A 55,247-nucleotide genomic window follows, 5' to 3' on the forward strand; every position below is an offset into this window, starting at 1 on the left:
TTTGCCAAGTCAATTAATTACTTCCTACAAAAGCTAAAGAAAAAACTAGAACCAAAAAAAAAAGAAAAAAAAAGAAAAAAAAAAAGGGTTTATTGTATTTCTCAAAATTAACTATCATTTTAACAGCATTTAAAGCGCCAAAGCGATTGTGACATAGACCAGATGTGAAACCAAACAAATGAAAATCTTTTAAACCCAAAAACAATAAAATTCCAATAATGGATAATAACAAACGGTAAATTAGGAAAGACAGATATTTTAATTACATGCAGAGCAGACCTATATAAATGACGGACCAACAATTGAACGGAGACTCTCTCACTCACTCTCTCTCTCTCTCTCTGTGTCTGATCTCTCACAGTCAATCTCACCGAAACCGACGGACTACCCGCTTTTCCTCTCCAACATCCACACAGAATGCTGACACTACCTTCCTCACACTACTGCAAGTTCCCCACCTCTCGCCGGCAGTCTCTTTTTCCGGTCACCGGCGCTGTAGTTGATAGAAACTCAAGCTCAAGCTCCCTAGCGTTTCTTCGAAAACTGAAATGCTCCTCCTCTCTCTCGAGTCCTCCATCATTTGGTTATTTAATCTTTTTTCTATGCTGTTTTTGCCTTTTGCGTGTGTTAAAAGTATATAATCCAATATCGTTCCCATCTCTTATGAGTTCGAGCTGTCGAAAACAGCGGTATCTAGTTATGTTTTTAATATGGTACGGTAATCAGAGTTGCAGGTTCTAAGAATTCGATCCTTGTTGTTGGCTTAGTGGTTTTTAACATTCTGTATCTGTTTGGTCTTCAAGAAAGAAAGTGGAAGAAAATCCATTACATTTTAAAACATTTAAAGTTGGTTGGTTTTTTTTTTTAAACAAAAACCAAACTCTAGTTGATACCCAAATAGGATATTTATTTATTTTTTTAAATTTCTTGTTTTGCTTATTCCGGCCATTGTGTTCTATGTTCATAACGTATATAGGAATCGAATGAAAGTCACAGTCTGAGTGGAGTGGCAGTTTTCTTTTTTTTTTTCTTTACTTTTTTTTTTTTTTTTTTTTTTAAAACATGTTTTCAGGAGCTTTAGATTTAAGTTTTATTTTTGTACTTTTATGACTTTGTATTTTTTGTTTGTGTCAGTTAACGAAGTGGGAAATTTCCAAGAAGCATCGAAGAATGGGAATCTGGTTCCACTTCACCGGTGCATATTCTCCGACCACCTTACGCCGGTTCTTGCATACCGTTGTCTGGTTAAGGAAGATGACTTGGAGGCTCCCAGTTTTCTCTTTGAAGCGGTGGAGCCCAGCAACCGAGTTTCTACAGTTGTAAGCTATTTTGCCTCTGAAGAATCTTCAATCGCTTTCTTTTATTGTATTTTTATGGGGTCTTTTAATAAATAATTTTGACTCACAATTTATTATTTTGTCGGATCGTACACAATAGGGCCGTTTCAGTGTCGTTGGAGCCCACCCAAGAATGGAAATTGTGGCTAAAGAGAAAAAGGTTACGATAATGGATCATGAACAAGGGCGTTTTACAGAGGAAATTGTTGAAGATCCAATTTCAATCCCCAGAAGAATTTCTGAAACTTGGAAGCCCCAACTTATCGATGACCTTCCTGACACATTTTGTGGTAAGCCAAAAAAAAAAAAAAAAAGTGTCAAAATAATTTTTATTTCCCTTCTTTAATGCTTCGATTGTGCTATGATCCAGTGCTTTTATGGTTTTTTTTTGTCTTTTTCTTTCTTTCTTTCTTTGACTCATTATTTAATACCTTGTGTAACTGGCACAAGGCAAAGGTTTGCATATTAATTGGACCAACCAACTTCTTGACAATCTAGATTTTTGAACCTTATGGTACCTTTACTTTTTGGGTTTTTCTTCTTTCATTTTCAATGTTTTAATAAATTGGGAGGTATAGGCCATCATGATGTGTGCTTACACATGCACCAAATTGATGTCACCAAATGAAGATACTTTCATTGCATTTGAAAAGCAAAAAACACTTCTTTGTTATCTAAATTTCTATGCTCTGTGTTAGACTTTTAGCGTGAAAAAGTGTTCAAGTTGCTCTCTGTTTCCTAAATAATCCCACTTCCTGGAGTAAGATAAGGATAACACTTAAACAGCTATGCCTCAATGCTAGACCCATGAACCGAAGGCTTCCTATTAAGAGCAGTAGGGATGATGTCAAAAAGTCTTTTTGTATCTCACATTAAATGTTACAAATAATGCATTTAAATTCGCTTTCGGTAATTTTCTGTGTCTTTTGTTAGTTTGTGACCCTGCACTAGATTTGTTATCATGTCCAGAATGGAATACTGAAATTTACAAGTTGTTTACATGTTGAAAGTAGATACAGTAGTTAGATTTCTCTATCCGTATTTAGAAGACATAGCTTTCACTTTAACTACTAATTTTCACAAGAACATACTTGGTGATTAACCCTTTCTTGAATAGGTGGCTGGGTTGGTTATTTTTCATATGACACAGTTCGATATGTGGAAAAGCGAAAAATTCCATTTTCGAAGGCTCCCAAGGATGATAGAAATCTACCAGACATGCACTTAGGCCTTTATGATGATGTAATTGTGTTTGATCATGTGGAGAAGGTACTCGACTCTTCAAGTCAGTTTAATGTTATACATAAATGAATAGTTTTATGTTCTATTAATGCATCATCTACCGTGTACAGTTAAAGACTTTTGGTTCAGATATTCTTGTCTTTTTCTTGCATTACAAGCATTAAATATAGACATGACTCCATTGTATAGACTTACTTAAGACTTCCGTTTTCAAGTGCCTTTTTTTATATTTCCAAGTACCAAGTCTGTCTGTATCACTCTATTAATTTTCAACCTATAAAAGTCTCAGAAACAGATTGATAGTTAATATGTATGAGCTACTTATGTGTTTTTGAGATTCTTTTGGCGGTTCTTGAGATTTTGTTTATTCTCAGAAAGTATATGTTATCCACTGGGTAAGACTAGATTGTTACTCTTCCCTTGAGAGGGCTTATGAAGGCGGAGTGAAACGTTTAGAAATATTACTGGCTAGAGTACAAGCAGCTATGCCGTAAGTACCTGCCCTGCTGCAGTCATTTAACTATAAATAAGTTGAATGCTATATAGTTTTCGCTTTACAACCTTGATCAATTTCATTGTCAATTGTTAGCCCAAGGCTAACAGCAGGTTATGTGAATTTATATACTCGCCATTTTGGTCCTTCTTTGAAGAATTCAAATATGACAAGGGATGAGTATAAGAAAGCAGTAGTGAAGGTAAAAGAACATATTCTCTCAGGGGATATTTTCCAGATTGTATTATCTCAGCGTTTTGAAAGACGTACATTTGCTGTTCCTTTTGAAGTTTATAGAGCACTGAGAGTAGTAAACCCAAGTCCATATATGACTTACATGCAAGTTAGTATCTTCACCTTTTAACTATTTCTTTTTATTTTTATTTTTTTACTTTTTCTGTCTGTGAAACTGTTGCACCAATCTAGTAATGCGTTTCCTAGGCTGTTCAAATTAAATTGAGAGTTAATGGTATTAATTATGTCATATTCTCTATCAGGCTAGAGGATGTATACTTGTCGCTTCAAGTCCAGAAATTCTTACTCGTGTAAAGAAGGTAATAAAGTTTTGACTGTAGATATAGATTCGATCCAAACAAATTAATAAGTCTTCATGTATTCTCATTTTTCCTAGCATCTTTTATTTTGTTATGTTAATTCCAAAGCAGGATGTGTTTTATAATTTTTCTAAGAACAGGGAAAGATTGTGAATCGACCACTAGCTGGAACTGCAAAAAGAGGGAAGACAACCAAAGAAGATGAAGATTTGGAAATACAGCTTCTTAATAATGAAAAACAATGTGCAGAGCACATTATGCTGGTTGATTTGGGTCGGAATGATGTTGGAAAGGTTCTTACTTTACCTATGCCCTTATAACGTGGTTTTGCAAAGATTTGCACTCTAATTTCATCGTTTCAAAACATATTTGATCCCCTGGATGAGACTCAACATGAAAACTACTCTGCTTTTCTGTCATGCATATTCTGTTGGGTTTTGTTTTTAGGTTCATTTTGTAGAAATTAAAAAGTACCAAAGCTCTCACATGTGAAATATTTTACCGCATTTGGTCTGAATTTAGGAATTAACTTGATAATTGTAGCCATCTGTTATTTAGGATGTTTCATCCTTAGTTTGTATTCTATCTAATTTCCTTCAGTCTATTTACCATATAAAAAAAAAAAAAAATTGTTATTCTATTAATGACTTCTTCTTTTAAAAGGTCAATAGAGAAACCTAAAATCTTTGGTAGAGCAGCTTTCCTGAAAATAAAGATTTGTGTATTACTGATCACATAGCATATACAATGATATCTGTTATACGTGTTGTGGTTCTATTCACAATTTCTTCGTTGGTAATCACCAAAGTTTTTGTGTTTCCACTTAGAATACCTTATTTTCTATATAATGCAGCGAGACTTAGCTTCTTTCTGTCATTTTTAGATATAAATTGCTTAAACTGGTCTCAATGATGAAGATTGTTGATGCAGGTATCAAAATATGGTTCTGTGCAGGTGGAAAATTTAATGAATGTTGAACGCTATTCCCATGTCATGCATATAAGCTCCACGGTGAGATCCTTAAGTTTGATGACATTTTGACATGTAAAATATAGCAGCTTTCAAATAGCTTGTTATACCATGCTGGGAAGAAAACTTATAATGTTTTCGTATGCAGGTTACTGGGAAGTTGCTTGATTCTCTCACTTGCTGGGATGCCCTGCGTGCCGCATTGCCTGTTGGAACTGTCAGTGGGGCACCAAAGGTTGTCACTTATTTTTAATTCTTCCCTTCTTATCTTTTTACTTCTCCATGCAAATTTTGTTCTAAAGCAATAAAAGGATGGTTTTAACTTACTTTTAGGGATTGAGGTCAAAAGTGAATTTGTTATGTATTTTCAACCTCCTTTTTCCCTTGATTATTCATTTTGGTTTAAATTTTCTAATAGAGTAAAATGTTTTTAACTATTTAGTATGAGCATGTGTTTATATAGCTACACAATTCACAAAAAACGTGTTGTTTTTCCCCTCCATGAAGATTTCACAGGGCAGGCTTTCATCAAATAAATATTTTTAAGACTTTTCAAGCTTTCACGATGGTATTACAGATAAACAAACTATTTTCCGCGTGACATTAATAAATCATATCAAAATTCTTTTATTAACTGTTGGAGCTCAGAAAACATCATTTCCTAATAAACTCAATGGCAGGTGAAGGCAATGGAGCTAATTGATGAATTGGAAGTGACGAGACGTGGCCCCTACAGCGGTGGATTTGGTGGTGTGTCTTTTACTGGAGATATGGACATTGCTTTGGCTCTCAGGACTATTGTTTTTCCAACAGGATCACGTTTTGACACCATGTACTCATACAAGGATGCAAACCAGCGCCGAGAATGGGTGGCTCACCTTCAAGCTGGTGCTGGAATAGTGGCTGATAGTGACCCTGATGATGAGCATAGAGAGTGCCAGAACAAAGCTGCTGGTCTTGCCCGTGCCATTGACTTGGCAGAGTCCGCATTTGTTGATAAAAAATGTGTTTAGGGACCCAAAAAGGGTGAGCTTTATGTTTTCTGAATTTTGATCTTGTGGGGTTTAAAGTGTTGGTTTTTTAGTAGGGTGGCAAGGAAAGTGAGAAGATTGTAAGAATGACAACACAGTTTCTGCTTGACTTTGTTTTTAATGTGAAAATATGGCAGTTCAACTTCATATAGATACCTAAAATCTTGCTTTGTGGGCTTTTATTTTGCTTTACAATACTATTAAATGCACCAAGTTGTTTGGTAAAATTAAGATTATTATTATTGGCTAAAAAATTATATATTAATTTTTAATATATTAGTGAAACTTAATAAAAGCCTATTAAATAATACACCTCATTTCGCAACCTCACATGGCACAAAAGTTAGTAAAGGTTTGGTGCTTTTGCCGTATATACAAAGAAATGATCAAAGCTGTTGCCCTCGTTTTTGGCCTTTGCCATATCTCTCTTTGAGTTATACCTGCCTTAGATTGTTCTGTCGAAAAGAATTATAATAAAGCCGTCCACGAATATTGCCTTGATAACAGTAATATATGAGTGTGTGTGTATATATATATATAGCTTAACACTGTTCCACCCATTAATATGTCCTCTAGGGGCTTTTGTCCTTTCTGTCGTTTTCATTTCTTCTATGGATACTTTTTTCCTCAATTCCATTAATGCCGCATGCATCTCACCAGTCAACGTTTTTTGTTTTTATTAATAATATAATATAGGATAAAATTTGGTACATTTACAACACATTTTGGAGGCCTAATAATTACAAGCAATTGGAGTCCTAATAATATAACCAAAGTATTATTAAATTTAGTCAAATTATATATTTTATTTCATCAAGTAATCAACTTATTAGTTAGGTATATATGAATATCTATACTAGTTATATCTTTGAGTACGTGTTCACACACCCAAAATCTCCATATTATCAAACCAAGCTTAAGTATATAAATATACATGTAATTAAATTGGGATAATTGGAGATTGACAATTTTATTTTTTTATATTTAAATTATATGAATATACTAATTAATAATATTGTAGCATGTATCATTTATTAAATAAATTTTATAAATATTTTGGTACTGTATCGTTATAACAAATAATAATATTTCCAATATATATATATATATATATATATAACCACCATTAAGGATATTTTCGTAATAATGAAATCTTTCCCCAACTTCCCACTGATTTCATGAAACCGTTGTTGTCACTTGCCATTCTTTTCTTCCACGAACAATGTCAAACGATGGGTAGTCTACTGGCCAATACCATTACCACCACCACAGTGTCAAGAAGTCAAAGTCTACTAACCACTAACACTTCCACTGCCACATCAAAGCAACTCCATTATTGAACCATGTGGCATTGAAATTTTGAATTTAATTTCTTGCGTCAATAGAGTTTTTAAATGTGTGACTAGAAACAGTGGAATTCATGAATAAGTTTCTTGATAGGTGAATGGTGCGATTCATTATTAGAAATTCAATGATTCAAAATATTTGCAATACATTAAACCGATTCAAATTGGTGGGCTAAGGTCTTAGAATTGATAAGTATAGTTTCTCTTAGTGTAATTATTTGTGTGTATATATATATATATCGTTTTTTTTTTAACAAATTATCTAATTTACAAACTATTCAAAATTATTTTGTATTTTTTATTATTCAAACCTGTACTTCTTTGAATCTGTGTTCTTATAGGCAGGAACTAATCTGCTTTATCATATATATATATATCTGAAAAAATATTTTATATTATAATTGTAACATCCCATATCGATTGAAGAGGGGCACGAAGCGGTTTTTATAAGGTTGTGGATACTTCTTCCTTCAAGACGTGTTTTGTGGACCCACCGTGTAACTGGGATCGCAGAAGCAAAAACTTGAGGTCAGGGAGTAAGAGAAGGTGTAGGTTAAATAACCTATTATCTTATACGATGTAGACTTTTCCTTTATTAACGTGCTTTCCTCGTTATTTTTACTTTTTAGAAAGAAATGTGACTTTTATTTTTATTTTTAATTCATATAATCTAATTTTAACCCCTTAAAACTTGTGGATATCTTCGTTGGAGCATTGCTATGTACAATGTCAAACTAAATTATATGAATCCGACCAAAAATGATTGTGTTTAATTATATAGGTGTCTTTGCGAGTGATTCCTAGAGCTTTAGAAGTGTTGCATAGAGGATAAAATCAATTCTTAATCTCTTTGGCAAAAAAAATAAAAATAAAAATAAAAGTTTTCCATATAAATTTATCTATAAATAGATGAGTTTTTGTCTTTGACTGGGAGTTCACACTCAACAGTTATTTCACTTTCTTTGTTTCCTACTCCAAATCCAATGAATCTTCAGAAAACCAAATCCTGTGCCATTAATTCTCTCAAAGACTTCCGATTGATTCTGTTTTTCTCATTTATCTTGCTATTCTTGCAAACTCGCACCTCTGCCTTTGTTCCAAGTAATGAGACTGACCGCTTGGCACTGCTCAAATTTAAAGAAGCAATAGATAGTGACCCACAAAGTGTTTTGAGCTCCTGGAATGGTTCTCTGCACTTCTGCAACTGGGTTGGGATTAGTTGTAGCCCTAGGCATCAAAGGGTCATGGCGTTGAACCTAACAAGGAGTGACTTGCATGGCTTTATATCACCTTATATCAGCAATTTAACATTTCTCAGGTTTATCATCCTCCCAAACAACAGTTTCTTTGGAGAAATTCCGCCAGAAGTCGGTCGTTTATTTCGACTGCAAGTTCTTGATCTTTATAATAACAAGCTCAGAGGATTAATTCCATCCAACTTGATGATAAACTGCTCAAATCTCAGAAGCATAGATATGGCGCGGAATAAACTCGCAGGAAATATTCCAAAGGAAATTGGTTTGCTGGTGAGGCTTGTGAGGATTCAGGTTGGGAAAAACAATTTGACTGGAGAAGTTCCAACTACCATTGGAAATCTTTCTTCACTTGAAAATTTTCGGGTGGCCTATAACAATTTAGTAGGAAATGTTCCAAATGATATTGGCCGTTTGAAAAGTCTGAGGGTGATCAATATTGCAGCCAATGGGTTTTCCGGTGCGATCCCTTCATCCTTTTATAATATATCTTCTATCGTAGACATTTCAATGGCAAAAAATTACCTAAGTGGCACTCTTCCGGCCAACATGGGCATTACCATGCCTAATCTCCAACACCTTGGCCTCGGTTCTAATCAATTCTCTGGGGCGTTCCCTCCTTCATTTTCCAATGCTTCAAATCTCGAAATAATAAGTATTTCAGGTAACAACTTTTGTAGGACAAGTTCAGATCGACTTTGGTAATCTACCAAACCTAAGGTGGCTAGCTTTTGGTGCAAATAATCTTGGAAATAACTCATCCGATGACTTGGAATTTATAAGGTCTTTGACAAACTGCAGCAAACTGGAACTTTTTGAATTCAGTGAGAACAACTTTGGAGGTGTCCTTCCTGAATCTATAGCAAACTTGTCAACCCAACTCAAAACTCTATATTTGGGGAGCAATCCATTATATGGAAACATCAGTGGAGCATGTTTGAGAATTTCATTAACATGATTGGGTTGTTTATGTATGACAACCTTTTTACAGGTAACATTCCCGATTCATTTGGTAAGTTTCAAGATATGCAAGTGATAGATCTAAGTGGGAATAGATTTTCAGGACTGATTCCATCTTCCATAGGGAACCTCACTCAGTTGTCTGAACTCTTCTTGTATAATAACTTGTTAGGAGGAAGCATTCCTCCAAGTATTGGAAACTGCAAATATTTGCAATATTTGGACATTTCACAAAATAAACTTGTTGGAGCTATACCAAGGCAGGTCATTGGAATGTCTTCTCTGTCGCTGTTGCTAAATTTATCGACTAATTCATTGAACGGCTCTCTACCTATAGATGTAGGCAATCTTAAAAGTCTTAACTCTTTGGATCTCTCTGAAAACAGATTATCTGGTGAAATTCCACCAGCCATTGTGGAGTGCCAGAGCATGGAGTACCTTTTTCTGCAGGGGAATTCCTTCCAAGGAAATATACCTTCATCTATGGCTTCCATAAAAGCTCTTCGAAGTCTGGATCTTTCAACAAATAAGCTTTCTGGTCAAATTCCAAAAGGTCTAGGGGAAATTCCATTTCTATATTTGAATCTATCTTACAATAATCTTGAAGGTGAGGTACCCAAAAGTGGTGTTTTTGGAAATTCCAGTGCAATATCATTGACTGGAAATTCTCAGCTTTGCGGTGGCGCACCTTCACTGAAATTGCCACCATGCCCCATCAAAGCATCAAATCGGGGAAAGAACCATAATTTCAAACTAATGATCATAATTGTTAGTGGGGCTGCGTGTTTCCTTCTGCTTACAACTTTTCTTTTTTTTAGTTGGAGGAGAAAATCACGAAACAAGTCATCTTCTGTCCTCTCCACATTAGAACATCTTCCAAAGGTTTCATACAGAAGGCTTTTTGAAGCTACTGGAGGATTCTCTCCTGGAAATCTAATTGGATCCGGTAGTTTTGGGTCTGTATACAAAGGAATTATTGATCAGGGACAACATATTGCAGTAAAGGTTCTCAACCTTCAACAGAGAGGTGCTTCAAAGAGTTTCATTGCAGAATGTAATGCTCTGAGAAATATCCGCCACAGGAATCTTGTTAAGATCTTAACGTGTTGCTCAAGCATTGACTCAAACCGTAATGAATTCAAAGCTTTGGTGTTTGAATTCATGACAAATGGAAGCTTAGAGAAGTGGCTGCATCCAGATAGAGAGAGTGAAAATCAAGCAAGGAATTTGAGTCTCATCCAAAGATTAAATATTGCCATAGATGTGGCTTCTGCATTACATTATCTTCATGACCAGTGCGAAACCACAATCCTTCATTGTGACATAAAACCGAGCAATGTTCTTCTTGACAATGATATGATAGCTCATCTTAGTGATTTTGGTTTGGCAAGGCTTCTCTTGACAACCACCAATTCTTCTCAAACTCAAAGTAGCACAGTTGGAATGAAGGGAACCATTGGCTATGCTGCACCAGGTTAGACATTTGGTCTTTGGCATTGTACCATCATTAAACTGATTTTATATCTTAATTTTGCATTTTTTGATCTGATATACTTCAATCCATTTTAGTGAAGTAACTAAATTTATTGATCTGTGATATTGTGTATATATATATATATATATATAGTATACATATAACTTTTTGATCTAGGTATATCCATTACTGTTATATATATATTTTTTAGTCTACGTATATCCATTAAATATATATATATGTATACATTTTTTAGTCTAGGTATTCCCATTACTGTAATTTTCTTTTTCTTCTCATTCTGTTCTTTTATCCCTATAAAACTGAATTGCTTCTTTCTCAACAAACTCTTTATCTTTTTTTCATGAAATGATATCTAGCTCTAACTTACCTACGACTTTTGATTTCTTATTTTTATGAAAGTTTTAAAAGTGCATATGGCCTCCAAAAACATTTCTGCCATTGTATGTTATGTATTATTTGTCTGTATGCTGTTTAATATTCAGATGCTCACCAGAAAATCATCTCTTTAAACGATACTCCAGCTAAATTATGTAGAAAAGTTATACCTAATCATTGATTCCGTAATTAAGAAAAAAGTATTATATATTTGATTCATGACGCCAAAGAAAGTATTTAATGAAAACTTACAACTTCCACAGATTTTGAATAGTTTTTTCCTCATCCAGAAAATTGTTGAACCAGAAGTATTATAAGCATACCCATACGAATATTTACATTTTTTTTTTTTTTTTTTCAAAACCAAACTGGAGATACAATTTCATTTTTGCATCAAACCTTGTGTCTCATTATACTAAACAGAGTTGCCAAAATTATATGTATGAAACAGAGTATGGAATGGGGGCTCAGGCATCAAAACAAGGGGATGTTTACAGCTTTGGAATCCTCATATTGGAGTTGTTCACGGGAAAAAGGCCCACCGATGAAATTTTCATAGATGGTTATAATCTCCATACTTTTGTTAGGAATGCATTTCCCAATAGACTCTTGCAGATTGTAGACCAAACTACTGTTCTAGGAGAAACATCAATGGCTACAGAAGAAGATAGCTCCGACAACTATGTGAATGACCAGATAGAGGAAGAACAAGGACCCAAAAACACGTGGAAGCTCTGCCGCATGAATGGTAACTTCGAAAATTGCTTAGCTTCAATCCTGAAGATTGGAATTGGTTGTTCAATGGAATCACCAGGGGAAAGAATGAACATGGAAGATGTCACCAGGGAAATTCATCTCGTAAGAAAAAGCTTTTCTCGACAATAGGATTTGTTATAAGAGCTTGAGGGGATATTAGATTTATAATATTTAGTATATTTATTATTTTAATTACTAAGAGTAGTTTAATCTATGATTATTATTTTAATTAGTAAGAGTAGTTTTAATCTTTTATTTTGCTTGTTAGCCTATATAAAAAATAATAACAATAATTCTAGCGTTCTTTTCTCTCCTGTTCTTTCTTTTAGTTTATTTTGTGATGAATATCTGACAGTATTCACTGGGATAGACCTAGCGCAACTCTATTTTCTGAGGTAGTATGTACTTTGATTGAAAAAAAGCGTACCGCAATTTTTCATACCTCAAGATGTGCTAATAATATTTCCTTACTCATTGTTAAAAAGAACTGTAATCACATTCTGCAAATCACTAAAATCCCATTAAGTTTTCCCTTCATCTTTTGTTTTAAACTTCCCAGTTTTTTCTATCCCTCGCTGATTGCTGACATTTTTATTTTTCTAATTTATTTTAATTTGTCATTATTTATTATATTATTATTATTATTATTATTATTATTTTCTATCCCACTGCCTTGTTAGTCCTCCGGCCGGTCTATATCTGTGGTTGACAAAATCCCATTGCAAAAAGTCACTAAGATGAAAGTCTTTGGATTTGTGGCTCCTAGAAGAACACATATATGTTTATGTATATTTGTGGCTCCTAAGCATCTCACTTCACCAAAAAAACCAATAAATATCTCAAGAGTTTGACAGAGTATTTATTTCCCTCGTTCAACCAAAATACACTTAGTTTAGATGTCAACGACTCTTATGTATTGTGGAAACGACTTTTGAAAATGAAAGCAAATAATTTCAATCCCCAAATGCACGAGGTTTAGATATTAACGACTTTTGCATATGAAAGTCAATAATGGATACTCCATTACTGGGGAAATCGAATTAATAGTCAATCAATAATGGATACTCCATTACTGGGGAAATGGAATTAATAGCTGTTGTCTCATAATAAGACTTTACACAGTACCAAACAAGGAATTCAAATGGCGGACAAGTTGAGATGTATTCAGGGGTCAGAAAAACCATCCAACAAGTAGTCTTGGTAGAGAAAACTTGTCTGGACCCAAAATTATCTAAAAAAGTTTCTCCCAAGCCTAGCGAAAACAAGGTCTTTACTGATAGATTTCACATTAACATACTGTTAGTGCTTTAATCAAAATTGAGATTGGTTAAACTATTGCTCATATAAACTACTTAGCTATATAATAATAAAAAGCAGAGAGCTAAGATTACTTTCTAAATAAAAATCTTGATACTAAGAGGATGGCGCCTTGGAGCTTGAGATTCTACCGTTCACTGTTTCTCTCCAACTTTTTCTTTTGTGTAAATTTGCTGAGCCAAAATTCTATATCTATCAACACCATCGCTATCTCCACCTTGGGGAATGATAGTGATAAAGTTTCATTACTCACTTTGAAATCTGATTTGGTTGCTGGTGGCAGTACCATAACCGGTGCACTGAGCTCATGGAATGATTCTGTTCACTTCTGCCAATGGCAAGGGGTAACATGTGGTCACCGACATGAAAGGGTTACAGTCTTGAAGCTGGGTGATCAAGGGTTATCCTGTACCATACCTTCTTCTATCAGAAATCTTACGTTTCTAAGGCGGTTAAATCTTTCCAACAATGATTTGCATGGTATCATCCCCAAAGAGATTGGTTGGTTGTCACGACTGGAGCATCTTGATCTGAGCAGAAATTCTCTGGAAGGTGCAATTCCAGTTGAACTTGCAAACTGCACAACTCTAAAAAATATTACACTTCACCACAACAATCTTAGAGGGGGTATTCCTTTTCAGCTTGGTACCATGTTGGGAATGTATGAGATGTGGCTTGGTTATAATGGCCTAACAGGCAGCATTCCTTCTTCTCTTGGCAATCTTTCGTCTCTTAGGTTACTTTCATTAAGGAGAAACACTCTGGAAGGAAGCATTCCACGGGATATTGGTCGCCTGAAGAGCTTGGAGTATATTGAACTAACTGAAAATAACCTGTCTGGTATTCTTCCTTCCTCTTTTTGTAATCTCTCATCACTCATTCAAATCAGATTAATTGACAACCAATTTTCTGGAGATCTGCCCAATATTGGCCTATGCTTTCCTCGTCTTTACAAGATTGGCTTAGGAGTCAATCAATTCACTGGAACCATTCCATCATCCATAACAAACATTTCAGGAATTGAAGTTTTTGATGTCGGTGAAAATAGGCTGAACGGGCGAGTACCAGAAAACATGGGGTTCCTCCAGGGTATGAAATGGTTGAGCTTAGGCTCTAATAATTTAGGAAGTGGAAAAGAAGGTGATTTGAGATTTCTAGTTTCTTTGACAAATCTTAGCAGTCTTAGAGTGTTAGCTATTTCCAACAATCATTTTGGAGGCGCCTTGCCAACATCAATAGCCAACCTCTCAACCCAATTGATAACTTTTGCGTTGGAAAGAAATGAAATATATGGAAGCATCCATGCAGGAATTGAAAACCTGCTCAACTTAAGTGCATTTACCCTAGGAAGGAATTACCTAACTGGGAAGGTACCATCTTCCATTGGAAAGCTTCAGAAACTGGGCATACTAGGTCTCGAAGAAAACATGCTATCAGGTTCAATCCCTCCTTCCCTCGGTAACCTCACTCAATTGATTGAGATCTCACTAGCTGTTAACTATTTGAATGGTAGTCTTCCATTATCTCTTACAAATTGCACTAATGTGCAAACTTTGTCCCTTCCCCAGAATAAGTTTAGTAGTAACATACCTAGTCAGTTCTTCGATTCTTTTGATGAATTGATATTTCTTCAATTGCATCAAAATTCCTTTACGGGCTTCCTTCCTGCTGGCGTCGGTAACTTGAAAAATCTTCAGGAATTTTCACTGCATGATAACAATTTGTCAGGAGAGATCCCCAAGGAACTTGGAAACTGCCCGAAATTGGAAGTTCTTCTTATGGGGGGAAACTATTTTCAAGGACATGTCCCCCCATCGCTGAGCCTTTTGGTTTCCATTCAAATCCTAGACCTTTCACTCAACAATTTGTCTGGAATGCTTCCAAAAGACCTGCAATCTCTTCGAGGTCTAAGGAGTTTAAATCTGTCTTTCAACCAACTTGAAGGCGAGGTTCCAACCGGAGGAATTTTTAGCAATGTCAGCGGAGTTTTCATCACTGGAAACAGGAAACTTTGTGGGGGAATTCCGGCACTGAAGCTTCCTGCATGCTCTATGTTAGAGTCAAGGAGGCCTAACAGCACTCGTCCCTCTTTAGCTGTGATATTTGTTATAATCTTTATTGGGGTTGTCGTCTTCTCTTCCTTAGTCATTTTCATTATCAATAGGAGATCTCCAAAAGGGAAATCAACCCCATCACCTTACCAGGGGGTAAATGAGCACTATAGAATCTCATATAAAGAACTTCACAAGGCAACAGAAGGATTTGCTTCGCCTAACTTGATCGGCATGGGAAGTTTTGGTTCTGTTTACAAAGGAATTCTTAATGAAGAAGAACATCCGATAGCCGTGAAGGTACTGAACCTTCGGCAATGTGGGGCTCCAGAGAGTTTTGTCGCTGAATGTGAGGCCCTAAGAAGAATCCGACACCGGAATCTCCTAAAGATCATAACTTCCTGTTCAAGTGTGGACTTTGAGGGCAATGATTTTATGGCTCTTGTATTCGAGTTCATGCCTAACGGGAGTCTAGAAAACTGGATGCATGTAAATTTTCAACACCACACAAAAAGCCTGAACCTGGTCCAACGTCTAAACATAGGAATTGATGTTGCTTCTGCACTGAACTATCTCCACTACCATTGTCAGCCTCCAATTGTTCATTGTGACTTAAAGCCAAGCAATATTCTTCTTGATAGCGATTTCTCTGCCCACTTGGCTGATTTCGGATTAGCCAAGCTCCTTTTTGAAGCTGATGAGAATTTCAGCAAAGCTCTAGTCAGTTCAGCTGCTGTAAGGGGATCTATTGGATACATTACTCCTGGTAAGTATAGTTCCCATTTATTTCCCTTTTCTTCATGTCAGATAAAAATGACCTATTTACATAAGCTTCTATTTTAATTTCAGAGTATGGAATGGGAAGTGATGTGTCCATACAAGGGGATGTATACAGCTATGGGATCCTCGTGTTGGAGATGGTTACAGGAAAAAGGCCAACCGATGAAATGTTCAAGGATGGCCAGAACCTTCATGGCCTCTGTAAAATGGCTTACCCAGAAGCAGTACAAGAGATTGTGGATCCATATTTGCTTAATACAGAACTTTATGAAGACACGGACATAGCTAAGGTCAGCAGCAAACTGATGGACTGCTTGGTTTCAATTGTTCAAGTTGGACTTGCATGTTCTGCAGAATCTCCCACTGACCGAATGGACATCAAAGATGCCCTCGTCAAAATGCAACGCACTAAGAAGGCATTTATTGGGAACATAATTGGGGAGAGATGAAATCTGTAGCTGCTGGATGGTGAAGGAATAAATACCTTTACCATACTTAAGAGGGTATCTTAAAATTTATAACTGTTGAAAAGCAGAACAATTTAATTTTTAACAGTATAGTGGACTTTCTAATAATAATCTTAAATGTAATTCAACAATAGAATATAATATGTGTTACTTTCTCTACTTGAACTGTCAGAAGCTAAATCAAGGAAAGAAAAAAATGTCAGAAACTAATAGTACTTTACAAGATGCTATGAACACAGGTAAGTAAACCCTTTTACTTTGTAGTTCCAAAATTCCCTACCTTTGCCACAAAATCTTCCCAACGTTAAGTTATGCCAAACAAGATATGCTGAAAGTAGACCTAACTTATAAATGTAAACTCATTTTTAAGGTTTCTTTTCTTTTCTCTCCATGAAAGGTCGACTCTTGAAGATTGAAGCTGAGCGCTGGCAACCATAGAGACACTCCAATCAATGGAATCCAATGTTTTTCCACTAAAGCTAGTGAAAACAAATAGAAATAAAACAACGTGCAAACGACAAAGAAAAATCTTCCTATTTGGAAGACCTAAATCATACCGATCCTTGAACAGCAGATCAGACTCCAAATGCAGATCAGGAATCGAAGTTTGATCCAAAAACCAAACTCACCCACACTCTCTCAGTGAACACTATAAGACCCACTCATCCTTAAGAACTCCCAAGTCTATCAATCAAATATTCCTACAAATTTAGCAAATATTCCTACAAATTTAGCAACTCTAAATACCTTCCCATGCAAAATTCAGCTAATTAAGCATAGAAAAGCGCTTTTTTTTTTTTTTTTTTTTTTCCCCTTTTTATTCAGAATTGCAATTTCACAGAGTAAATACTTCAATCCTCAATAAGCAAGCTGAGTTATATTAGTCATGTAGATGATAGCGTCACTGTAAGCAAGAAACTATAGGAAAATGCATATATATATATATATAAATATATAGATATATACATATATATTAATTCAATTACCAAACAGGGTATTGTTATAGAGACCAAAAATCAAAATAACAAAGAGAAATCATCACAACATGCAAAAGGCAGAAATTTGACTCAATTGAGATCTGATCATTACAAAACAATGAGTATTCACACAAAGACCGAAAGTAAATACCGAATTTCATTGATATACAAAGATAAACACACAGAATACACTATGCACTTAATAAAAAAGAATTAAAAAAAAAAAAAAGAATAACACAGAGTACACTATGCACTTAATAAAAAAAAAAAAAAAAGAAAGAAAAAAAAAGAAGAATACAAGGTCGAAGGCTCAGACTCATCTACTTCTTCAATCTGACATTTTTATTTTATTATTATTATTGAGTAAACTAAGCAGCTCATTTCTTACTATCGTAATCGACGATCTCAGAATCGGTGACTGACCTCGAGTGCTGCACTATAGACCGTCCGATCGAGTTGATCCAGTCCTCCTTCTCTTTCTCTGAGTCGGCAATGAAGTACATGGTTTCCGTCCTGGTGGAGAGCTCGAAGGCGTACTGTTTGTTGAGAACGTCCTCAGCGCCCTTGACGGTGAGACAGGAGGCCACTGGTATTACGCCACGTGGCCTGGAAGCGCGGGTTATGGTGGAGTCCTTGAACCAGAAGAGCTTCCCTTGCTTGAGCACGAACCACCGGCGACGCCACGTCTTAATGTATTCGCCTTGCTTGGTTAGCCAACCGGCTCGCTCCGGCCCCGACCAGAACTCCACGTCGTTATAGTCCTCGGGCTTCTCCTTCTGGCCCATCGCGGCATGCCAGAGGCTCGCCATCTGAGCTGGATCCTGGTTTTGGGTTAATCGTAGGTGGATTCGAGGAGAAAGATGAATTAAACGACGTAGGATGTGGACAAATTAATTAATATTTATTAACTTTCGTCCATACATCCAATAATGCACCCCGTAAATTTTGCAAATTCGAAATGGAACCCCGTTTACTTGCTTGATATTACCTTTTACGCCCAACATTTGAATATTTCCCTCCGCTCAGTTAAGGATAAAAATTAGTCGCCAAAGGCAAAATAGAGCCTGGTAAATGGAGTACTGCTTCTAGACTTTTGCTATCCATAATTGGTTAAAGTATTATCTGGATATAAAAATATTTCACAAAAATTATTATTTTGAAAGTTTATACAATTAAATGAGAAATAAATCGATTTTTCATTTTCAAAGTTGAAATTGTCTAATGGAATATGAAAAGGCTATAATTTTGAGAAATGTATGTTTGATGCAGATTGATTCTGTGTGCACACAGAATATCTATTTTAGAAGCCTTTGGAGCGTCATAGAATAACGGGAAGGTGGTGATTGTGTGGTCTAAAATAAAGTCGGTGAGGAAGGGCCATGCTTAATTATTTAGGTGCGCACTCATGCCTTAAGGGGGTGATTTTTCCTTTTTGGGCTTTATATGTAATTTTGTGTATTCTGTTTTCTTTAAATTTTTGTAAATGTTATATTAATAGTTAGTCTTATTACACATCTCAAATAAATTTTAAAAAAAAAAATAATATACATAAACATCCAAATAAAAATGTTTCAAACTTTTTTTTCCCTCTCCAAATTTATAGTTGATTGAAATGCACATCAAATTATAATTAATACTGACCAACTAGCATATAAAATAGTCAAATTATTATCATTATTATTATTTGATAGTGAAGATGGAGAGACATTATTCAAGAAAGCTACTGCTTTTATCACGATTGAGCAATGAAATAGAAAATGCAAAAAACCGATATATTACCAAGAATAATGTTTTGGTTATATATTTCAATTAATTTCTTAACACATTGTTCATGCCAACTATATGATACACTTAACATCTTACTACAGTATTATTTTTTAAATATATATATATATAATATGCCTATTGTCTGAAGTATTTAATAATAATAATAATATTAATAATTAATAAATAAATAAATAAAAACATGTGATGTGAAGTGGAAATGAAATTTTTGTACAAGTACAAAGGTACCGAGCATAGAACCAAATTATAAGGTGAGATTTAGTACATCATGATAGAGATTAGTTATCTTATTATTATCATTTATCTCTTGTAAATAAATTTTGCTCAATCTTTTGTTGTATGCTTGTCTACACAATCATCCACTGTGTACTCTGTATAAATATTTGTCTCATTCGATCCAGTCTGTGTTTATCCATTTTTTTTTCCCCCTTCTTTCTTCTCTATGGCTGCTCAAACACCCATCTCCTTTGCTCCTTCTTTTATGACTAATACTTAAAACTATGACTTTGCCAATTTGGTATCATTAATGTTGCTACATAGGCATCAATTCAGCTGTTAACTTCTTCACATGGAAAGCACAGTGGGGTGCTATCCTTTATGGATACACACTCACTGGATATATTGAAGGTTCTCTATCTTGTCCATCCCCATTCTCAAATTTGCCTTATTTATTTTGGACCCGGCAAGATCAGCTTCTCTTTAGCTCTTTCCTTGCTTCTCTATCTTCTGATCTTGCCTCAATAGTGGCTTCCACAAAAATATCATGTGAACTACGGAACAAACTATGTCTCACCTATGCCAAGCCGTCTCAATCCCAGATCATTCGACTTCGAGAGAAGCTTGTTCAACCACAAGGTTCATGCAGCATCACTGCTTATATGTTTGAAATTAAAGTAGTAGCAAATGAGTTAGCCTTGCTTAATGAACCAATAAAAGATGAAGAGATCACCATTTATGTCCTAAATGGCTTGAATCCTAATCTTAAAGAAGTCTTTGCCACCGAATTATGTTCCAAAGACACTAAGATTTCTTTTGAAGACCTTCATGAAAGATTATTGGAGTATGGGGCTTACATTCAAAAATCAGAAATTCATAGTTCAAATGAATCTCTTATGCTTGCTCATGTTACTAATAAACTAATAAAGTCATACCCTCAATCGCACAGCTCTAAATAAGTCGGGTACAATATCTCATTACACCTTATTTCAACCTCGGCCTCATACCTCCTTTTTTGCTCCCATTGGAACTTATGGTGGCCGTTGTCAGCTATGTGGACAATTGGGTCACTCGATCAGATTTTGCCATCAATTGAAACATTAATGGGCTTATAATCCCCACTTAGGCCTTCTACCTACTCCTCAGACTAATCTTATACCACAGGTTTACTATTCCAGTCAGCAGGTTCAATCCATTCCTTCATCTCATACACCTTGGCTTCTTGATTCAAGTGCATCTCATCATGTCACAAATGATCTTCATAATTTGTCTGCTCATTTTAACTATGATGGAACTAATGAAATTATGGTTGGCAATGGTAATGCTTTTCAAATTATTAATATTGGTTCCACTCATCTTCTTGCTCATAATAAATCATTTCATATGTCAAACATTTTATGTGTACCAAAAATGACCAAGAATTTGATAGTCGTTTCTCAATTTTACAATAATAATAATACTACCAATGAATTCTCACCCATTAGTTTTATTGTGAAGGACATGCCAACGAAAGTGACACTGCCTCCCGAACCAAGTAAAAGAGGCATCTATGAGTGGCCATCTTTTTCCAATCATTTCAGCTCCACTCCACTATTGATTTCTTTTTCTATTGTCAAAACTTCCTACAAGGATTGGCATCTTTTGCTTAAGTCATCCATCCAATAAAGTTCTATGCCATTTAATTTCATCTTTTTCTTTACCTGTCTCCTCCTTTACAAATTTTATTTGTAATGTATGCAAATGTAATAAAGCTCACAAGCTTCCCTTTAGTATTTCATCTAAGACTACTTCTAAATCTTTATAATTGCTATATTCTGATGTATGGGGTCCTACACCTATTACCTCCATTGATGGTTACAAATACTGTGTGATTTTTGTTGACCATTTCACTAAGTATATATGGTTTTATCCATTAAAATAAAAGTCTAAGGTGTCCTCGATTTTTGTTAAATTTAAAACAAATGTCGAAAAAAAAATTGACATAAAAATCATTTCCTTTTACTCAAATAATGGAGGTGAATTTATCAAATTAAAATCTTTTTTTGAAACAACCGATATCACTCACTTTCTCTCCCTACCCCATCCACTAGAGCATAATGGCTATGTAGAATGTTGTCATATACATATGAGGGAAACCAGCTTAGCTTTATTATCCCATGCTGGATTACCACTCAAATTTTGGTCCTATGGTTTTCAAATAGCAGTTTATTTAATTAATAGATTATCTACTTCTACTCTTCAATTTAAATCCCCATTTGAAGTTATTTATCATCATTTAAAAGTATTTGGCTGTCTTTGTTATCTTGGCTTAAACCATATACCAAACATAAATTAGAAGCTACATCTAAACCATGCTTGTTTTTGGGTTATCAACCAAATCAAAATGCTTATAAATGCTATGATTTTTCTTTAGACAAGTTTTATATATCACAACATGTTACCTTTGTTGAATCAATTTTTCCATACCCTTCTTCCCTGTCAAATTTCCATGCAAATAATGCGATTTCACCTATTGGGATCTATCTCCTCTCTCCACATGTGATCCATACACAACAATCCCATTTAAACAAAATATCTCACCCGATAGACTTTCTCCATCTACTACTTTGTCATCTAGTTCAACTACTACTTTGTTATGTAATTCCATTAGGAATTATTCTCCTCCTCCACCACTAAATGCTACCCACTCCTCTACATCACATTCCCTTATTCAATTCAATTCCTCATCGCCTACTACTCACTCGGTGCCTTCTTTGTCACATTCGCAAGAAATGATAACTCTCTCACTAAGTAGTCCTACTATTGTACCATCACCTCCACTTATGGATCCGCCAATGATAGCAAGCAATCTAATGGGTCGTACACATTTAATAAGAGACATGTCTCTTAATAATATCTTCAAGCCTAAAAAATTACCTGACTTCTTTTTGGCCATTTCTCAATCCCAGCTGATTGATCTTGAGCCTCACACTGTCTCTTATTTCTAAGATAAAAATTGGCATAATGCCATGTCAGAAGAATTCAATGCCTTGGTTCAAAATGGCACATAGGAACTAGTTCCTTCTAACTCCAGTTATAATTTAGTGGGTAGTAAATGGATGTTTAGAATAAAGAGGAACTTTGATGGGACTATCAACCGGTATAAAGCTTGTCTAGTTGAAAAAGGGTATAATCAACGGCCAGGAATTGATTATTTAAAGACTTTCAGTCCCATCATTAAGCTGACAACCATCTGAATTGTATTATCCATTGCTTTGGCTAGGAATTGGCCATTGCATCAACTTGACATAAACAATGCCTTCCTCCATGGTCATCTTCATGAAGTTGTTTACATGAACCAACCTCAAGGATTTATTGACTCCTTTCGGTTGGACCATGTTTGCAAAATCAAGAAAGCACTTTATGGACTATAGGTTGAAACAGGTGCCTCATGCTTAGTACACTGAGTTGAAGACATTTCTTCTCTCCTATGGACTTGTTAACTCTGTTTCTGATACATCTTTGTTTATTTTTCACAAATCCAATGTCACTTTTTTTTTACCGGTCTATGTGGATGATTTGCTTCTGATTGGGAATAATTTTTCTGCACTCCCTACTTTATAAATGCACTTTCCTATGCCTTCTCTCTTAAAGATCTTAGTGATCTTAATTTTTTCCTTGGAGTTGAAATCACTCCAAGTAAGGATGGTCTTCTTCTTACACAGTGAAAATATATGCATCATCTACTGGATAGAATTTATATGATTAATGCAATGAAGTTACTACACCCATGCCTGCATTGGTCACTCTTACTCTCATGAATGGAACTAATCTCACTGATGCCATTCAGTATTGATAGATCTTTGGCAACCTTCAATAGTTCTCTTTGACACGTCCAGATGTTTTTGTGACTATAAATAAATTATCCCAGTTTGTGCACAAGCCAATGGAAACTCTCTGGGCAACTGTCAAATGGCTACTTCACTATCTTAAAGGTATGAGTTCTTATGGTCTCTTTGTTCGCCGATATTCTTTTTTCTCCCTTCATGCTTATTGTGATGCTGATTGGACTGGTAATAAAGATGATAGTACCTCAACTTCGGCCTACGTTATGTATCTTGGTTCCAATCTAATTTCTTAGGTGTCTAAAAAAGCAGAGAACAATTTCTCGCTCTTCAATTGAAGCTAAATACCACTCAGTTGCTATTGCCATGTTCGAGTTATGTTGGCTTAGTTCTTTGCTGTTTGAGTTATAGCTAACTCTTCCTCTAGTTTCTATCATTTACTATGATAATGTATGTACCACATACATTTGTGTCAATCCTATTCTTCACTCTAAAATGAAGCATATTAAAGTGGACTTCCATTTTTTGCGAGAAAAAGTCTCTAATGGTGAGCTACATGTCTGCCATATCTCTAGTAAAGATCAACTCACTGATGCCTTGACAAAGCCATTGTCCAAACAATGGTTGCAGCTTCTTCAACCCAAGCTAAGTGTTCTATCCACACTTAGCTTGAGGGGGCATGATAGATATTCGTTTTCTTGTTATTATCATTGATCTCTTGTAAATAGATTTTGCTCAATCTTTTGTTGTATGCTTATCTATACTAACCATCACTATGTACTCTGTATAAATATTAACTTTGTTTAATCAATGAATAAAGCTTTCTAGTTTTTGCATAACTTTTATTACATCATTTGTCTGTAAGTATGAAATATGCTGACACTTGGCCAGTTAGATATGGAAAAGCAAAGGAAGAAACCAAAAATAAACACATTTATCAAGCATATAGAATATTAAATACTTTTAGTTACACTTAGCTTCTTCTTCATCTTTGTGTGTCTCTATGGATTCCAACATCCATAAATCTACTTCTGGTACGATTTAGCTCCTTCATGACATCCTGCTTTTTTATTGGAGATTCTTCTGAACATGCATGTCCAATCTTTAACATTGAAACCAAGCACTTCCTCATGACAATGTTCATCTGCCATAGGTTTTTATCAACATAAGAAATTTCATTTGGTTCTTCTATCTTAATTTTATTAGCATCACCATCTTTGTTGCAATAATTTGTTCTATCTTTTATTGCCGCTGATTTCTCACCTTCTTCTCTTTGGAAAAAAACCTTTATCCAAAATTTCTACAAGTCTTTTTGGGATTACCATTTTGACTAAGTTATGCAAATTGAAACAGTCTTTAAACATTTTTCCTATGGGTTTTCTTCCTGTGAAAATATCTAACACAAGGATTCCATAGCTGTAAACATCTTATTGTCTTGATGGTTAACCATCATTGCATACTCTAACATGCACATGGAGTGTATGATAAAAGGTTAATTGTTCAGCTTGAATTTAAAGTTGGTCTAGTTAATTAAATGTGCACAAATATTATTGTATAAATTATAAGACCGAGATTATTTATAGCTGCATATTCTGCCTGGAGCAGCATATCCAATGGTACCTCTTATGCTAGTTATGGTAGTTTGATTTGAGAGAGGTCATTGGTCGTGCTTGCTAAGAGGATTCTTGTAGCCCATAATCACTTAGGTGGCGTTTGGTATGGAGGATAGGTTCTGATTAGACTGGATCGGACACGACAGATCTTGATTGGACAGGATCGGACAGGATAGACTAGTATAGTCCTACATTTTGCATAGTTTCGGATTGAATGGTGGACTAGTTATCCATGTTTGATGCAAGATCGGACTAAACTAGACTATTTTGTAATTATTTGAAATAATTATTTTTAAAAATAAAAATATTAAATAATATATTTATAGTTACAAAAAAATATTATATTTAATTAAAGTTGTAAATTTGTATATTTATATTTACATACAAAATTTTAATATTTATGTTACACCCACAAATTATATTAGTATATAATTTTAGAAATAAAATAAAATAAAATTATAATATAATATTTATTAAATAATAATTAACTAAAAATAAAAATAATTTAATGGTATTTCCAACATAGAAAAACCAAGCAATTTAATTGAAGAAACAAATTTCCACTCAATTTACCAAAAAAAAACAAAATCTTCAGAAGAATCTGTTTTATTTATTGTTTTTTATAAGAAACACTAGGTTTATTTTTAATTAATTCATCTGAATGTTTTGTGTGCTTCACGTTTTGCCTTGCAAAGCAACAATGAAATATAAAAACCGCAGCCATCACTTTGCTATATAAAACCATAAGTTTATCTCATGAGCCAAAATTAGATAAATAATTAATTTCTTATAACGTATCATAAGTAGACAAAACAAACATACAAAAGCAGAAGCTGCTCTCATAAAGTATATAAATTCTAGGTCCATTATTAACATTGTTTTACTACAACACTATATTGGTCTTTTTGAACATATGACATAGAAAAACAATCTAGTAGGTCATGAGAGCCGATCCACTACAATGAACATCAGAAGTATCAGAAATCCTTTGCCTTGGAGACAATGTTGTGATTCCAGCATCATGAAAATCAACATTAATAATAGCATTCCTCTTCTGAGCTTCTGAACTCGTTTTTTCACCTCAGCGATGGGACTCAAGGGCTCTGCTTCCTTTAGGTGGTGGGACACCATGGCTTGAGCTTCAGCTACCACTGTTGCATCATCATTTGTAGCATATAGAATCATTTTTATAGCTTCAACAACCTGTAGTTAAACAAAAATCATATAATATCAGCACCATTCTATAGTCTTGTAAAACATAACTTCTTATTTTAACATTTTATCATACATGTATATGTGTGTATATGTGTAAATGTATGTATACAAAAAGAAGGCCCCAAAATATAGTACCAAAAGGTGTTCTATTTCAGGACTTTGACATAGTATCTCAATATCCCTCAACTTAGCAAAGTAGAAATCCCTTTCCTTCTCAAGGCTATCTAATGACAGCTTCAACCCAGTGATCTACATCAGCATTAATGTTAGAACTTGTAAACACCAAGCTATAAAATTATCATTCCTGAACTGATTAAAAGTGTACCTTTTCATCATATGCAGTAAACCAATTTTCTCAACAAAGAGGAAGCAAAACCAAAAAAATAGAAAATTCACTAAAGCCATAGCTCCTGATTCTCTTCAGCTATCTAAAAGCAAATTTGTAATAAACAAGTTAAAAAATCAACAAGGTAAGTAATATAGCATGTACGAATAAATAAATAAAAAAGAAAATTAACTAATGTCAAATAGGTAATAAACACCAAACAGAAAGCAATCAAACAAGTAATATGCTACTGGGCCTTCTAAAATATAGTAATAAGGAGGCCCCTTTTATTATTATTTTTAAGATGATAAGATAGAATGCCTTTTTTTTTTTTTTTTGGATAAATGATGAGACAGAATGCAATGAATGAACGGTGGAGTTCATATTCACAGAAAATATGAAATTTTATTAGAAACCATACATTCTACCAAGAAAATGTAGATAACAATTCGAAGCAGGTTCAAATTGTGTAATTTAATGAAAGAGGTTGACAGGTATAGCAATGAGTAGTAACATGGAGTAGGAATAAGCGACCAGAAAAGCATGAATGAGATGGAGAACCAGAACTACAAAAATTGGTTTTTGAATGCAAGCAGAGGAATAATTCTATATTTCTAGTTAATAGTAAATATACAGTAGAAATAATTCTATATTTCTTGTTAATAATAAATATGCACCAATTCTATATTGCTTTTTAATAGTAAATATCAGCTTTTTCATCACCGAATTGGTCATTCTATCTAACTTTTATTAGGTTCAACATAGATAATGGAAATCCATTGCTTCGAATCATAAAGAGAAGCCCATAAGGCTAATCAACCACCAACTTCTTTGGCAATTGGTAAGTCTTTGGCAGGAACACAAACAAATGCATACAAACTAAACTATGAACCACAAAAAGGAGAAAATGTTTTTTTTTTCTTTTTCAATTTACAAAAATTCCCTATCTTCGGGTGTTTCAAAGGCATACAAACAAAAATATGAACTGACATGACTATGAAATGAGTGTCTATAGAACACATTTCACACACTAATTATTCAAGTGTCTTTGAAACACCAGACACTCATTTTTCTTATTTTGCTAAAGCTCAAATACCAGAAAACTAAACTAGAATGCCTTTAGATTTACTAACAACTAGTTTCACTTTTATAGAAATCAAGAAATAGAGAACAAATAATTTCTCATAAGCATTTTGTCAAACACATAGCAATCATAGATGACAAAAATTGACGTTCTTACCTTCCAAATTCTCAGTAGTTTCGGATATTCAAGACCTGTAGATGTAGACAAAAAATTAAGCCTTCTTCCTCGCAAATCGAAGCCCTAATTTGTGCAGATAAAGAAATCAAATGAAAAACGAAGAAGAAGAAGAAGAAGATGGAAAATTGAAGAAGAAAAAGAAAGAAAACAAATGGATCAAAGAAGAAGAATAGTACTCACCGGGTGTTTCAAATCGGGGAGAGGTGGAGAACGGTTCGGCGAGAAATCGAAGAGAGGCGGCGAACAGTCCGGTGAGAGACACCTTCTAGTGGGAGGACGAGAGCTTCTTCGAGAGAGCAGGACAAAAGTGACCCAAGTATTTCGATGGGTCAGGTCAGTCCCCTTCAAGGGGGATAAGCTGATCAATAGGATAAGTTTGTCCCGTTTTCCAATTTGCTTCCCAAACACCGGACTGGGACTGTATCCTGTCCTGACCTGGCCAGTCCGGTGTAACAAACATGGCCTTACATCAGCAACCATATCTTTGTCCAGAAAAACATTATTTGGTTTTAGATCGTAATGAATTATAAGTTGCTCACAGTGATGATGAAGATAATACAATCTTGATGCCACATCTATTGCAATATTTAGTCTTCAAAGAAGATTTAAACTCTCTGATCAATTTTCTTTATTGATCATTGGATGCAACCATTGCTCTAAGCTTCCATTTGATGTGAAATCGAAAACCAAAGCTTTGAATTTATTAGCACTATAATATTGGAGCAAATGTAATAATAAATATGGATTGTACACATATAATCAATTCCATTAAAATTAACAATTAATTGTGGAACCATTGACTTTCAAAAGCACCCATTGATAATCTTGATCTGTAATCTAACAATAGAAAATACGTGATAGTTGTACCTAAAATAGACATATTGCTTTCTAACCTCTCTCTTACAAATCTAGGTTATCTCACAATAAAAAAAAAAAAAAGAAGAAGAAAAATATGACATGTATATGTTTTTACTTGCCCGATCAATAATACATCATCCTTTTAAAAGCTGAAGTCACATGCAAGTCACATAACGTACCCATCATTTTAACTCATGCAAAATAATAATTTAATAATAAATATAATAATAATAAAAATATGAATAAACCAAATGGGCCTCTAAGGAGAGCTAGTCGTCCATTTCAATGGACCAACTAAAGTATTATAGAGAATGTGTGCCTAAGAGCCATACTACATGAGTTAGTAAATAAGTCAGTTATATTAATGGCACAAATAAATCCAATAAATGAGTTATTGATTTTATCAAGTCCACACAATATATATATATATATATATAAATATATATCTAACATTCTCCCATTTGAACTGGATAATCATTATCACATATATATAATCTAAATTAATTTACTATAGAATTTTCTAAACCAAAATACAATTTCATCTAAATATATAGCATGCCGACAGGGCACAACAATATACTAGATTAGGTAGTAGAGATTGTTTCAATAAATCTCCTAAAAGTATATATCATTTCAATTGAGTACTTTGCATTCCATAAGCTCAATCTAGGTAGTAGAGATTCACCTTACCTCATACAATCCCCTAACATACGACACCATTTCGTTAAGCACACTGTGGACTAATAAGATATAAAAATATACCCAAACTAATAGTAGAAATTCAATATGGCACATGTGAATCAACATACATATATTTAGACTAAAAATCTCAAACAAGCATGTGAATATAAGGAGCAATAATATGTATAATAAATATCTCATAAATAAATAATGATTCACATACATCAATGTATTTTTCAACAATACAATACTCAAAATAAATAAACAATACTCAACATGGACATTATTGCAAAACACATAATAAACTGCCACTAACGCACAACAATCTCAACTGCCCAACAATACCATATAGGATGCATACTCCTCAAATATATCTATAGCTAAGGTCTTGGTCAATAGATCTGTCACCATGTTATAAGTCGGGGTGTGAACAACAGTAATGAAGTTCTTTTCAACTTTCTTCTTCATACGAAAATATTTTACATCAATGTATCTTGCACTAGAAGTACCTTTTAAATTATAAAAAAAAGAAACTATTGTAGTATTATTATAGTACATAATGATAGGCTTCTCAATGGAGTCAACCACTTCTAAATAATGAATAAAATTATGAAGCCAAACTACATAATGGATTACCTCATAACACGCCATATACTCTGTCTCCATAGTCAATGATGTTGTCATAGTTTACTTGGCACTTTGCCAAGACACAACTTCTCCTACCATGATAAATATATATTCAGTAGTAGATTTCTTATCATCTACATAGTCTTTATAATCTGCATCACTATAACCAACTACATCAAGAGAGTTAATGTATTGATATGTCAACATATGATGTTTATTTACCGTAAAAATACCTAAAGATCTTCTTAACTGCTTGGTAATAATTAATACCAGAATTGCTCATAGATCTACCAAGCACACCCATAACAAAAGCTATGTGAGGCGATGTATAAACTTGAACATACATCAAAGTAACAATTGCAGAAGAATAGCAGGCATTTTTCATCACCATCCTTTTTTCTATCATTCTTAAGACATTGGTTCTTAAAAAAAACCTTTCACCTTTTGTGGTTGGTACACCTTTAGAAGAATAAGTGTGCATATTGAACATTTTAACGATCCTATCAATATAGGTACTCTGAGACAACTACAACACATAATTAGTCATATCTCGAACAATTTTGAGGCCCAAAACAAAAGAAGCCTTACTAAGATCTTTCATATCAAAATGGTTGCACAACATATGCTTTGTTTTAAACAATATGTCTGTATTATTGGTAGCCAAAGGTAGTCATCAATATACAATACCAGGAATATGAAGCTGCTCCCACTGACCTTCATTTACATGTATCTATCGACAACATATCCTTAAAGCCATTTTTTGTGACAACTTCATCAAACTTGAGATACCACTATCTCGAAGCCTACTTATGACTATAAATAGATGTTTTAAACTTGCAAATTAAATTATAATTTCTCATTTACTAGAAGCCAATTAGTTAAACCATATACACATCCTCATATAAATCACTATTCAAAAAAGTAGTTCTAACATCTATATGATACAACTCTAGATCATAATGAGGCATAATCACCATAATGATTCTAGAAGAATCCTTTACGAATACAAGAGAGAATGTGTCTATGTAAGCAATTTCCTCCTTCTGGCTAAACCCTGTGGCAACAAGTCTAGCCTTATACCTTTCCACTTAACTATTAGAATCTCTTAGTTTTAGATATCCATTTGCACCTAATTGGATTGCTACTCTTCGGTGACTCAACCACGTCCCATATACCCTTAAAATACCATGGATTTCATTTCATCTTCCAATGCATCCAACCAAAAATTTAAGTACAAACTACTTATAATCTCCTTATAAGTGACTGCATCTAACCCATCACTTATGTCAAATTTATGCTCCTATAGATTAACCTAATAGTCATTAGGAATAGCAAATCTTTGAGTCCTCTATGACCTTCTGAAAGGCACATCAACATTTATAGCAGTTGAAACATCATGTTCTTCAATAATAGTTTCACCTTGATCAACTATTGGTTCATAAATGATTATGTCAACAATATATTTGTCAGGAACATTAATATTGGGAATGAAAACACCTTCTTCTCTGAATTGGAGTTCCATTGGATCCTTTTTGTCATCAAATTCAAAACATCTTCAAAATAAGCAGCCCTGTCTGAATCAAGGATCCTAGTGGTGTGAGATGGACAAACAAATCTAGAATCCCTGGATCGTATACAATAGTCAATAAATAAACACTGATGGTTTTAGGATCTAACTTATTAATTTAGGGATTATAAACTTGAACCTCAGCCGTACAACCCTGTACTTGAAAATGATACATGTTAGGTTTTCTTCTTGACCACAACACAAAAAGAGTTTTAAGAACAAATTTACTCTAAATTTGATTCAAAATATAAGCCGTTGTTCTCAAAGTTTCTTTGCACAAGTAATCTGGCAAACTGGAATTTGCCAACATACATTGCACTATGTTCAACAAGGTGAGATATCTCCTCTTAGATATGTCATTCTATTGAGGAGTATTAGGCATTGTATACTGCACATCAATGCCACACTCACAAAAATAAATTGCAAATGGCCCTGGGTTCTATCTAGTTTCATCATATCTACTGTAAATTCATCAACTCTGTCGAATCTTATAGCTTTTAACTTTTTATTCTTTTGAAGTTTCATCTTTACCTTAAACTCCTTATAAGAAATCAAGGAATCCAATCCGACTTCTTACAAATAAGCTGAACATGTCCATAATAAGAGAAGTCAGCAATAAAGGTAACTAAATACCTATAATCACCAAAATGGTGTGACAGGTCCATATATGTATTAGTGTGGATGAATTCCAAAACATCACCACACCTAACTATCTTATCCTTCCTAACTTTGGAAGTGGGCTTCCCCTTTACACATTCAACACATGTTGATAAGTTAGAGAAGTCTAGATTAGGAGTATTTTATCCTTCATCAACCTTTCCATTTTGTGCTAAGAAATATGTCCTAAACACTTATGCCATAACATGGAAGAATTGTCATTAATTCCTGGATGTTTGGAAGCAACAATAGAATAAATAAAAGAATTGAAAACATTACTAAATAAATCAAGTTGATATAAATTACTATATAAAGTTCCAAAACCAATAAGTTTACCATCCTTATAAAGTTCAACTATGTTATTACCAAACAAAAAACTATAACCCTTTCTATCCAAAAGATAAACAAATAACAAATTCCTTTTCATTAAGGGTACATAAGAAATTTCTTGCAGCTCTAAAATATATCATATCTCAAGCTTCAGCTTGATTGTTCTCATGATATATACCTTCACTCTTAAGCTATCTCCCCTGTAAATATGTTGATCAATAGTGATTAACCTCCTTTGACTTATCATCCTCTACAATGAATTGCTAACATAAATTGTTACCCCAGTATTGAACCACCAAGTATTTATAGGTACATCAATAATATTGGTCTAAATCATTAAGAGATTACTTCTCTTGCTTTCCTTTTAATTTCCAATAGTCTGCCTTCTTCTGTCAAACCTTGTTGCAGTAATTACACTTTTTACTGAAGTACTCTTTCTTCTCACCTGAGGGATAAGCACCATCTTTGTGTCCTTTAGACTTCACACTAGAAAACTTTTTGTTATTGGGCTTAAACTCTATTCTTCCTCTAAAAAAAACTTATTAGGTTTTTCCCCTTGATGTGATACCATAGCGACAGACCTCAACCTGTTTAACTTGATATCAACATTTTCTTTAACAAGAATGGCAATCAAATCCTCCAAGTTATATCCTTCCTTCTTAATACTCAAACTTGACCTGATACTGTCAAATTGAGACAAGAGGCTCTTTATTATATAATAAGTCAAGAACTCATCTCCAATGTCCATCTTAAAGTCCTTAAGCTTGTTATAATAATAGGAAAGTAACATAATGTATCCCTTCACTCCTTTAACTCTATTATACTTGGTATTATTTAGAAGATCAAAGTAATGATACTTCTTATTCATATCAAGCTTAATAACTTTCTTTCCTATTTCCTTAAGAAGCTTCTTTACAATATTCACTTTTGGAATACTAGCATATATGGATTTATCCAGAAAGCTCTCTATCATCATCATACAACAATTGTTTGAATGCTTCCACTTGTCATATAGCTTCTTAGCTGCAACATTACTTTCGTCAATTAGGATCTCTAAAGCCACATCCAACTACACAAATGTTAGATTAATAACTAAAGTTTTCTTCCACTTCTGGTAATTCTTCCCATCCAACTTTATTATGGCAGTTCATTGACAAAACATTCAGGGTACTACTAGCTATGAAAATAGCAAATACAACAAAGCATTTATAACATAAGATAACGCAATTACTATTTCCAGCCCCTTAATATAAAATACAGAATATAAATATCGTTAAGGTCCTTATAGCAATAAAGATACCCATACACGGGTTAAGGACAGTCAACCGAATTACCACAATCTAATGCATTGAACAAAGTCACCAATAGGGCAACTTAGAAACTATTATTCATGGCATTTAATTAATTTTTACTATCATTCCAAGCATCTTATAAAGTAGCTAAAACCATCATATAGACTATGCCAATATTATATTGACACTCATAAACTGGATAAAAGTTAGATCTTATGACATATAAAACCTAAAATTTCATTTACTATGTCAACGCATATTCCATTGCTATACAAAATGTAGACAAAATTAGTTCCACAATAGATGAGTACCTAAAATCCTACACTACTAGACCAACTAGTACAAAATCATTTTAGAGAAAGACAAAGATATTTAATTTTGACCATAGGTATTCCAAACCAAAAAAAAATTAAATAATGGAATATTATTTTAAATAAAAAATGAAAAGAAGAAGAAAAATAAATAAATAAATAAGGAAATAACAATAGACAAAGAATGCAAAATTTTGATTTCTTTTTTTTTTAATAAATTGGTTGCTGACGTTAGCATCCTGACATGACCATTTTAATTTCTTTTTTAAAAAAGTTCGTTGATGCTATCATGTTGACATCGGCTAATGTCATGATGGCATCATCATGCTGACGTTAACATAAAACCCTCAATGTGTCGTCTAACATAATGCTAATGTCAATACATATGTCATACTGACGTTAGCACCATCTGACACATTGTCCAATGTCATGCTGACATCAGCATGGTGATGTCGGCACTGTCCAAATGACATCTCATTTAGGTCATCTTCCAAATCCAGCCAGGTTTGCAGGTCAAACAGTTTATGCAAAATGGGTCACGTGACCTGGTTTGGACTCGACTGCAAAATGCTTTTTTCGACCATCATTTTTTACCGTTCCAGTGGCAACCCAATTGTCCGATGATGGGAAAGCAGAATCCAAGTTCAAATTCAATCAATTTGAACCCCAAAACCAAAGCACATTCAACTTGGACATACCCATGGATTGTTTATAGGTTTCACAGTTTTTCTTTGTTTCTAACCAAAATTCAGGGTTTAAATGCATTCTATTCCATACAAAAACACAATTTAACAAAACCTAGGTCATGGTTTTAATATAAATAAATTTTCACAAAAAATCACAAAATAGATTTATTTCACAAAATAGAAACTATATATATATATATACTTATATTTATATACATGACCCATAAAGCATAATTTCCAATATATATATATAATTCAAAGAAGGAAAAATAAAATAAAAGAATACATATATATATATATATATATATATATATATATATATATATATATATATATATATATATATATATGTATATATATATATAAGGATCACAAATTAATGGCTTCTACATAACGATACATTAAACAAAATATAGACAGATTATGGAATTTAATTGTATGTGTGGCTTTGATACCTATTATTGGAGCAAATATAATAATAAATATGGATCATACACACATAATCAATTCCATTAAAATTAACAAATAATTTTAGAACCACTAACATCCAAAAATAGTCGTTGATAATCTTGATTTGCAAACAGGAGAAAATATATTTTAATAGTTCCAAAAATGGATACATTGCTCTCTAGCCCCTCTCTTACAGATTTGAGGTGATCTCACTTGCCCTATCAATAAAGCCTAAGCCTTTAAAAGATTCAAGTCACATGCAAGTCACATGACTTACCTTTTATTTTAACTCACAAAAAATAATAATTTAATAATAAAAATATGGATAAGCCAAAAGGACCTCTAAAGATAATTGGTCCTTAAGTCTAATGAGCCAACTGTAATATTAGAGAGAGCGTGTGGCCAAAGGCCCTATTACATGAGTCAGTAAATAAGTCAGTCCCCCTCTCTTACAGATATGAGGTGATCTCATTTGCCCTATCAATAAAGCCTATGCCTTTAAAAGATTCAAGTCACGTGCAAGTCGTATGACTTACCTTTTATTTTAACTCACAAAAAACAATACTTTAATAATAAAAATATGGAAAAGCCAAATGACCTCTAAAGAGAATTGGTTTCAAGTCTAATGGGCCAACTATAATATTAGAGAGAGCATGTAGCCAAAAGTCCTATTACATGAGTCAGTAAATAAGTTAGTCCCATTAATGGCACAAATAAACCATGTAAGTGAGTTATTGATTATGCCAAGTCTACACAATATATATATATATATATATATATATATATATATATATATATATATATATATATATATATATATATATATATATATATATATATATCTAACATGCAATATATGTTGGAGCAACGTATTAAGATCTTAATAAGATTCCAATGTCGAATATTTCTCAGAAGATTGCATTGAGCTAGGAAATTCTTGGAAGCTCCTTTATGGTGAAGATTGAGTATTTTATACCAATAGTGTTTTCTTGCGCATTAAGAATCCCTTTGTATACACAGCTAAAACCACCTGCTTCAATTAAATAGTTTGGAAAGAATCCATTGTAGCCTGATAAAGCCTTTCATATGAAATCTTTGACAAGAAATTCAGTGAAGTTGGAAAAAAAAAGTTGATCACTGTCTAGATTTTCTCTTTCAATAGAGGACAAAAATAGATAAAAATGGTAGGAAATTGCAGTCACACAAATTGAAATGATTCGTAGTCTAAATCTTGCTAGTGCACCTTACCCAAGGTTCACGTCGCTAGGTCAATTCATGCTTTGACTCACTCTCGCCTCATGTTTTCGATAGGGTGTTGTGCCATTCTTCGAGAATGACACGGTTTGAAGGAACTCTAACTCATTTGGGTATTGCCGTTCAATCTAAGATAGCACTGATAGCTTGTAGTGAACAGCCCCCTTATGAGACTAGCCAAAAACAGCCTTTGGTACTTAAGTAGTTGAGGTTTGGAACCCTTGCAACCATGATAAAAAGCCATTTGCTTGCCTTCCCTATTTTGATACTTTGATGGAGCATGCTGGAAGATTCAATTCTGGGGCACCACCATAAATTTTAGCATTTCCAACCATTGAAATCAAACTTACATTTTGAAAAACCCCTTTCTTTGGAACCTCTCCATTAAAATTATTGAAAGAGAGATTCAAATATGTTAAGGAAGGAACTTTCTGTAAACCTTTTGGAATTTGTCTAGACAAATTATTTTGTGAAAGATCTAAACACTGATGACCATGCAAGGAAGCCAAACAAGAAGGTATAATTATAGTGAAGGAATTCTCTTGGAGGAAAAGGAATTCCATGCTTTGACAACCATGGTATTTGGAATTTCCCCTGCTTAGATTGTTATTTGAGATGTCCAATGTAGTGATACTCCTACGTTTACCCACTTCCAAAGTTAGCCACCAGTTAATGAGTTATGTGATAGACTAACTAATACTGATAAGGAGGAAAGACCAATAACCTCTCTGGCTATAGTACAAATTAGGCCATTGTTTGAAATATCAATCAGCTGCAAATTTTCACAACCTCCAATACTACGAAGAGTCTTTCCTTCTAATTTATTATATGATAAGTATAGCTAAAACAATTGAGATAGGTTGCCTATGGAGGACAGAATCTCTCCTGATAATAGAATTCCATCTAAATTTGAAATTTCCTAAAAGAAGTGGGAATGACACTAGTGAAGAGGTTACCAGTCATGCCAAAGACAATCAAGTTCACTAGATTTACTAAAGAAGTAGGAATATTTCAAGACATTTGATTGACTTCAAGATAGAGTTTGCTGAGCTGGGTTGAAAGATTGGCTACAGAGGTTGGTAAAGCACCTCCAAATTGTTTTTTCCTCAAATAAAGTATTTCAACTTGCTGCAGTTTTTTAGATATGTTAAAAAATCCAAGTGTTCATGTTAATAACTTCCTATACTATTGTTACTTAACCAGGCCACTTAAGGCATTGAAGATTTTCAAAACTAGCTAGAGCTTGTCCTACAAAATTGTTTTCACTAATTTCAAGTATCTGTAGCTTAGAAGCATTAGATAAAGTTTTTGGGATATTTCTAGAAAATTCATTGCCACCAATACCAAAATGATGAAGATTGGGGAGTGTGAGGCTTATTGTAGGAGGAAGAGTGCTATACAATTTGTTATCTATAACTGAAATGGTGTTTGTTGAAGATGCGTTATAAAGGGAAGCAAGAATTATACCAGAAAGATTATTAGGCCCTAGTGCAAACTAAGTTAGAATCATACCAAAGAGAATATTAGGCCCTATTGCAAACTAAATTGTGCTCTTTAGTTCACCAATTTCATCTAGGACAATTCCCTCCAAATTGTTATATGCCGGAGAATGCTGCTTGATTGATGAAAGGTTAACCAAAAAAGCTGGAATGCCTTCTGTCAAATTGTTTGTGCCATGATTAAGAGTCAAAAGCTTCATCAAAAAGCCAACTTCTCATGGAATTCTTCCACTAAGTCTGTTTGTTCTGAACTTACAATCCTGAGTTTTGAGCAGTAACTCAAGTTGGATGGAATTTTCCATTCATGTTGTCACTGAGACAAAGATATCGAAGTTGAAACAGACAACCAAGTTGATGAGGAATTTCCCCTAAGTTGCTATTGTTTTTGAGAAATTATCCAATTGTTTGATAATTGTTTAATGCCTATTTATTTATTTAGGACATCAACTTCAAGACTTAAGCATATTGAAACTTTTCATTGGAGGATTTGGATCAACAAAATAAAGGCTAATAGAAAATGATTTGCTCCTTTTTTTTTCGTTATTCTGTATCAAATTTTGTCTAATGTGCCGATTATTTCACAAGTCGTGGCAATAATATTTGGATGATTTTGGAGTAGTTTGATTTGCTTAAAACATCTCCAACAATGATTATGTTTATTATCAGTTTTTTTTAATAACATAAAAAAAATAGATAATTACTAAAAAATTATATTTAATGGAAACACTCTATCAACTTGATTTAACAAGGAAAAAAAAAAAAACTATTGTTTAGACGATCTTTTACTTATAAAGAGTCTATTAGACATTTTGAAATTTCTCAAAAAAATAATTTTTTCTTTATAAAGTTAATTCTTCAAAAAAATAAAAAAAAAATATTTAATTAATTAGCAAAGATAAATAACTTTTATGCACATTCCTATTAAAAAATAATTTTACAATTGACTATAAATTTATACCATTTAAATTTAGATAACGTTGCCTTCTATGTCACATATAAAATAATTTACATTCATCATTAAAAATACTTTTATGATAAAACGGCATATGGATAAACTGTCAAACTTACTAAAATGACAAACCATTAATTGATGTTACATATGAGGGAATAAACTTCAATAAATAATAGAGATAAATAACTCTTATGCACATTACTATTGAAAAACAATTTTACAATTGATTATAGATTTATGTCACTTAAATTTAGATAATTTCTATTCCTATCTCACATATAAAGCAATCTACATTCATAACTAAAAATGCTTTTATGATAAAAAGGAATAGATAAGTTGTCAAACTTACTAAAACGACAAACCATTAATTGATGTTACATATGTGGGAATAAGCTTCACCATCTATTATTAGAAAAATTAAAAGAAATAAAAAAAAAACAAAAAAACAAAAAAACAAAAACAAAACAAAAATACCAAAGCAAACAAAAACTAAAAAAACTAAAAAAAACTAAAAACAATAAAAAATAAACAAACAAAAAAGTTTGAATATATATTGAAATTGAGTGTCAAATATACTTGATTAAGCTAATAAGCTACTCATGAAAAAATTATTGTAAATTATAAAAGGTATATTGAACTTGAATTGGCACTAGTTGACCATCACACTTCACCATGGAAATTCCCTTTGCATTAACGGTCAATCCTTTGTGTAAGGAAGCTGATTTCTCATTTGCACCGTGAAAAATGGTGATCAATCAGCTTGATAATATCTTCTTGCGCCTATAACACATAAAATGTTGATTTATAATCTGCATACCAAATAAATATGTATTAAATATTAAAATAAGTATCTAAGTTTGACTAAAACCCTATTGCAAAAGTAAAAGTTTAACTAATCTAATTAATTAGAGCACTAGAAGCTCATTAGCATGATGTACTTCATCCACATGAATGAAAATCACACTTTTTTTTTCTTTTTTCTTTTTTTTTTTTTTTGGGGTGATAAATCAATGAAAATCACATTTAACTCAGAAGAAAACAATCTGCATTATTATCCAATAATCCACTCGATTGAGGGAATCCAACCCAAACGGGCCGAGAGTCCGAGTTCTGTTCAACAGGTGGCCTCAAGGCTCAACAATTTATCTATAAAAGGATAATTATTTTTTAATAATAATAAATGTACCTGACGGTGGTCAAAATTATTCTCAATCTCTATTTGAATTAAATAGAGATCTTGATATAACTTTTTTCACTTGAACATTCAATGCAAGTATGAATCTCTAATTAAGAGTCCAATTTTTTTTTTTCTTTTAACAATATGCTATTTACTAACTAATTAAGTAAAATGGTTATATAAAATTGGTTAAGTTTATAAATCACTGATATTTAGGACTGAAAATGTTATGCACTCAAAACATTGAAATGAAAAGAATGGATATCCGAAAAGATCATAATTTTTTAAAAAATTATTGCTGGTATTATAATACAAAAATAATAATTTTTTTAAAAATCATCATCATTTTTAAGACAATATATATATATTTAGGACCAAATAAGATATTTAATATAAGATTTAATATGATATTTTTCTATTTTCAGGTATTAAATCGCATTACAGATTAAAATTTAAAATTATATTTATTAATCATGAAATTCCAACAGAATTCATTTTTCTTAAATAAAATTTTAATTGTTACTAAATATATATTTGATTCTTTTTAGATTTTAAATCCTAATTCTCAATATAATTTAATAATTATCAAAGATGGATTTTATTTTATCAAAATAAAATGGACTTTACTTGAATCTTATTTTGTGTGTGTATATGTATATATATATATTATTTTTTGATCAAACAAAAGATAATACTTGCTCAATGAAAAATAAGGGCAATAACTAAATTAAAGAATAATGGGTAAGAAAGGGGGAAACAGAGCTGAAATCGTGGAGAAAAGATGTGGAGATGATGAACAGGGACTATGAAGAAGAATGAGAATTTTTTTTTTATTTTTTAATTTTTCTCTTGCTGGTACTTTGATGCATGCGATGGCAATTTTATCCATATATATTATTGCTTGTACTAAATTTCATTTAAATTATTGTAAAAGAAAAAAACACTTAAGTGTTTGAATAAATATTACATGTCCTAAGTATTAGTCTATCAATATATTTATTAAAAATACATATGTTATTATTTGATTAGTTTACATATAATAACAATTATCTTTTAAATGATTAATTTTTCAATTTTAAACTATACTAATATAATAATCACTTGACACATATAATTATGATAAATATAAAAATATTAAATATTAGTAAACTAAATAATGTCTGTAGCATTAATTATTTTTAAATCTTCAAATGTTCATTTAATCATGTTTAGTGTATAATAATTTGTGAAGCAATAAATTAAATAATGACTCATTTCGACACATAAGGCTTTTTTTTTCCTATAAGATATTTATAAATAAGTTGATGCCTGTAGCAGTGTTGAAAATATTATAATTATGTATTGTATTAATTGACAATGCACAGTAGCTTAAAATTAACGTGTAAAACTAAAAACAAACAAACAAAAATTATGATTTTTTTTAATAGATATCCTAATTAATTCCATACATACATTTTCCTTATCTTCTTCTCATTCGGTGTCCAGGAATTCCACAACCAAGGAAATCACTTTTAATATGTTGTAGCTCCCTGGTGACATCTCTCATATTCATTCTTTCTTTTGGAGATTCTTCTGAACAGCCAAGTCCGATATTAAGGACTGAGAGTAAGCACTTCAACACAATATTATTACTGTTCATATGGCTTGGATCCTCAACATCTATGTTTTTATGATCTTCCTCTTCTAAGCCAATCTCATTTGGGACAAGAGCTGAGTCCACTATTTCCATAACTCTCTCTGGCAAAGCCATGCCAACGAATTTATGGAGATTGAAGCTATCTTTGAACATTTCATTTGTAGGGCTCTTTCCTGTGAACATCTCCAGCACAAGGATCCCATAGCTGTACACATCCCCATGCCTTGATGCTTCACTACCCATTGCATACTCTGCAACATATATTAAAAATGATTAGAGACTTCAAACTACTTTTTTCTTCATTTTTGACTTTCGCACTTTCAATATTTCTGAAGTGGGAATTAAAAGAAAGATAAAATAATAATAATAATAACAATAATAAATTAAGCTTGATGGGGGGGCAATTTTATATTCTTGCATGTTTCATGCCACATATAAAAAAATATTTTATTTCATCTACCACCGAATCAATTGATTCTTGTCGGTGGTGAACCATATATTATTCAATATGCACTGTTGCATAGTATCAAAGTAAAATAAAATATGCCTTTCCCTATACTTCCCGTACATTCATGACCCAAATAAATTAGTTTGCAATATCATCATTTTATAAACTAATTTACTGTTTAGACTAATATATGGGTAAATAATAGAAGAAATATATGGAAAAAAAAATTGTGGAGAAAATAAAGGGCAAAATATCACCAACCTCTGAGGTTTAACAAAAGCTACATTTTAGATCTCTAGAATTTGAGATATTGCCCCCAAGCACCCTTAAATGAACCAAAGATACTTTTTAACTGAATTGATTTGTTACTGTGAGGATGGTCTAGTAGTAAAGGTTATTGTTTCCTCATGATACGAATTTCAATCCATCAACTTTAATATATATATATATATATATAAACAAATTTGATAGAGCCTATTTTACTTTTATGCATCAAATTAAATATTAAATTATATTTTTCATTTATTTTATATAACAATATATATTAACAAATGGCAACTGTTTAAATAGAGAAACAAGTGACATTTTTTAAAAATTGTATGTAATTACCTAAAATAAGAAGTAAAATAATAATTTAATATTTCTTTTTATACATAAAGATTAAATAAGCCTTTCATAAGACAACTTAGTCTGCTGACCAACAATAACAATAATAAGAAATCTTAGATAATTTTTTTTATAATTTTTGAAAAAGAACATTTTAAAAAGCTATATTTGATTAGTTTTGATTAAAAGCTCTTTTAAAAATGTGGAAGTTTTTCCAAAAACTATTCAATCTCTTCAGAAAATTGCTTTTGGACCAAATATATTTCAGAATTCATGCCACAGGGCTTATGCCAAGTGATAATTATCCATACTTGGATGGGATTTATGATATTTTTTGAAAATAAAAATATAACATAAAAATGTAAAGAAATATATAAATTTTAGAAATTTATTGTTTCTATGATAAAAAGAACGTAGTGATATGGGAACAAATTTTATCTATAACCTTAAAAGTAAAGAAGATTTTTTTACCTGGAGCAGCATAGCCAATGGTTACCTTTATTCCAATAGTGCTACTTTCAGTTTCACTTCGAGAATAGCCAGTGGTGGCTGAGATTAACCTTGCTAATCCGAAATCACTTACACGAGCAACCATTTCATTGTCAAGAAGAACATTGCTAGACTTCAAATCACAGTGAATGATAGGCTCTTCACATTGGTCATGAAGATAGTGCAATGCTGAAGCCACATCGATGGCAATGTTTAGTCTTTGAAGAAGATTCAAACTCAATCTTGATCGGCCTTCAATGCCTACATCTGGATGTAGCCACTTCTCTAAGCTTCCATTTGGCATGTACTCGAAAACCAAGGCTTTGAACTCATTGCCATTGTAATCCATGCTCGAGCAACATGTTAAGATCTTAACAAGATTTCGATGCCGGATTCTTCTGAATGCATTGCATTCAGCAATGAAACTTTTGGAAGCTCCTTTTCGTTGAAGATTGAGTACTTTTATGGCAACTGTATTTTCTTCCTCGTCGAAGATTCCTCTGTATACAGAGCCGAAACCACCTGTTCCAATGAGATTGCCTGGAGAAAATCCGCCGGTTGCCTGATAAAGCCTCTTGTATGGAACTTTTGAGAGGAAATTGATTGTTGAGAGTTCAGAGGATGGTTTCTTTTTCGATTTTCTCCTCCAACAAAGGAAAACGAAGATCGAAAGTAGAATGAAAATTGCAACCACACAAGATATGATTATGATTGTTACTTTGAAACGGCTTGTCTTTCCCTGTTTCGTTGCTTGGATGGGGCATGAATGTAGCTGCAATATTTTTTGTTCTCCGCCGCAAAGCTTAGTATTTCCGGCCACTGAAATTCCACTTGCATTGTGAAAGACTCCTTTTGGTACTTCACCTTCCAGATTATTTGAAGAAAGATTCAAATACTGCAAGAAAGGAAGTTTCTGCATATCTTTTGGGATTGGCCCTGTCAATTTGTTTCGCGAAAGATCTAAATATCGAATACCATTCAAAGAAGCCAAACTAGAAGGAAGAACTCCTTGAAAGGAGTTTCCTTGTAAGTAAAGGTATTCCAGGCTCTGGCAATCTCCAATGGTTTCTGGGATTTCGCTGGTCAGATTGTTTTCAGACAAGTCCATTACATTGATATTCTTCAGCTTGCCTATTTCTGTAGGTAGGCTTCCAGTCAATGAGTTTTGTGACAAGTTCAGGAGCACTGATAAGGAAGTAAGACCAAAAATCTGTGGTGGTATAGATCCACTAAGCCTATTAAGTGAGATGTCTAAGTACTGCAAATTTTGGCAGTTCACAAGGTCTGGAGGAATATTTCCTACCAATTTGTTATTTCCAAGGTAAAGTTGGAACATTTGAGTAAGGTTTCCTATGGATGTGGGGATCTTTCCTGATAATTTATTCCACTCCAAACCCAAAATCTGCAAGTTTTGCAACTTTCCTAAAGAAGTTGGAATAACACCTGTGAAAAGATTATCCTGCAACCCCAAGACAATCAAGTTGTTGAGATTTTCTAATGTTTCAGGAATATACCCATAAACCTTATTCACTCCTAAGTATAGCTTATTCAATTGGGTTGACAAATTGGCTACAGATTTGGGTAAAACACCTCCAAAATTGTTCAAACTCAAATCTAATATTTCCAAATTGCTGCAATTTGTCAAATAGGTAATGAAATCCAAACTGTGGGATGAATAATTATTTCCTAGGTTATTGTTACTTAAACCAAGCCACCAGAGATCCGGGAGATTTCCCAAACTGGCTGGAACTTCTCCTACAAAATCATTCTCAGCAATATCAAGTATTTGAAGCTGAGAAGCATTGGAGAATGATTCCGGGATTGTCTCGGAAAATTCATTACCACCAATGGCAAATTGTTGGAGGTTGGGCAATTTGAGGCCTATATTGGGAGGGAGAGTGCCATGAAATTGGTTACCAGTAAGTGACAAGGTGCTCAGAGAAGATATGTTGAAAAGGGAAAGAGGAACCATACCAGAAAGGTTATTAGGCCCTAGAGTAAAATAAGATAAATTCTTCAATCTGCCAATTTCATCTGGAACATTCCCAACCAAATTGTTATATGCTAAAGAAAGTTGCCTGATTGATGAAAGGTTGCCTAGAGAAGCTGGTATGCTGCCTGTCAGATTGTTTTGGCTAAGATGAAGTGCCTCAAGCTTCACAAAATAGCCAAGTTCCTCTGGAATTTCCCCTGTAAGCCTGTTGAATCCAAGGCTCATGATTCTGAGGCCAGAGAAGAAAGTCAAGTTGACCGGAATTGGACCTTCTAGAATGTTGCGGCTGAGATTGAGATATTGCAGCCGGAACAAGAAACCAACTTCCCGAGGAATTTCGCCATGGAAGCTGTTGTTTTGGAGGTTGATGAACCTCAAAAAGGTGAGGTTTCCAATGTGGGGTGATATAGATCCTTTCAAATTATAGCCGTGAAGGTCTAAGGATGTTATCCTTTGGTGCTGTTTGCTGCATGTAATACCAACCCAGTTGCAGGAATGAATGGACTTGTTCCAGGAGATTAGAATTCCATGAGGGTCTTTGGAGATTGACTGTTTGAATTTAAGCAAAGCAAGCATATCAGTCTCATTTCCTAATGCACTACTGGCTCTAGCTATTGGTAACTGAGATAAGTTCAGAGTAAAAAGAAGAACCACTTGAAAATACATTAACCAGAAAGCAACAAAACATGGTTTAGAAAGCTTCATTCTGTTTGGAGAAGTAGAGAAAGGTAAGAAAAAAGTGGTGCTAGAGACGGAGTTTAAGATATCAAACTATGTGATTAAATAGTTGGAAAATGGTGGATGTTTGGGCAGTGAATGAGTTCAGGCATGCGTGTGAACATGTATCCTTAGTCTTCAAGTCATTGTTGTCGTAGACACTAATTATGATAAGTTTGTTAAAGATTATCTTATTATTTTGTGTCTTCAATCTTCAAAGTGCAATTGCTTCTTTTTGAAAACATTTTCATTTATAGGTTTGACAATCGTGGGCTAGCTAATATGGGGTTTGTATTAAAAAAACCAAATTATGTTTCATATGGATCTAAACTGGCAGTTTTATGCTTTAGAAAGCAGTGAGAGCACAAGATAAAAGAATATTCATCTGATAGACCAATTTTAAAAGTTTTATATTTAAAGAATCAGCAAAATTCATTTATCATTTATCATTTATGTTAAAATAATAAAAATTGTTTAAAATATTTGTAAAAGAAAAAAAATAAATGATCCATCTTATATATATCTTTTTCTTTTCTTTTTTTGTATATGTCATATTCTACAAGTATATGCCCCTTTACATAAAAGCCTATAGTGGTTTTGTTTCTCATTGTTTCCTTACAATAATTTTCAGTTTAGTCTTTTGTCTCTTCTGCCCAAATAATATAAAAAAATTCCACAACTTATAGGATTTTTTTAAAAAGTCCTTTGTCTATAGATAAAAGAAATAAAAATAAAAAGCAGGATTTTTTCTTTTTTCTTCTTTTTTTTTGGGCACCAATGCGTCTTTAATTACGCCATTTGTTGCAAATTGCTTTTTAAACTATGAAATTAGTAGTATACCTTTTTCAACTCTCTTCAAGGTTATTCACCACAAAAAATAAAATTAAAAATGAAAGCTAAAGGTGTATTTTCAAGAGCTTTATTACTAGGCCAATTTAAAAATACAATTTCAAAAAGAAGGGTACAAAATAATGTCAAAAACTAATAACAAATAAGCTTTGACAAATTGGCTTTATTATTTCTCGGGGTCAGCAAACGACTTCATAAAAAAAAAAATCTTAGCTCTGTGTCCTTTATTCATTTTTGTAACTTTTGCTTAGATCCTAAGAAATAATAACAAATTGGCTCATTTAGCAGCCAAATGGGGTCTCCTGAATGACTTTTCTGGTCAGATTTCTCCTTTTCTAATATCCAGTGAATTTGTAGAGGTAATGCTCAAGAAGGTGGTTTACAAACTACTTCTTGAGGCTGTGGATATTGTCTTTGTCGTACTATTGCCTCTTTTCGGTTTATACAAGCCCTTTTTAGCCAAAAAAAAAAATTAATAATAATAATAATAATAAATAATGTCAAAAACTAAGGGAAAAGATAAAACAATCAACTGTATTTTTTTTTTTAATCTTTTCTTTGCTAAAACGAAAAGTGTTATAAACACCAAAACCCAGTCACAAAGCTTACAAAGAAGCCAGTAGAGAGTGGTTCAAGAACCACGCTCCTGGGAAACCAAGGATTCAAAAACATGAGGAAGATCAGCATAAAAAATCCTGAGGTATTGTTCCAGAAACACCAATTACAGATAAAGTGTGCTAGAAAGTTTCATTGTCTGGGAACCTAGTTGAAAGTTATTAGTGATTCTCATGTACAGCTGTATAGTTAACTAAACATTTTCATGTTGTTTGTCTTGTATATCCTTATCACTTGTATTTAGGTTTCATCATGTATTTTAAATATTATTTTGTTTCAATATACTGTACCTCCCTTCTTATTTCTAATAGGATATTTATACCCACTTTTTATTGAATAATAATTAAGCATTACTTTTCAATTTTCTTAAGTTGTTTTATGGTATCAGAGCACCAAACTCTCACGAGTCATGGCCTCATCTTTTCTCATCCACCTCAAGCTCTATTTCGTCTTCTTCCTCAACAACTATTCCAATCATGACCGAACCATCTTTTTCAACAAGAACACTAGTTGTGATCAATGTAGCAACGCAAGTGCCCCTCAAACTCACAGAAAACACGTATTTTCCTTGGAAGGCTCAATTTGATGCTGTTCTTATTGGCTATGATCTTTATGGCTTCATTGATGGTACGAACCCTTGTCCTCAAACAACACATCCTGATAACTCACCAAATATTGAATATCAATACTGGGTACGGCAAGACAAGCTCATACTTGGAGCAATTTTGGCCTCTCTTTCCAATGATGTTTCTCATCTGGTTGCAACCTGCAAAACTTCAAGGGACGCATGGTCAACACTGGCTATCTCATTTGCTAGACCCTCACGTTCTCATATGCTTAGGCTTCGTGAATGTTTGATTCGCCCACAAGGGACACGATCTGTCACTGAATATCTTCAGGATATTAAAGGAGCAACTGATGAATATGCACTTCTTGGGAGTCCAATTGATAATGATGAAGTAATTTTATATATTATCAATGGTTTATCCTCTGATCTAAAGGATATCTCTGCAGCATTTTGCACCCGAGACATTTCGATTACTTTTGCTGAATTATATGAACAACTAGTAGAGCATGCCACATATTTGCGTCGATCTGAGTCTTCAACTTATGACACCTCTATCACAGCACACATGGCCAATCGCACAGGGAAACAACAAAGAAATTTTTTTCTCTCGAACACAAGACCAACCACACAGTTGTCTGGCTCCATTGTCAATCCAAGACAAACCTTATTCGGTTCTCCCACCAATTCGAGACACCACTTCTTTGGTCAACCCACACACTTCAAAAGACCTAGTAATTATAGGGGAAAATGTCAACTATGTGACCAACAGGGACATTTGGCCAAATATTGTCCTTCCTTCCGTCACCAGTTATCTAACACCTCTCAGCAACAGCAATATAGTTCTAGGCCTTCCCCTCCACAAGTGTTCTGTTCAGGAGCTTCCTTAAATGATGGTCTTCTACCCACGCCACCTTCTTCACCAAACTGGTTGCTTGATTCGGGTGCCTCCCATCACGTGGCAAATGATTTGCAAAGCTTAGCCATTCACTCTGAATATGATGGCACTGATGAAATTGTTGTTGGGAATGGTAATAAGCTTCCCATTACACATACAGGCATATCTCTTCTACTCACTCCAAATAAAAAGCTCTTGCTGTCTGATGTTTTTTGTGTTCCCACCATGACTAGGAACTTACTTTTAGTTTCAAAATTATGCAAAACTAATAATGTTTCTGTGGAATTCTTATCAAATTGCTTTCTTGTGAAGGATTTGCAGACGAGAATAGTACTCCTAAAAGGACCGCATAAAAGTGGAACCTATCAGTGGCCATCTTCCTCCTACTATCTGTCTCCATCTCCAACCGCACTTCTCAACCAATCTGCTTCTCTTCAAGAGTGGCATCATCGTCTAGGACATCCATCTCATAGGATTCTTCATCATCTAGTGTCTGCACAAACATTGCATGTTTCTTCTTTTAATAAATTCCATTGCACTTCTTGTTTATGTAATAAATCTCATAAAATTCCCTTTGGAATTTCTTCTATGTCAAGTTCAAAGCCTCTCCAATTATTGTATACTGATGTTTGGGGACCGACCTCTGTCTGTTCTTATGATGGTTTTAAATATTATGTCTTATTTGTTGATCATTTTACCCGATATTCTTTGTTATTTCCACTTAAGTCCAAATCTTATGTCTCCTCTGTCTTCATAAAATTTAAAAATATTGTTGAAATTTTTTTTCAAACCCCTATTACATCAATATATTCAGATAATGGTAGAGAGTTCCTGAAATTAAAACCATTTTTTACTACACATGGCATCACTCATTTTCTCACCATTCCATATACGCTAGAACAAAATGATTTTGCTGAACGTCGACATCGACATATTAAAGAAACTAGTTTGTCTCTTCTCACTCAAGCCGGTCTACCAAGTAAATTCTGGACCTATGCTTTCACCACTGCAGTTTATCTCATTAATAGATTACCCATACCTACTCTTCATAATATTTCTCCTTTTCAAAAACTTTTTCAAAAACCACCCAACTACACTCGTCTTAAGGCTTTTGGGTGTCTTTGTTTCCCTTGGTTAAAGCCATATATGCATCACAAATTAGAGTCTTCCTCTAAACCTTGCATTTTTCTTGGCTACTTACCCACTCAAAGTGGGTACCGTTGCTTTGACCCTTTTCAGGACAAAATATTTATCTCCAAACATGTTAGGTTCATAGAATCCATTTTTCCTTATTCTTCTTTATCTACCAAACCCGTCAGCCTCATTAATTCTGTAAATACTGCAGCACCTATCATGCCTACTTCTCCTCACAATTTAATTCCTCTTCTACCTAACTCCTTTTCTATCTCAAATACTATTCATCCAAATCAATTACACCTACCGACCACTACTTCACTCTCCTCATCTCCTACGTCAATTCCCCCCTCCACTTTTCAACATGTCCATACTATTCATCTACATCATTCACACCTACCTACCACTCCCACACTCTCCTCCTCTCATGTGTCTCTCTCACCCTCCACTTTTCAACATGTCCATACTACTCATCCACATCATTCACACCTACCCACCACTCCCACACTCTCCTCCCCTCATATGTCTCACTCATCCTCCAATTTTCAAAATGCCACCATGGGCCCCACCTCCCATGCCTCCTCCCAAAGTCCTACTATTCCTGGATGCAATAACTCTTCACGTGAAGCACGTCTACATAATGCTATTCCATCCTGTGATCTTCCTTCCCATGCACCTCTTGCATCTCCACCAGTTCGGTCCCCATCACCAATTGTATAACAGTTAACTCGTCAGCATCCTATGAGAACCAGGTCATTAAACTTAATTTTCAAACCCAAGAAGCTCCAAGATTTTTTTGTTGCCACTCAAAATTTCGATGGATGTGTTTCTGAACCTCGGACAGCAATTCAAGCTCTTCAAATTGATGAATGGCGTGCTGCTACGTTTATGGAATTTAATGCCCTCTTACGCAATGGCACATGGGACCTTGTTCCACCTTCTGCTGCCAAGAATGTTTTGGGTGTAGATGGGTTTTTCGCATCAAAAGAAATCTGGATGGTTCAATCCATAAATACAAAGCTTGGCTTGTCGCGAAGGGTTTTCATCAACGACCTGGCCTTGATTATTCCGACACTGTCAGTCCAGTAATCAAGCCAACAACAGTTCGTCTTGTTCTTAGTATTGCCCTGTCTCAAAATTGGCCTTTCAAGCAATTGGATATTAATAATGCCTTCCTAAATGGTATGTTACATGAAGAAGTTTACATGTCCCAACCTCCTGGATTTGTTGATGCTTCTAAACTGTCTCATGTTTGTCGCCTCAAGAAAGCCATATATGGCTTAAAACAAGCACCCAGAGCGTGGTACAATGAACTTAAGGCTTTCCTTATTTCCTTTGGCTTTACACGGTCTCATTCTGATGCTTCTTTGTTCATTTATAACAAGGATACTCATCTTCTTTATCTTTTGGTTTATGTTGATGACATCATTCTTACGGGCAACAACTCCTCCACACTACAAAGGTTTGTTCGATCTCTCTCGAACAAATTCTCTTTAAAAGATTTGGGAGACTTAAACTATTTTTTAGGGGTTGAAGTTCTGCCTAGCACACACGGTTTATTTCTCAGTCAACACAAATATATCCTTGATCTTTTGGAGAAAACTAACATGACCGCAACAAAACCAATGGCTTCTCCTATGTTGACGGCTCAAGCTTTAACTCTCTCTGATGGGTCCCAAACCACTAATGCTACCTAGTATCGTCAAGTGGTAGGAATTTTACAATACCTATCTTTTACACGTCCGGATATTGGCTATGCAGTAAATAAGCTATCTCAATTTATGCATTGCCCAACTGAAACCCATTGGCGAGCTATAAAGCGTTTGCTCTGCTACTTAAAAGGAACCAGCTCATATGGGTTATTCTTGCGCCGTAATACTTCTTCTTGCCTTCATGCTTATTCCGACGCCGATTGGGCTGGCAATAGGGATGACCGCACTTCTACTACTGGTTATATCATCTTTTTAGGTGGCAATCCTATATCTTGGTCCTCCAAAAAACAGCGGTCTGTCTCCCGTTCATCCACTGAAGCAGAGTATAGGGCTGTGGCAAATACGACTTCTGAGTTGTGGTGGTTACTTTCACTTCTTCGTGAACTTAAGGTTCGTCTTCCAACCTCTCCAACTATCTTCTGTGATAACATTGGCACTACATATGTGGCTGCTAATCCTGTTTTTCACTGTAAGATGAAACATGTGGGAGTTGATTTTCACTTTGTTAGAGACAAAGTTGCAGAAGGCTTACTTCGGGTGTCTCATGTTAGTAGCAAGGACCAGCTTGCTAATGGTCTTACAAAATCATTACCACGACAGAGACTTGAGTTTTTACATTCCAAACTTGGTGTTCTTCCTAGACTGCCAAGTTTGAGGGGGCATATTAGTGATTCTCATGTACAGCTGTGTAGTTAACTAAACCTTTTCATGGTATTTGTCTTGTATATTCTAATCACGTGTATTTAGACTTCATCATGTATTTTAAATATTATTTTGTTTCTATCTGTTGTACCTCCCTTCTTATCTGTAATAGGATATTTATACCCAGCTTTTGTTGAATAATAATTAAGCATTACTTTTCAATTTTCTTAAGTTGTTTTAAATATCGCTTCCTGGAACCAATGCTTTAGGAGGGTTATTTCCTACAGGACACCTTCAACCGTCCAGTGTATGTCAACCAACTCGTTAGTGTTAAGACTGAGAATGAGTTTCTTGGCATCAGATTCTAGCCAAATTTTTTACCATCCCTCTTCTTTAGCCTTTGACAAACCTTGAAGGATTCCAAAAGCCTCAGCAAACTCTGGAATATCGGATTGGGTAGGGATAGCCCACATACGAACCATGTTCCCTGCAAAATTTCTGGCTACGATGCCCACCATGCTGCGACCCAACTTAGTTCTGCATCCGTGTTTATCCTTATGGCGTCTTGAAGGGATCGGAGGGAGACTACGTTGCTGACTTTATGCTTAATAACATCTAGGCCCTTACCGTTCCTAGCTGAGAGAGCTTCTAGGAACCTGAAATGGAGCAGCTCCATTATGGAAACAAGAGAGAAACACTTGTTTTCAAACATGGCACTATTCCTTATTTTCCATAGTTGATCTAGAATTAGAGTTCCAAAAAGAAAAAAAATTATTTCTGTCTGTTTGGTGGACGGGAGAACCTCAATTGTCAGTCATAGAATAGGGGCACCATGCACCCCAAGCTACAATTCTAGGAATTACTATTATTATTATTCGCAAAGAATTAATTCGGGGGTATTGGTGGAAATAATCCAAAATTATACAAGTACATGAGCGATTGAAGGGTATATGGTTATTCCGAGGTCTAGCAACAAGACAATAATGAATTCAAAGCCAATTCCAAAGAGAAAACCTAATTTATTAAGAGATAATGTTGTAAGCTTCAAAAACAACGACCTCACCACAATGAATCAATGAGTCATTCGTCGTTGGCTTTTGACCACCATAAGTCCGTGAGCTGCTGGTTCACATGTATCGTCAACTATACATTCGTAATGTACTATTTGTTTTTTCTATTTTTTCAAAGGATGATGTTGATCTCACAATTCATCCACCATTTTTCAACTATGTAAGTACTAAAAAATATTAAGGAATGGATAAAACTTCTTTTTTCTTTCTTTAACTGAGAGGGTCAAATTTGTACCAAAATATTAAGAAAAGGATTTAACTGAGCAGGTCAAATTTGTACCAAAATATTTTTCGGCATGTACAACAGCGGTAGAACAAAATTTGTCCACCCATTTAAACCCTATTCTAATTGACTGGGTTAAGAATCGGAATTGGTTCATGACGAAGAAATGGCTAAATGGTGACTATTTATTGTAAATATATAACAAAATAAATGGTTTTATTTTTTATTAATATTGTTCGGACTCTTGAAGCTATTATTCTAGATATTCAAGAATTTTTGCATCAATTTGATTTTTGGGGAGTGATCTATACTAGAGAATGTCATAGAGTAGCTGATTGGTAGCAAAATCAGCTCTTACTAGAATTTTACTTTTAGTTGGGATCCAAGTTTATCTTTGGATTTTATGACTTGTAAACAGTGATTTTTAAAAAACAAAATACTATTTTTGTGACCAAAAAAATATGATTTTGCATTTTAGTCTATAGTTATTTTTTGGCATCAAAACCGTTTAAATATATTTTTAAGGTGTTGGAAGATATGTCTTTTTTCATATTAAAAGACAGACATGTGACAATACAAATTGAAAGAGAACTTAGTTTGAATTATTTACCTACAAAATGAAAAAAGAGTGTCTTCGAACAACTACTGTATATAAAGGTTAGGGACTACAATTTTTTATGAAATTTAAAGGTATGGTCATCAAAAATAAAATTCAAAGACTAAATATTGCAAAATTATAAAAATTTCTGCAGTGCATAGGTGGAAAAAAGAAAAAAAAATGGAAACTGATAAATAGTGAGTTTTTAGTCATGTAAATTTCAATGAAAACTAACTCTACAGTACAATAATAATATTATTTAAACATATATATATATATATATATATATATATTTTTTTTTTTTTTTTTTCTTTTGGGTACTGTAAAGTAAGCCAGAAAAACAAGAGTGAAAAAATACATGTAGTCCGTACCTTAATTTAGGTTTTACTGGGTTCATCTTCCTGATTAACCCCATTGCCCAAAAATGCATTTTTGATTAAATGCAGTTCTCTGCAAACATCCTTCATCCTCATTCTCTCTCTGGGTGCTTCCACTGAACAGGTAACTCCAATAATCAGCATTGAAGTTAAACATTTTTCCACAGTTTGATTTATTTCACTGAAACTTCCACTTTTACTGACTTGGTCCTGTGCTTCCATGGTATATCCCTCCTGGGTATATGCTATTTCTGCTACTCCACTGGAGACAAGGTTTGCGTCAACAATTTGCACCAGTCTTTGTGGTAATGCTGTCTTTACAAAGTTATGGAGATTGAAGCCGTCTTTGAACATTTCGTCAGTGGGACTTCTCGCGGTGAGTATTTCCAAAACAAGAATTCCATAGCTATATATATCCCCCTGTTTTGATGCCTCTCCACCCATTCCGTACTCTGAAATTCACAGTTTTCGTTTGCTTAATGTGTTTGATAATGAGTTTTAGCTGAGCACTATGTGTAACTATAAGATAAATTTTGATTTTTCTAATTCATGTACATTTTATTAGGACTTGGAAATAGACTGTTTTGCAGAAACTATTTTACTTTAAGAGCGTTTTCTCTGCTTTGTAGTTCATATTGCTAATGTGTAGCTCATGGAAACATAGAAACAGTGGCTCTGTAAACATAAGAATA

At 33.8% G+C, this 55,247-nt stretch overlaps 5 protein-coding genes and 1 pseudogene across 6 annotated transcripts; 3 read left to right on the forward strand and 3 right to left on the reverse strand.

The window, feature by feature from the left end:
* Positions 1–322: 322 nt before the first annotated feature.
* Positions 323–5,773, forward strand: LOC107413782 (anthranilate synthase alpha subunit 1, chloroplastic). 2 transcript variants are annotated; one of them, XM_048469545.2, is made up of 11 exons: positions 323–583; positions 1,135–1,319; positions 1,438–1,627; positions 2,455–2,606; positions 2,954–3,069; positions 3,169–3,415; positions 3,570–3,626; positions 3,767–3,919; positions 4,557–4,637; positions 4,744–4,830; positions 5,276–5,773. In XM_048469545.2, exons 1-11 carry the CDS (start codon positions 418–420, stop codon positions 5,606–5,608), a joined length of 1,767 nt encoding a protein of 588 aa, XP_048325502.2. In that variant the 5' UTR covers positions 323–417; the 3' UTR covers positions 5,609–5,773. The 2 variants fall into 2 exon arrangements, with proteins under 2 accessions (XP_048325502.2, XP_048325503.2); XM_048469546.2 differs by having other exon boundaries at positions 4,581–4,637.
* Positions 5,774–7,913: 2,140 nt separating this feature from the next.
* LOC112490929 (putative receptor-like protein kinase At3g47110) lies at positions 7,914–12,105 on the forward strand (annotated as a pseudogene).
* A 783-nt stretch (positions 12,106–12,888) lies between these two features.
* LOC107413836 (probable LRR receptor-like serine/threonine-protein kinase At3g47570) lies at positions 12,889–17,638 on the forward strand. Its single transcript, XM_016021885.4, has 2 exons — positions 12,889–15,945; positions 16,029–17,638. The coding sequence occupies exons 1-2, from the start codon at positions 13,233–13,235 to the stop codon at positions 16,406–16,408; spliced, it is 3,093 nt and encodes a 1,030-aa protein (XP_015877371.3). The 5' UTR covers positions 12,889–13,232; the 3' UTR covers positions 16,409–17,638.
* Positions 17,480–18,318, reverse strand: LOC107413858 (pleckstrin homology domain-containing protein 1). The gene has a single exon (XM_016021908.4). It carries the CDS (start codon positions 18,210–18,212, stop codon positions 17,781–17,783), a length of 432 nt encoding a protein of 143 aa, XP_015877394.2. The 5' UTR covers positions 18,213–18,318; the 3' UTR covers positions 17,480–17,780.
* A 7,033-nt stretch (positions 18,319–25,351) lies between these two features.
* On the reverse strand, positions 25,352–28,122 carry LOC125421277 (uncharacterized). The gene is made up of 4 exons (XM_060819846.1): positions 27,823–28,122; positions 27,622–27,705; positions 26,192–26,305; positions 25,352–26,044 (listed from the first exon to the last, which is right to left on the reverse strand). The coding sequence occupies exons 1-4, from the start codon at positions 28,120–28,122 to the stop codon at positions 25,781–25,783; spliced, it is 762 nt and encodes a 253-aa protein (XP_060675829.1). The 3' UTR covers positions 25,352–25,780.
* A 13,233-nt stretch (positions 28,123–41,355) lies between these two features.
* LOC107413838 (putative receptor-like protein kinase At3g47110) lies at positions 41,356–45,878 on the reverse strand. Its single transcript, XM_048470785.2, has 2 exons — positions 43,145–45,878; positions 41,356–41,870 (listed from the first exon to the last, which is right to left on the reverse strand). The coding sequence occupies exons 1-2, from the start codon at positions 45,858–45,860 to the stop codon at positions 41,443–41,445; spliced, it is 3,144 nt and encodes a 1,047-aa protein (XP_048326742.2). The 5' UTR covers positions 45,861–45,878; the 3' UTR covers positions 41,356–41,442.
* Between the last annotated feature and the right edge of the window lie 9,369 nt (positions 45,879–55,247).

Source organism: Ziziphus jujuba, chromosome 8 (assembly GCF_031755915.1).
Source record: "Ziziphus jujuba cultivar Dongzao chromosome 8, ASM3175591v1".
Lineage (NCBI taxonomy): Eukaryota > Viridiplantae > Streptophyta > Magnoliopsida > Rosales > Rhamnaceae > Ziziphus > Ziziphus jujuba.

Coding starts and splice junctions, on each gene's coding strand:
- LOC107413782 (XM_048469545.2), top strand. CDS start 418: ATGCTGACACTACCTTCCTCACACTACTGCAAGTTCCCCACCTCTCGC. Junction 584..1,134: donor CTCGAGTCCTCCATCATTTG/GTTATTTAATCT, acceptor TGTTTGTGTCAG/TTAACGAAGTGGGAAATTTC. Junction 3,416..3,569: donor CATATATGACTTACATGCAA/GTTAGTATCTTC, acceptor ATTCTCTATCAG/GCTAGAGGATGTATACTTGT.
- LOC107413838 (XM_048470785.2), bottom strand. CDS start 45,860: ATGAAGCTTTCTAAACCATGTTTTGTTGCTTTCTGGTTAATGTATTTT. Junction 41,871..43,144: donor CATTGGCTATGCTGCTCCAG/GTAAAAAAATCT, acceptor TATATGTTGCAG/AGTATGCAATGGGTAGTGAA.
- LOC107413858 (XM_016021908.4), bottom strand. CDS start 18,212: ATGGCGAGCCTCTGGCATGCCGCGATGGGCCAGAAGGAGAAGCCCGAG.
- LOC107413836 (XM_016021885.4), top strand. CDS start 13,233: ATGGCGCCTTGGAGCTTGAGATTCTACCGTTCACTGTTTCTCTCCAAC. Junction 15,946..16,028: donor TATTGGATACATTACTCCTG/GTAAGTATAGTT, acceptor TTTTAATTTCAG/AGTATGGAATGGGAAGTGAT.
- LOC125421277 (XM_060819846.1), bottom strand. CDS start 28,122: ATGGTTGCTGATGTAAGGCCATGTTTGTTACACCGGACTGGCCAGGTC. Junction 27,706..27,822: donor TCCCCGATTTGAAACACCCG/GTGAGTACTATT, acceptor TGCACAAATTAG/GGCTTCGATTTGCGAGGAAG. Junction 26,306..27,621: donor AACTACTGAGAATTTGGAAG/GTAAGAACGTCA, acceptor ATGCTGATGTAG/ATCACTGGGTTGAAGCTGTC.